This window comes from Phocoena sinus, chromosome 8, assembly GCF_008692025.1.
Source record: "Phocoena sinus isolate mPhoSin1 chromosome 8, mPhoSin1.pri, whole genome shotgun sequence".
NCBI classification, from domain to species: Eukaryota; Metazoa; Chordata; class Mammalia; order Artiodactyla; family Phocoenidae; genus Phocoena; species Phocoena sinus.
This window is the reverse complement of record NC_045770.1, coordinates 43603531-43664478: the sequence shown is the minus strand read 5'-3', so window position 1 is coordinate 43664478 and position 60948 is coordinate 43603531. Positions and strand designations below refer to the sequence as shown.

The following is a 60948-nucleotide window of genomic DNA, read 5'->3' as shown; positions in this document are numbered from 1 at the left end:
AACGCCAGATGTTTAAAGCAGCAGGTATCTATCTACACATAAATAAAATAAGCAAGGCATGCAACAACTCCAGATAAGTTTAAGTTGTACTCAGGAACTAAGGAAGCAATCAGGTAAAAAACCAACTTCCCACCTACCCAACAAACAAAAGCAATGAAAGAAAACACCTATTAACAAAACTTGAAAACAAGCTGGACTTAGCTTGCATTCCAGAATTGAGGCTACAGAATTATAACATAGGCAAAAATAAATATCAAATATGAATGCCAGGTCAAAATAATCTGCAATGAAACAAACCAAAAACCCATTAACATTCTAATAGATAACTTAAAAGTACCCGACCATTAAAAAAATAGTAAAAGGTTACAAACCTCATAAGTGAGCTTCTAAGCTTCCCTCCCCTCCCTCCCGACCCACCCTCCGAAACCTTGCAGTGGAAGCACGGAACCCTAATCATTAGACCACCAAGCAATTCCCACTTTTAAGCTTTTAAGTGAATTTACTTAATATGGATATATGTATGACATGCATTTTCGGGCTGGGCAATGACTGATTTTTTTTTTTTTTTAAAGCAAGGGGTGGTAAAGCAATAGCCAAAAGTCACCTTAAAATATTTCCAAGAACTCTTTAAGGTTCTCTTCACCCTTAGATGGTTGAACTGTCTAAAGAAAACCAAACACAACAAGTTTCACTTAATAAGAATTAAAATCTCTGGCATAAAATATAAATTTTAATAAAATAGATCATTGCAGTACTTTGCCAGTATATGGTTACAGCAAGAAGTTACAACATTGACCTATAGGTGTCTATGATAGGTTGATTTCAATTTATATATATATATATATATATATATATATTTTATTTTTTTGCGGTACGCGGGCCTCTCATTGTTGTGGCCTCTCCCGCTGCAGAACACAGGCTCCGGACGCGCAGGCTCACTGGCCATGGATCACGGGCCCAGCCGCTCCGCGGCATGTGGGATCTTCCCGGACCGGGGCACGAACCCGTGTCCCCTGCATTGGCAGGCGGACTCTCAACCACTGCGCCACCAGGGAAGCCCTCAATTTATATTTTTAATGGCTCATAATTACTGGCTTTAATTACTACCAAAATATTAGGATAGGTCTCAAGAACTACTCTTTAAATCGTGTTCTACTAAAAACAAATGGTCAAAATTAATGTTCAGCTTTAGTTAACAGCATTGTACCAAGGCTAATTCTTAGTTTTGTAAATGTTCTACGGGTATGTAAGATTTTAACGTAAGATTAATGTAAGTATATAAAAAATTGTACTTTTTTTGCAACTCTTCTGTAAATCTAAAATTATCTCAAAAATAAGAGGCTAAAAAATAATAAAAGTTCAAATTCTTAGCACTTTTCTCCTTTATACTAGTAAACGTGCCAGGCAAGAAAAATGGTATTTTATGTTTCCCATGTTGAGTCAGCTGTCAGTTTAGTTGACTGCTTTGCTATAGTAATTACTATGAATGCTAAAGATGAAGCATTTCTAGAGAAACAACTTAATAAAGTTAATAAGCATTTTTTTGAGAGATGATATATATATATACACACACGTATATATAAAAAGGTCAGTGCTTTGTAACTAACTCTTAGGTGAATAATACGCTTGCTTTAAATAGTTCACAGGCACATAACATATAAAGATACTGCTCAGGGGAAAAAACCTCAAGAAGGAATCATCGAAAACGGGTCTACCTAGGGCTTCCCTGGTGGCACAGTGGTTGACAGTCCACCTGCTGATGCAAGGGACAAGGGTTCGTGCCCCCGCCCGGGAAGATCCCACATGCCACGGAGCGGCTAGGCCCATGAGTCATGGTCACTGAGCCTGCGCGTCTGGAGCCTGTGCTCCGCAACGGGAGAGGCCACAGCAGTGAGAGGCCCGCGTACCACACACACACACACACACACACACACAAAAGGGTCTACTAATCATCACCTCAAATCGAATCAATTATCAATCCTTTCCCCTAAACAATACACAACGTTTCATGTCTCCAAATGAACACACGTTCCAAAATTATGAAAGATAACTTTAAAACATTTAAATACAACCCCAAGTACTAGAAATATATACTCTATTTGAGTCCAATCTTCACTGCAAAAATTTCTTGCCATGGTAGTTTAGTGTCATGAAAAGCTGGCTGCCAATTTTTCTGTCTTTATACATAACACAGCTAAACCGTTTAAGAATTATATAACTACATCTAATAATTACCTGTTACGGGTAGTAGACTGAGATATGCTACTAACTAAAATTGCACTTCTGCAAACTTTTCTGTATAAGAAGTCCATTAATACCAAGAAAAGAAAAACACTCAAGGGGCTTAAGAAAATAATCATTTTAATCTATATAAACATAATTCACACCCAAACGTATTAAGTTCTGCCAGTTTTGGCTTTCATAACACGTCTTAATATGTTTTCTTTGTGAGCTCTGCACTGCCTCAAAAAGTAACTATCCTTTAATGACTTCAATTAGCATAAACAATCTAATTCTGTGATACCTATATTTAATCAAATACAATATATAATCATATTGTATCACCTAGAATTGTCAAGCTGTTCATGAAAGCCTTAAAAAAAAAACCTCCAAAAGAATAAGCTATTTTGTTTATTTAACATGTAATAACTGTCATAAAGCAAAGCTTAAATATTTACTTTTCTGATACGCTGATGTATTTCCATAAGCCTTTTAGTCAACAACTTTACAAACACTTTTCCAGCAGGGAGGCCAGATCTTTGTAACTAATAAAAGATTCTAAGAGGGTGTAGGTACAATTAGGTACAATTCAGTCATAACACCATACAAAGACCTTATAAATAGTCAGGAAAAAGATGTTTAACATTATTGCTTAGTCTGATAAAATGGTGAATTTTAACCAAATTGATACCTTTATACTCTTATTTATAATGTTTCCTATACTCTTAAATCATACTGCTTAGCCAGTTATATAGGTACTGATGCAATTTTTAATCCAATTAGTTGTAAATGAATTGAAATTTGTTAATCAACGCATATATTCCCCGTTACTACTTACTACACTACCTCAAGTTAATCCCCCCACAAAACGTAATTGCTGAGTGGAAAAAGCATTGCAGAGCTTCATCTCTTTCTTAAAGATTTTCAAGTATCATAGGAACACAAACTCATGAATAAACTAATTAAAAATTTGACATTCCATCTTGCTTTACTAATTACAGGATAAAAGAAAGAAATGTAAAAACAAATGCTTCTTTACATTTCTCTGATTAACATAATATACTACGAAATGCTGTAACTGTTGTGAGCTATTTTCTAGCTGCTTCAAGTATAAGACACAACTACAGTTCTATTAGTGAGGAGAAATGAATAATCAGTCTTAGGTAATTCAAAAGGGATACGGGAGGCACAAAAAAATAAACTGACTTTGGCTTGGACCTACTGTAGACCCTGAAATGCCAGATTCATCAACAACAACAAGAAGAAAACAAGAGTACAGCAGCAAGCCACCACTTCACCACATAGTAAGGATTCTGAAATAGTCAATAACTTTCTTTTCCTTCTCAACTCATTGTGTTGTATCTTCTTTTTGTTTTTCCTGGTTTTTGGCTGCAGGCAGTTCAAGGCTTGCCCATTGCATAGGTTCAGCTTTTCTCATGGTAATTTCAATCTTCGTTGCAGTCATAGTTACATAACTTCGCTTTACATCAATCACCTGCAACATATCAAAGAGAATTACAGTACACCTGGGTGTTTTAGAGGCAAGGAGGTTGAAACGATAAACAAGATTTCATGTCTATGCCTATGCCTATTGCTAAGAGTCAAAATTCCAAGCTTCTAAGGCCATTTCTATCCCTAGTTTAAACTTTTTGGTAAGAAATAATGGTAAGTTATATATCTACTTTGCATCAATGCTTACTAAAGTACTGTCTTTTATTATACAATGGTATTTTAAATATTAAGAAAAAATTCTGCTGGATTCATAATACTTACACCCCATAATTTCACATTTTGATGAAATTCCTTCTCTCCTTCAAATACAATGTGCACATTTAACTGAAAAAGAAAAAGTTGATTAATTGATCAAAATCAAAGTAAAGATTTATGATATAAAACACTGATTATAAAAATAAGAAGATACTGATAAAAATCATTTAAGCTATTTTAAGGAATTACCAATATTGTACTTTTTTTAATTTGGAAAAACCATTAACCATTTTTAAACCATTAAAAAACCAATACTGTACGTTTTTTATTTGAAAAAAACATTAATTACCAATACTATACTTTTTTAATTTGAAAAAACCAAGAAAAATTAACTTGGAGTTTCATATTGAGAATTAAGTTCCATTATTTGATATTCTAAGCTACTACAGTATCTCCATGCTTCAGAAGTAACTACTATGCAGAAACTTTCACTTAAAATAGTTTCTGTGAAAGTAATTTCAAACTAATTTTCAAATGGGGAAAACTAAAAGATCTTAAAAACATCTCAAACAAGATCAATATTTTATAACACATTAACACTAAGAATAATGTATAATTTTTACTCAAAGATATTTAGTGGGGCTTCCCTGGTGGCGCAGTGGTTGAGAGTCCGCCTGCTGATGCAGGGGACACGGGTTCGTGCCCCGGTCCAGGAAGATCCCACATGCCGCGGAGCGGCTGGGCCCGTAAGCCATGGCCACTGAGCCTGCGCGTCTGGAGCCTGTGCTCCGCAGCGGGAGAGGCCACAGCAGTGAGAGGCCCGTGCACCGCAAAAAAAAAAAAAAAAAAAAAAAAACCAAAAAAACAAAGAAAGAAAGATATTTAGTGTACTTACCAATGTACTATTTGCTACTACTTGACTAAGTTCCGGAAGTGAATTTTTAGCATATACTGAAATGGTGACTTCACCCCCAGTCTGATGCCAGTCATGTCTACACGGAACAACCTTTTTCCCCTGTAATGTAAGAGAAACTTTATGAATTTACAAAGTGCCACATAATTAACCTCTCAAAAAGAGTAATTTGACCCATCTAAATTGAGAACAAAAATACCACACAAAACTGAGCCCTTAATGCTTTTAAGCACAAACAACTTCTAAAGCTCCCATCAAGAAGTTAAACCAATAAAATAAAATACAAACAATCATAGTTTTATGATTTGAGAACACACTTTTCAAGACTGAAGTGAAAAACACATTTGCTTAGCAGGATAAACCAGACAACATCTTAACGTCATGCATAGGAACTTTCCATTTATTTTCTACAAATTGAAATTTGGGAAAAAATAATTGATTAGTTATAACTATCTGTTGTTGTTATTGAATACCTTCCTCTCATAATAACATGCAAAAAAGGGTGAGAATTTGTGGAAGTAATCTTTTGATTACTATTATGAAAATATTATTACCTATGAGCGATACACTGCTATAACAATAACTATCTGAAAGACAAATTGTGATTCGTTCTGTAACTGAGGGTAATTTAATGCAGGAAACTGTGAGACACTACTGTTTTAAAAAGTAATATTTATATATTCGTACAATTACACTAACTGAATTTAAATTACTTATATGACTTACATTTTTTTGCCCTTAGCCACCTGGCTTAGACACTCAATACTTGATAACTACATGCATTAAAAAATAACAAAAAATGTGTTTCATCAAGGATCATACTATGAAAACTTTTGTGCATAAAACAACATTTTATTTTTTCAAACCAAAACTTTCAAACTTTTGAACCTTGGAGAAAATACAGGGATATTTCACTTTTTACTAATAAAACATTCCTAGAAGTTTTGTGGTAGATAAATTATTATAACTTAATGGATACATTTATAATACCTAAACCCATGTGTTATTAAAAAGCAGAAACGATAAAATATGCAAATGTAGGTTAAATGAATTCCTAAAGTAATTTGAACATAAAGACACACATACTGAAAAGGTTCATTGTCTTGAGGTTATTAGTGCCAATACAGCACATAAAACTAATTTAAGATACATTAATAACAGCCAACAAACATTTATTTAGCAAATAATTGCTTGCCTTCTTATAATTTAATGGGATTTTGGGGGATTATTTACACAGACACAAGTCTTTTTAAAATACTGTTAGGGAAGTAGGTACTGATGCTTTCTCTTCTCTTGATAAATTTCCTGGTAGCAAGCAGAGGCTTTCAAAACAATCCCAATAAAACAAGCGTGCAATCCTTCTCTTTGGCCACTAAGAGTATTTGTACATCTGTATATGGTTGAATGATGTTAAGTGGCCAAAAGAGAATCAGAAGTCTAAATGATTAATAACATCAAATGACCAGAAAAGTGATTTTTAAAAAACAAAAACTGGGAACAAGGTATGGAATTACAGAAAAACATGCTTCAATTTAGGCTAGTTTAACTATTTCACAAAAACCTGCATATTTGCATCAACATACATAATGGATATTTTGATCAAAGAGCAGTGCTTTGAGAGAGCTTGACTCAGATTAACTTCAGTTTTTAGGCTCATCAAACTTTACTGTGTGACGAAGAGAAAAACTAGTTTTTTTAAATCTAAAGACAGAATAATCTCAAATCTCTTCAAAATGACTCAGATAAATACACTCCAATAAGCTATTTTTAAAATGCTACTTACAGCATCCTTTTTAGTCCACATGTGTTTCCCTGTTGTACAGCCCTCTTGGGCTAAGAATGTATTAAAATCAGAAGTTTTTCTTCTACAACAGCTCCAATATTTCATCCTGTAAATTATTATAGAAAAACTTCAGCAATAAAATCTCACAATCAAGTTCAGAAGTGTTAAGTGATAACTGACTTAACCAGAAAAGAAATAAGTGTGTAACTTTAGTATCTTACAAGTGTCTAAATTACTGAACAATTAAAACTGCCAGAAGACTATGAGAACCTACTGTACAGCACAGGGAACTCTACTCAGTGCTCTGTGGTGACCTAAACGGGAAGGAAATCCAAAAAGGAGGGGATAGATGTACACGTACAGCTGATTCACTTTGCTGTACAGTAGAAACTGGCACAACATTATAAAGCAACTACACAAAAGTTAAAAACAAAACAACACCCCCCGCCCCTCCCCCCTCCAAAAACCTTAAAAAACTACCAGAAGACTAAAGTTAAAACCAGAATGCCATTTAGTATAGCAGTTTTGGAGTTCCTGAGTGAAGATGCTTAAAACCATCACAAAATCCAAAATCAGCTTTTCACTGATAGTTTACACTCCAGTTTCCTCATGAAGCTACCATGAAGTGGTATGACCAAAGATAGAAAATGTTCGTATTTTAATAAACCAGCAAAGTGAGAACATGCAAACAACCTAAAAATAACTGTTTACACAACCTGAGATGGTCAAGCCCAAAGTAGGTGAAATCCACTATTATTTACTTGAGAAAAACCTAACACTGGAAAACAAAAATTACAGTAAAACTTTGGGTTTGCGTCCTGAAGGATATGGAAACAGAGTGGAAGATTTCAATACAGTACTGCGTTTCTGTAAACTATAGCATAATATATTGAGAGGCTCTCAACTGAGAGCTGTGGAAAAGTATGGGTTTTCTCAGATGCCATAGTGTTGATGTCTTAGTGTCCCAGGGCCCAAAATTCCAAATGTCCTACAATGCACAGCACAGTCCTTCAAAGAAAAAAAAAAAACCAAAAAAACACCTGTTCAGCTCAAACAGAAAGTATCACACTGTAATAGAAGGGAATACAGAAAAAACATGAGGTTTGAATCACAACGGCCACTTCACTGTAATTTTGTTTCAGTTTTCCCATGTGTAAAAAGAAGACAAAACCCACATTTCTAGGTTATTGTAAAAATTATATGACAATGTAAGTAAAATATCTAATATTGCTGCATGGCATTTAATGTTTGAAGGCATATTAACATTTCTAACATCTACCATAAAGTTTTAATTAGCCTGGTATAAGTTACCCTTCATGGAAAATAGGTACTCCAGAATGATATACACAGACTTCTTCTAGACTCTGTGGACCCTGATATGCCTAAAAGAGAAAAAGAGACAAAAAAAATTAGTTTCACATCTCAATGTTACATTTCACATGTATTTGCAAGTACTGGTGACCTCTATGAACTATGAAAATGCCCAAGAGATAACAATTACCTAGAACATTCATAAATTCACCTCAGGCCATTCCAATAAGGAATGAAAAATGATTCCTTTTTGGATATGCTTAAGTCTCAGTTCCCTGTGAAAAAGGCAAATATAAAAGTAGGCAAAAGGATGTATTCAGATACTTTCAGACTTTTGCATATGAGGACACACCCAAACACATTCAGGTATGTTCTATAAATTTACAGAACAATATTGAAACCAAGAGATTAGTACTCTCATCAGAAATACAGTTATAGGATGATTTATGTGCATAGTAAACTCTGTGTGAACATTATGAATTAAAATGGAAAATCTAATAAGCAATTCTGGAAGTCCCAGATGATGATTTCTTTTTCCTATGAAGCGTAAAATGAGCTGCAGACCTATATATATATCCAGGGTTTGTCTGGAAGATCCGGGCCCCATTGCTGCTGTAGATGAAGGCTCTACAGATGAATTCACAAAAAGTTATGTTAATAAAACATAGATGCAGCCAATAGTATATTTTTTGTCTATTTTGGTATTTACAGCAACCACCCTACAGTTAGAGAAAATAGAATTCTGTACATTTACTTTTTGTAAATTCAAATTACGGGTGTGTGTACCTCCTGAAGATATTCCATAGGCACACAAAACTCAGTATGTTAGATTCTGAACTTACATCACTACTGCCCCCAAACCTCCTACTCTTCTTCCCATCTTATTTGATGGCACCATATCCACTCAGTCTCTCAAAGCAAAAATTCTGTAAGTCCTCTTCAGTTTCTCTTTACCCTCTACCCACATGTAGTCTATCACAAAATCCTGTCAATCTGACTTAAAAATATCTATCAGTTTAATTTGCTAAACTTCCTCATGATCACTAGCAGATTTTAGGCAATGAAACTATGCTCAAAGATTCTAATTAATTTCTCTGCCTTCAATTTCTGGACTCTACTACCTAATTAAAACATGTATCATTCTCTTGTTTAAAGTCCTTTAATTACATCTACCTCACACCATATACAATAATCAGTTCCAGGTCATCTGCACATTTAAATGTGCCTCTATATATGAGAAAATACTCATGGCCCTAAAATAAACAGATATCTTAAATAGGATACAGAAAGCCCTAGTCATAAAGGAAAAGATGAACAAGTTGAATTTCATTAAAATTGAAGAGACTGTTTATCAAAAGCCATTAAAGCCATTAAGACAGTGAAAAGGCATATAGCCTCTCAGACAAAGGACTTGTAGCTAAAACATATAAAGAATTCCTAAAATCATTAAGAAAATGTCAATTTAATAGAAAAACAGATAAAAAAGATTTTGGACATGTCACAAAACAGGATATCCAAATGGCCATAAACATACAAAAAGGCAGTCAACATCATTATCAGGAAAGTGCAAACTAAAACCACAATGGGTGGCTTCCCTGGTGGCGTAGTGGTTGAGAGTCCGCCTGCCGATGCAGGGGACACGGGTTCGTGCCCCAGTCCGGGAAGATCCCACATGCCGCGGAGCGGCTGGGTCCATGAGCCATGGCCGCTGGGCCTGCGCGTCCAGAGCCTGTGCTCCACAACGGGAGAGGCCGCAACAGTGAGAGGCCCGCGTACCGCAAAAACAAAAAAACAAAAAAACCACAATGGGAACATTCCACATCCACCAGAATGGCTAAAATATAAAAGACTGATATTACAAAGTGTTACCAAGGTGTAGAACAAAAGGAACCAGCCTAATATATTGCTGGTAAGAGCGTAAATACAACCACTTTGTAAAACTATGTGCAAGTATATTAAAGCTAAACATACATACACACACACACACACATACACACACACACACTCTGAACCAGCAACACCATTTCTAGTCATATACTTAAAAGAAATGTATAAATGTATCCTAAAAGTCATGCACAAAAATGTTCACAGTAACATTAATCAAAAAACTTCATAGAACAGTAGAAAGGATAAATTGATTGGTACATTCAGACAATGGCATGTTTTAAAGCAATGAAAATGAACAAATTACAGCTACATGAAACCAAGATAACCAACATTTTATTAAGCAAAGGAGGACAGACACGAGTACCTGTTCCATGATTCTATTTACAGTAAGTTCAGAAGTAGGCAAAACTAATCTATGTTGATAGAAAAAAGTGGTTACCTTTGGGAGAGGAAATAATGAATGAGAGGAAGCATAAGGAGGGCTCTGCTTTGTGAAAATCCCTTATGCTTATATAGAATTAACATTTATATATATTTAATGTTATATTTCAATGAAAAAACTTAAAAAAAAATTTCTTCAATGGCCAGCATGACCTAAAGTAAGGTTTTGAGCAGTATAAAAGCCTTTCAGGATCTAGACCCTACTTATCTCTTTTAATCTCAACTTTACATCAGCAAATTTTGTACCATTGTTATTGACTATTTTTTGTTTTCTGTATATTACTGATATCACCTCTGCTTGGGATATCCTTTCCCTTTTTGTCCATTTATAGACCTGCCATTCACTTCTCAAAGTTCATCTAGGATACCTTTGCTCTGATCTTCCTCCATTACCCTACCACTTGCACGATATCTCCCTCACCCCCAAGAATCAATCATTCTCTTTTATCTACTACTTCTACCTTATACACATGTGAATGCATTCATATTTCCATCTCTAAATGAGCAAGGTGACGTCAAATTTAACATGAAGGAAGACTGCAAACCTGCCCCCAACCCTAACTCCATTTTCTCCTTCTCAGTTAATGGTGCACAAATCACCTAGATCAGGGGTCCCCAATCCCCAGGACTCGAACTGGTAGCAGCCCGCGGCCTGTTAGGAACCAGGCCGCACAGCAGAAAGTGAGCGGAGCTTCACGTGCCGCTCCCCATCGCTCATGTTACTGCTTGAACCATCCCCCCTGCCTCCACTCCGGTCCGTGGAAAAATTGTCTTCCACGAAACCAGTCCCGGGTGCCAAAAAGGTTGGGAACCGCTGACCTAGATGCTTCACTTCCAGTTTATTAGCAAGTCCTGCTAATACTTCCAAATATCATCCATTCCACACGTGTTTGTCATGTGCCAGGCATTGTTCTAAGCACTCAAGACACAGCAAAGAGAAAACAAATAATATTCTTTCCTTTTAAACCTTAGTTCAAAAGGGGAAGGGAAGGGAAAGTTAGATGGGATAGAGTATAAGCAAAATAAATATGTAAAACAAGTAGTGTGTAATAAGGTGGTAAGTGCTGTGGAGAAAAAAGGAGAGTATGGAATGTTGCAGGGTGTGTAATATTATATTGAGTAGGCAGAAAGAAGCCTCACTGAGATGTCTGAATACATCCTACATTTAACCACTTCTCAAAAACATATCCTAATGCCTGGTCTCCAGAGTAGCACCCTAGCTGGTTTTCCTTCCCGATTCCACTCCTGCCCCATTAAATTTGCCACTTATCAGCCAAAGACATCTTTTTCAAAGCCCCTCCTTAAACAGACAATGGCTTCCTATTACACTTAGAATAAAGCCCAAACCCCTCGCTGTAGCTTATAAGGACGGACCTCCATAATCTTGCCTGCCTCTCATACTCCCTACTTTCACACACTTATCAAGCCCCCACTGACCTTTCTCATGATTTCTCGAGTAGCCAAGCTCTAATGCCTCTACACATACTACTCCCACATCTACTCCACGGTTTACATAACTCATCTGCTACATTATTCAGAATTCTGATTTAGTGTCACCATATCAGAAAGGACTTCCCTGACAAGTGCACTTAAATACTTTTACTCTATCGCCTTGTCTGCTTAATTTTCTTCAAGTCTACCTAAATTCACAGCATTTAAAAACTTGTTATCCTTCCCCCCAAATTAGAATATCAGCTCCATAAGAACAGAGATTTTGCTTTATTTAATACTATATTCCCAGCCCCTAAAACAATGTCTGGCACATAGTAAGTGTTCAGTAAATGCTGACTGAATTAGAACTATTTATTCCCATGATCTATTAGACACGGTGCTCCTTAGAGATAGTCTCTTATCCATGTTAATAGCCCTGCTCCATGGAATAGTGCCCAACACATAAAAGACACCCAAATGTTTGTCTAATTAAGTCAATTACTCTCTTTTCTCAAAATTAAAAATTTACTTCCATGACACAAACAAATTTTACAGTATATACCTTTGAACACCCTCCATTTTTACATGAGGTTCCAATCTTAATTTCATCACTGTCTTCTTCTACAACAAAGAAAAAAACCAAAATAGAAACATTAAAATACAAGTTTACTGTAGTGCTATTCTTAAAAAGTAAACTATTCTATAACACATTTAATAAAATAATCTAAATACAAAAAAACCTGATTTTTAAAATGATTTTAGATAACTAAGTTTTCTGTGTGACCTTTCATGTAATACACTTAAAAGCTAATAAGAAACCAACTATCATGAGTAAGTCTTGCCTATATCCCCAAACTGATATATGACATGACACATTTCTATTCTACAATGCAAGACTATATCCAATAACTTAACCTTATGTAAAAGAGAAATCATGAAAGGGTTACTTTTTCCCCCAGATACCAGGTGTAGGTCAGAGAATACTGAATATATTTTATATCACGCACAATGAAACATTTACAACCATCAAAAAATTTTAACTCACTGTTAAAAAGTAATGAGTAATAGAAGAAAAAATTTTTAATTAACAGGTTCTCATTTTTATTAAAGACAAAATGAATAATCCACATATTCATTTTGTGGTTTTACCAGTATTCAGGAAACCAAAATCAAAAATAAGTTCTTTACTACAACATACTCCTTCTTTTTTTTTAATTGGGGTATAATTGCTTTACAATATTGTGTTAGTTTCCGTTGTACAATGAAGAGAACCAGCTGTATGTATACATATATCCCCTCCCTCTTGGACCTCCCTCCCGCCCCCCTCAAACCAAGCTGAGCTCCCTACGCTATACAGCAGGTTCCCACTAGCTATCTGTTTTACACATGGCAGTGGACATATGCCAATCCCAATCTCCCAATTCATCCCCCATCTCCGTCTGAGTCTACACGTCCATTCCCTACGTCTGCGTCTCTATTCCCACCCTGCAAATAGGTTCATCTGTACCTTTTTCTAGATTCCAAATATACGCGTTAATATACGATATTTGTTTTTCTCTTTCTGACTTACTTCACTCTGTATGACAGTCTCTAGGTCCATCCACGTCTCTACAAATATACTACAATGTACAATGTACTACTTTTTCGCATTTACATACAGTAAACACTGCTCCTATCTCTTTTAGATAATTGGTTAATTGAACAGAAAAAATTACAAAATACAAAACAAAATCTTACCTTTCTTATTTTCTTCATTCCCCGATGATAGTTTAAGTTTATCAAGTGCTTGTTTTAGGGAGGCAGATATTTTTAATTCCAAATTTGTCATTGGTTCATCCGGGCTGGAGAATTTGGAAACTTTATTACCATTACTGATGTACCAAAATATTTCTTTGTACTAAAAATATACTTAAGGCTCTACTTACGATACGCCAAATGCCTTTTCAATCAAGGTTTTCTCTTTAAAAAGTATTTTACAATAACTGCTATTAATACTGCTACATTTCTAAGTCTTAGCAGAAAAAGTTCTGATATTAAATATCAAATAATCATGCTATTGTCAACACATTAAATTATTAATCAGTAGGGCTAATGGGAAGGAAGTAAAGAGTAAGAATACAAATTTGTTAAGATGAGCAACTCCAAGGAAGGGACTGCGAAGTACCTTTACATTCCATGCCTAAGCAAAACACTGAGCATGTAATGGGCAATAAACAGGTACTAAGTGAATCCATATCCCTACTGGTAGAGATAGTTCACTTTATGTGGACACTAGTATATGCACCTATAAATTCAGATACGGTTATATCACAAGGCAGTTTTAGTAGGGTTAAAAAAACAGTAACAACAATGTCCCTAACATTTCACAATGGTTTAGTGTTATATGTACAATCTGGTTAAGGCACTCAATAAGTATTAAGAATATTAATAAATGTAACAACAAAACTGAAAATCCTAGGTTATTCATGCTACATCCTTAATGAAAAACCTACTGATATAGGAGGCACTAACAAAGTACACAAAAACCTATATCCTCTGTCTCTACAATACTATCTAATGAATTTACGATAAAATATTTAATTTCTCTCACTTTCTCTTAAGTGAAATTAGTAGTCCATAATTTAAAAAAAAATTAACTCATCCTGTCAATTATAGTAGACTCCACTATAATATTTAATAATGAGCCATGCCAAAATTCTTGGCTTTTTCTGACATTTTTTTCCCACTGGCAAATCAGCCTGTAAGGCATTTGATAAAATTTCTCATGATATGAATAAGCTGGATATAGAATAAAATCATCCTAAGTAGTTTGGTTAAAAAAACAAAATAAACATCAGAAAGTCTCGTTGGGTTCTTATCTTGGTCGGGTATAATTCAAGATGCTATAAATTTATTTACATAAGATCAATAAAGAAAAAGCTGGGAAAATCATGAGTCCGCAGTGTGAATAAAAATATCAACAAAGGCCATGTTTGAGGCCAAAAACCATCTGTTTTTTTAAGTCCTGTATTTTGGTTCTAAAACAATTCAACACTCAACTGCAATATGAAGAAGACCTGGTGTACCCAACATGCATGTGTGAGATTGTAAAATAGTCTCTAGTGGATCAGGAGGTGAGTATGAAGTACCTGTGTAATTCTACTGCAAAATGACCAAAAGCTATTTTAAAGGGTACTTTAACAAATATGCCATGTAAATTGAATACATTAAAAATTGATCAGTAATGAGATTAACAGTTTTTAGGCAAACTGTTAAAAGATGAGTGACTAGGCTTGTTCTAAGTGGCAAAATATGGACAAATGAAAGAAACAGAATTTGACTCAATACAAGGAAAAGTTAAATACTGAGTAACACTAAAATGAATTGCTTTAAAATAGAAGTAAATTCTTCTTCAATAGAATTATTTGAAAAGAAATTAAATATTTTTCTATCAAGAATGTTCTAGAAATTATTTAAGAAACAGTGGTAGATTGGAAAGGAAAGCCTCTAAGTTCTTTTTCAACTCAAACTGATTCCCTGACAAGGCCGATTCTTTTACAGAATTCCACTATGCCACCGTGAAAAAGATACACACCAAGGCACAAGAAAGATGTGTGGCTCCCCCGCCCTTAGCATAACTGAGTACACAGTGAACAAATCTGTACTGCAGTTCTACTGTGTATATGCCCTCAAGGGAATAGAAATGGAAGGTATTATCTAAGAGAAAACCAAGTGGTTCAAAAGTGGGTGAACTACACAGTAGCTGCAAATGATATTACGCAAAATCAGAAGAGGAAATACCAGGAACAAATGCTATTATTCAAGTGCGACAAAAGTATACAACTGTATAAAGTATACCTTGGCCTTTTTATTGCTTCTATTGGTTTAGGGGCTTGAATGATGTGCTCCTGAAATTTGGGTTTCAATTCAGATAGTTCTTTCTTCTCAGTAGTCTTGACTTCAGGTTTCACTGGCTCGGGTGGCTTCTCACTATTATGCCTTCCTTTCGTACAGCCCTGTTGGTGAGAGGTATTCATTCACTGAGAGTTAGCCTATCATCTACTTCACATGCCATGACAGAAATACTATTGTTCAATTCTTTATTAATAAATTCAAGGGCATGTTTTCTCCACTTTTAACACACTGACTTATTTTAAGAAACTAAAAATAGAACTCTAAACTTAATATATTTGTAAATGAGTTCTTACATGCGAATAATGCATTAAAAACAGGCCTTTAGGGCTTCCCTGGTGGCGCAGTGGTTGAGAGTACGCCTGCCGATGCAGGGGACACGGGTTTGTGCCCCGGTCCGGGAAGATCCCACATGCCGCGGAGCGGCTGGGTCCGTGAGCCATGGCTGCTGGGCCTGCGCGTCCGGAGCCTGTGCTCCACAACGGAAGAGGCTACAGCAGTGAGAGGCCCGCGTACCGCCAACAAACAACAACAACAAAAAAAACCAGGCCTTTAAATTACACTTAATAAATATCTACTATACTTATTCTATAAAGGTGCAGCATAAACTTGTTTACAGAAAACAAATTCTGGAGATCTCACACAGAGAATTCTACAAGTTATTTATATAAAAGGGCCCCAATTTGAGTCTCAGTTCTCCTACTACCTACCTATATAACCTCGAGCAAGTTAGTTAATCTTTTTTTTTTTTGAAACCACCAGTTAAAACTTTATTTCTTTCTAAATCACAAAGAATAAGGCATAATCATTTTACAGAGAAATTAAGTTTAAATGCTTTACTTCTATTAACAACAAGGGTAGTTGATTTCAACAGATCTCAAATTCCAAAAGAGTTCATATATAGAGAGAGACATACATGGCTCCAAAAACTTTATTATTTTTAAAATTATTTTTAATTACTTATTTTTTAATTGGAGTATAGTTGCTTTACAATATTGAATTAGTTTATACTGTACAGCAAAGTGAGTCAGCTATACATATACATATAATCCCTCTTTTTTGGATTTCCTTCTCATTTAGGTCACCACAGAGCACTGAATAGAGTTCCCTGTGATATACAGTAGGTTTTCATTAGTTATCTATTTTATACATAGCATCAACAGTGTATATATGTCAATCTCAATCTCCCAATTCATCCCATCCCCCCTCTTTCCCCCTTGGTAGCCATTCGTTTGTTCTCTATGTCTGTGTCTCTATTTCTGCTTTGTAAATAAAATCATCTATACTAATTTTTTGAGATTCCACATATATGTGTTAATATATGATATTTGTTTTTCTTACTTCACTCTGTATGACAGTCTCTAGGTCTATCCATGTCTCTACAAATGACCCAATTTTGCTCCTTTTTATGGCTGAGTAATATTCCATTGTATATATGTACCACATCTTCTTTATCCATTCCTCTGTTGATGGACATTTAGGTTGCTTCCATGTCCTGGCTATTGTAAATAGTGCTGCAAGGAACACTGGGGTACATGTGTCTTTTTGAATTATGGCTTTCTAAAGTCAGTTTCCTCATCAGTAAAATGGAGGCAATGGCATTCAGATCTTTTTTGAGAGGATTAAATAAAACAATAGAATACTTCCCATATCTGGCAGGTGGTAAACATTCAGTAAATGCTAGCTACCTTTTCTATATTCCATTGAGTTATACATACATTTTAACATCCCTGAAATCATAAGGTAAATCGTATGTCATTTAATTAACAACTTTAGATTTCTTTCTTAAGGGTACACAAAATAACAGTGCATCTCTATGGTATCTTAGATATGATAAAAATTTACTGTTCCTAACTGAAAACGCTTTAAATTGTTGCATTCCTTCTTTTTGATGGTCTTTTAAGACTACTAACATCAAACAACAAGAACCTACTGTATAGCACAGGGAACTATATTTAATATCTTGTAATAACCTATAATGGAAAAGAATCTGAAAAAGAATAGGTATATATATAACTGAGTCACTCTGCTGTACCTCTGAAACTAACACATTGTAAATCAACTATACTTCAATAAAAAATAAATAAATAAAAAGCTAGAGGAAAAATAATAAGCTGTAAGAAAAAATTCTAGGCTGTAATTTTGATGTATATAAAGGAACAAAGTACACTAGAAATAAAAAAAAAAAAAGGCTGCTATTAAAAATAAACCTAGGGCTTCCCTGGTGGCGCAGTGGTTGGGGGTCTGCCTGCCGATGCAGGGGACACGGGTTCATGTCCCGGTCTGGGAGGATCCCACATGGTGCAGAGCGGATGGGCCCGTGAGCCATGGCCGCTGAGCCTGCACGTCCGGAGCCTGTGCTCCTCAACGGGAGAGGCCACAACAGTGAGAGGCCTGCGTACCACAAAAAGAAAACAAACAAACAAAACCCTAAACTGACAAGTGGTTAATTAATATCTTGAAACTTTAATCTCAAAAACAGATAAATTCCTTATTTTAAATGCCATAGAAGGGAGGTGAGTAAAAGAAAGGTACTATGTGTGAGTTAACAGGGACTAGTCAATAGATGCCCAAAATCAGACTCCTCAACTCTGGAGCTCCCCATAATATGTACTTTTTGGGAGATAATCTAGGGGAAAAGAAACCCATTAATACTTACTGCAATGCTTAAAAAATCAGAAAAATCAGTTGTTCTTCTCTTACAGCAAGACCAACCCTAAGAAACATAAGAGGGAAAAAAAAATGAAAACTCTATTTGTATGAGAACCACAACCCACTAAAACACTCTATTTGGATTTATCTCCTTGAATCCCGAAGTAACCTGTATACACATAGTTTTATAATTTTTAAGTGTTATAAATAATTCACCTAATCAAGTGAAATGATTAGTTTTTGACTTAAAAAATGAATTAACCAATATTAAAAGTGGTTTGTGCTGTGACCCATCATGAAAGGAAGCACCTTGAAATATGGAAACAGAAATTGCTTGTTTTCAAGAATAGTACTTGATTTTTAGAAGAAAAGCAATCTATAATTTCTAAAAACTATTTTAAAGGATCTAGGGAGTAAGTGAAGTGCTTTACTTTAAAAATCCATTAAGTTAGAGATAATAATTATAATAATTCAGTTTCTAAACAAACTCAGCATTGTTGTTCCTCAACAATAAGCATTCTATTTTCAGAAAAACATTAATTCATGTAGTAGCTTAAGCACTGTTAGATCTTTCAAGGTTAAATGATCTTTTCAGCTAGAAGCATACAAATATAGAAACTGTAATGCCGTATGAGATTTCTGAACGAAGTATCAAGCAGCTAAACAATAAATGGTTTTAAGTTATCACCTAGAATTCCAATGTAGTACAAAGAATAAGGAAATAAAAATGCACCAGTCTCAATGCTTGGGATGTCTCAAATTCGGACTAAGAGTCAGCTTTGCACATATCCATCTGGGCCTCACTGTTTTTCTCAATGAACGCATGAAGAATTTGGTAGTGACTTTTTTCACAATATGCCCTTAAAGTTTTTTAAAAGGAATATGTTAAATAGTCTACAATTCATATTTTCCTTTATTCTGAAATTTAATTCTCTTTTACTCTGAACTGAAATATAGATCAAAAATTACTAATTATTACAAAATTAAATATAAGGTTTAACTAATATAGATAATATTGTCACCAGTAAAGTTATTCTATATGAAAAAAGCTTTACAGTCTCAATTCTATATGAAGAATTACGTATTCTGGGAATACTGGGATACATTCATGACATAGATTGTTCCCAACTGCCGATCTGAGATCTATGGTAGTCCTCAGTAAAATGTGAAAAGGTAATTAAAGTATGTAAGCATAAGATTGCAAACTGTCTTTTCTTAAGGACTGCTCTTTTCCCTGAATATGCCTTTTCTAATTTAAATATTAAAATAGATTTTTTTCTGTTAATGCAATGTTTAACTTCTCACTTGATTCAATAGAAAACTGACAACAGTAGACACCATACTGATTTATGTATTTTCCCTGAAATCTACTGGGCTGTGGAATTCAGTAGGCTTGGAAAATCTAAGTCTTCAAATGTTTATAGAGACAATAATAAACAGTAGAATCGGAGTAGAGAAACAGAAACACTTCAAAGTAAAATCAGTAAGTATAATTAATCAGAGTAATTAACAGTTGGGTAGTAAAAGGAGGAGCAATGGACTAAATGACTAGAAAGTTAGTGACATCATTACTAGCAGCAGCAAACTTGAAAGGCAGGCTATTTTTGGAATAAGGGGTCACTTCAGAACTTGTCTGTGCTTGCCAATGACACAGATAAATGAAAATATGTTGCATAAGTCACTGGCATAGAGGTGACAAGAATAAATTAAGGACAACGATGAATGAGCTGAATGAGAGAAAACAGGAAGCCAAATCTGAGAAGTGAAGTATGCCCATGGTTAGGAGACAGGAGGAAAACATCATAGGAAAACAAAGTAAAACAAGAAAAGCAAACACAGAATAAATGGCAATTTAGGAAAGATAAAATCCCCTCAACCCCAGCAAAAATAAGTATTCCCACAGAACCAGTTTCCATCCCCATAAAAGCTTGTAAAGAGGCTAAAAAGATGTAAGGAAGAGTCAGATCATAATTTGCCCTACTGAACGTTTGTTCTGTTTTTCTCACTCAGAACTAACCATATTAACATAAACTTGCTATCTGCTTGTACCATTGTTTATATGTAGCTAAGAGTTAAAAACCAGTAAGGTCCAACTGCTCCCTGAAAGGTAAAATTAGAAATTCAAAGGGCATCGATAATATATAAACACATAGGACTGTTTATGTTCCTAAGAATACCTAAAACCATGGCAGCCACACTGCAACAGTTTCTTTTGAGATATACAAGGGAAAATGTACCACATTATCATCAATTTTAAAAGATCAATAAACCCAACACAAAAAAACCTGATCAAACAATATTCTATTATTTCTCTAAATCTACAGAACATCAAGGAAAACAGGTGGCATCTCTTTTCTGTACAGTAGTACTCTAAACTTTCATGTCTGTCCCAAGAGTGGCACTGTTAAGTATTTATAATAATGTTCCCTAAAATTCAGGGCTGCTCTTATTAAACAGCACCTGCCTGATATATTGAAAGATTAAGAAGTGTTATGGCTTCTACAATTGCTTTCATTTCCCCTCAAAGCGAAGAAATGAGGGGCACTGAAAGTGAGAATTGGGATAAAAGTAACAATTTTATAACTGGAAAAGCCCTTAAGATCACCATCTACTGTTCTCTTTGCCTTTAGTGGAGCACTTGCTCAAAGCACCCCAAAATGGTCATTAAGAAAGCAGAGAGTCACAAGCTGAGGAAAAAAAAATGAGAAATTCAAGATTTAGTATTATACCTCTGAGTTTACTATACAAATGTGAAAAGACTGAAATGTATCAAGTTCCTACCTTTAATGCATCATGAAAGACTGGAACGCCTGGGTGGTATGTGCAAGCATCTGGTCAAAAACAAAAGAAAAACAAAACACTTTATAATGAAGAAAAATCATCATTTCCTTCAGTGTTAACATATAATCGTTTTTCCATATGCAGGTAATACTTTTCTTTTCCTTAAAAATTCAGTAATGCTCGAATTTGATGCATGACACACAGTGCTTAATATAACATTGTATTAAAACAGTAAAGGTTAAAATTCTGATTTGCGTAAGAAAGCTATAAATAAACACAAATAGTTCAAGTATAACAAATTATATTTTGTATTCCTCTAATCTTCGTTGTAAAATTTTTTAGTACCCAAACTTCAAGCTCTAAATTTTGACCATCATATTCGGTTTTTACAAAAATACTATCAAATTTAAATGTTCTTATGTGCATCGATCCATAAAGGTTGCCCAAGGGATTACCTAAAAAGATATTTTGGAAGAAAAGGTTCAAATTTTAAAAAACTGATACAATATCTAATTGTTAATTTAATTTTCCTACACAGGTGTCAATTCCTAGATATAAACCTCATTAAAAAGAAGTTTAAATTCTACAATCTATTTTCAGGCTTGTCAATGATTGTTAGTCTATTATTTCCCTACCCCTTCCCCATTATACCACCAAGTTTTACTTAACTCTTATGAAAATGGACTTATTATAGTCTGCAATAGTATAGAATTACATTTTAAAAAACAAAACAACAGATAATAGAAACACTTATTCCCTAGCTAGATAGCACCATGACCTCAGAAAAAGCAGGTCAGCTCCACACTTGTGCACTTTTCTTACAAGGCTACTTTGCTCAAACTTTCACGTCTGTTTAGCTCTCAATTGTCTACAACCTCTGACTCCTGGTGTCGCAAAATGATTAATTTCTGGTACTTTTCTCCCTATCGCTGTATTAAGTCAGTATGTTTTCCTTCGTTACTACCTAGAGACCATTCTAGCTAATGAAGCAAGAAAAGTGTCAGGTATTTTCATGGTACAGTAAGTAAGCCCAGTTTAGGAAGACGCTATTAATTAAGGGTAGTAGTGGGGCTGAGGGCTGAAAAAGGAGATTCAAAGTAAAAATGAATATGCAGAGGAATATGAAGTTGAGAGGGGAATCAAAGTAGAGAACAGGTAGAATATTTTCAAATATCAAATTTACATACAGTCAGAGGCATAAAACACATGTCTGACACAGTAAGAGGCATGATCATAATAATGGACAGTTCTGGCAGAATGGCAGCAGGAGTGAGTCAGGTCTTAACCATACAACTAGTATAAACAAAATTTGAAAATCACTGCTAAATAACAAGCAGATGGACATTTTCATCTTTAGTGTTTCTTTTCTTTTTAAAATCAGGTTTGCCAGTTTTGCCCAAAGTAATATTATGGGCAAGAAGCTACAACACAGTAGCGATTAAAAGCCAAGGGCTTTTAACACTGAGTCCGACACTGGCTCAAATTCTGCCTCTGCCTCTTGCAGCTGTTTCAGTTTCCTCACACGTGTGGATTGAATAAAATATTGTTTGTGAAGGTGTTTCTTCCAGAATAGCTGTTTTTAACATACGCAAGTTACCATGTCTCTTTAAAACACTCATTTAACTTTGTTTCAAATGAAAATGTCCTATCATCTTAGAAAGGAGTCTTCTTATTTTAGTCAATACACAAGGTCAAACCTCTCCCATCCTATAAAACTTTCTCCTAATCAAGTGCACAGTTTTCTATTAGCTCTTGTCCTTACTCCCTAGCCCCATTTTCCATCAACCAATTCACTTGGAGTATTTATTCTAAGTCTCTAATATAACCCCAATTTTGCTAAAGCGGATAAACTTTAAGCAACCTTAATGGAACTCTGCTGAATTTAATACGGTTGACGCTCAATGCTTGAGACTGTCTACTCCTCTGATTTTTCTGGCTTCCCCCATCTCTTTCCTGGGCACTGTACCATTTCACACACACAAAGCTGACTTCCAAAAAATTGGCTGTACCTCCCCTTAAAATTAGGCTGGTACATAACACCCTATAAATAAACATATTGTCCCATTCAACAAAGCATCAGTCTTCCCTTCAATATTAAAGTAAAATGTGTACAGACACTAAAGCAATTTACTTTTTACGCAGGCTACCAACAGTAAAGGGCTTTGAAACCCCTCATTCCTCGATGTTTTCATCCACTTAAGTCTCACAATTTTCTACCTGAACTTCATATTAATATCATAAAAACGATTAAACTTATCTTTTTCCTCAGAATCCTACAAAAGATCTTATCATTTTAAATTATGTCCCCAATTCACCTGTGCACCAAGATAAACACTGAGACATCTCAAGAGGTGAAAAAGATTTTTTAAGTATCAATTTTAATCTTGTACACAATGAAGAACCATGTTGCTACCATGCTGAACTGTGCTTCTCTATTAAATGCGTATAACACTACACACTTCACAGAGTTGCTGTGAAGGTTAAATGAAATAACATAATAAAGTGATAGACCAATGTCTGGCATATAGAAAACATACAATAAATGCTAGTCGAATTGAGAAAGTGTTACTTACAATGCTTACAATTTTCAAGGATTCAACTCACTTCTTTAACCCCTTCACCTATCAAAATTCAAATCCACTGGTCAGGTTCTATTCTTCACCTAGTCTAATCACTAACTTTCACCTTAAATCCTTAACTCTACACCTGGGTGCTGTAGAGGACATTCAATCACTGTATCCTATAGACCGCATGGTACTAAATGGAAAGGCCACTGCAAAAATACCCAACAAACAGGGCTACAAAGTAAAGGATGAGGAATGTATCTCCCATTTGGGCGGATGTATCAAAACTTAACAGCGTAAAAATACAAAATAATTTTCTTAACCAAGAACGTTTTAAAGAGTAAGGTTAAAACAAGTGAGTAGGTCGAATGAATAAATCGACAGCAGGCTTTCAGACAAATACACTTCTATACTAATAGAAAGAGGCCGAACTTAAACGCTAGGATAACCCGCCCGGGTTAACGCTAGGATAAGACCTTCCAGGCAATGTCGGTCTGTCTCTGACACACGGACCCAGCAAATCAACCGCAAAGCGAGCCCAGAGCACCTGGTTAACTTTTGATTCCTTTAAGAGACGCTGTGGGGGGGAGGGGGGCGAGGATAAACATGCTCTAAATTCCAGGCCTATTAGAGAGTGACCGGACGACTTGGGCAAACACGTGCGCCCGAGGGGCAGTGGGTCCGTGGGTCCGGAAGCTGCAGCGGGAGGGGTTCAGACGTCGTTGCCTGGGCGCCCCCAGAGCGGTCCCGCGCCCTTGGGCGGTCAGGCGGGAGGGGAGGCCCGGGGGGGGGGGCGCAGCGCGGTGCCGGGTTGCGCGGAGACCCGGGATGCCCTCCGGCCCAAGGGCGTCCACGGGAGGAGGTAGAAGGGAGGGAGGGCCGGCGGCGCGCTTTTCTTACCATCGGAATTAGTCTCGGGATCGAAGCGCTGGCCGCAGCCTCGGTTGTAGCACAGCAGGGCCATTTTCTCTTCCCACCACTCCGGATCAGGGCCAAACGCCCAGAACCACCAGACACTGCCTTTACAACTCCCCTGTCGCAACCACCCGTCTGCAGACTGGGGCGGCTGCCGGCTTCCGGAAACGGCCAGTTCCGCTTCACGAACCTTCGCGAATTTTCCGGTCGCGCAGGCGCACAGGCGATGGGAAGAGGCGGAGGAAGCGCGGCGGCCGGCCGCAGGCGGGGGCCCCTCTAGGTGGGACTACGGTGGGTAGGGGGCCGGGGTCGGAGATGCAGCCAAGATATTTGCCGGAGAGAAACCTTAAAGGCTGGAAATGTAGGCATCCGGGGCACTGATGCGCTCTCTCCAGATCTCCTCACTCATTGGCTGCCGGTATCTCGCACAGCGAACGGACCGCCCCGCCCTCTCGGCCCCCGTAGCCAGTCATCCTGCTTCCTTTCGAGACTGAAATTACCCCTAAAAGCCTGGTGGATATGTTTGCTCCTTAGCTGCCTGAGAGTGACTGTAGAGTCGTTCAGTATTTCCGAATCCTCTTCCTGGAATGTGGTTGCTTAATAAATGATGAGGCGGATGGTGGACGAATCTCCCTCTGTGCCTCCACTGGCCTGATCTCAGAAGCATTGAAGAAGTGTAGGCATCGGGAGCAGTTTCGGTAACGAATTGAGGTCAAATCACATTGAAAATACAACACTTGAAAATTAGAATATCAAGAAAAATGTTGCTCAATTACAGCGCTAAAGTGGTCACTATTGCTCTAAGACGCTGGGGTAATTGTTATTGTTTCGTGTTAGCTTCCATTTAATCATTTTGCGATGCTGAATTCTCCAATCCTGGATCATCTGGTAAGATTCTATCAAGAGCATCTTAAAAAGTGTAGTGATACATTAATGGGCACAGGCAAACAACCCTAGTTCCAACTTGTATGTTTACCAGACTTGGTGTATTTGAAATAAAAGCAAATGCTTCTTGATAACAGGTATACTGAACAAAATGGGAATATCAGTATTTGTCAAGTAGAAGTAAAAAGCTATACAATATTTATAACGATCCCAAGTCTGTTCATGAGAAATGAGTTCAGTCCTCCCACCCCAATGAAGAAGACTTTTCATTTTCCATATTCCATTCCTCCATACCTAGAAGTATTAAATTTCTATGTAGTCATTCTAACATAGATATATACAATGTTGTATTCTCCTTTATTTTACCTAAGGAGTATTTTTCTGTTTTGTTTCATAATCACATTATGAATGATGAGGTAGATTTCTGATGAATAAATTCACTATAACCATTCTTCATTTAGTCTCACCAACTTTATTATACAATAAGCTTCAGTGATAAACTTATTGTATGCTGTTTTTCTTATTTTAGATTTTTGAGAAGTAGCAGTAAGGTGTATGAACTGAAAAAACAAAACAAAACACAACCCCACAACATAAGAGCTGTGAGTTAAGTTTTATTCTGAGTATTATAGAGGACTTACGCCCAGAGCAGCTCTGAGGAACTGCTCTGAAGAAGTAGGGGGAGGAGCCAGTGTGTGTGTGTGTGTGTGTGTGTGTGTGTGTATGTGTGTGTATGTCTGTGTGTGTGTGTATGATTTTGGATAGGGAATACATGCAGTCAAGCACACATCTCAATAAAAGGTTATTGTTAGCCAGGAGGAACAAGTATCTCAGTTAATGATTTTAGTGCCTTTTTTTTTTTTTCATGTAAGGGAAGATGCAAGATTTTGGTTTCATTAAAATTCTTCCTGAGATATCTAACTATCTAGAGGACCTATTTTGCCAAAGCACAGAGTGCCTCATCCTGTTCTTCCTCTTTAATTCCTTTCAGGGTGTACTGCTGGTCAGTGACTACAGTGGCTAATGACTTGATCCTTGTAGAAGTGAATGGTGTGTGACATTCTTTGTTTTGCAAGGACTTAAGCCTTTTAAAATAATTTTGGGACTTTAAAGGTATATACTGTCAATTGTTTCCAAAAAGGTGGTATTAATTTGCTTTTTCACCAGCCATGGATGTGAGGAGGAGCGATGAAGAGGTTTAAAAAGTTGGTTGTGGCCAAATCCACTTTCTGAGTAGCCTAGCATTATCATAACATTGCACTGTTTATCAGTAAGCTAACTCATTTAAATGGCTTTAATGTTTATTGTCAGTTTTTTTCAACTATAGCATTTTACAATCAGAAAATAATAAATGCTTATAATAGATAATTTGAAAATATAGAAATGTATGAAAAATAAATCAACAATAATTCTACTTCTCAATAAGTATTGAGATCACTAAAATAACTGATAAAATTATTTCCAGTGGTTCCCCCCTCCCCCCAAGCAAGTATTGGTATGAATGTTAAAAAACAGAACTGGAGTCATAGTGTCTATAGAAGTTTAAATTATTCTTAGTAAGAAAAGAAAGTATAGAGACAGTGCATTCCACTTCACCCCCAACACTTCATGTCCATTCCCACACTCCAGTGCTGACTACCAGGAACTGTTCAAGAAACTTTGTGGTGGTAACATGCATAATTTATATAGCCTTTAAATCCAGCTCCCACCTCCCTACCCCCCAACACACACAAACTATTACATAGTATCTTGAGATTTTTCCCATGCTATGAAAGCAGTGCTGTAGAATAGCTGAAAGTGGAAAGTGGACCTTTGGAGTCAGACTGGGATTCAAATCTTGGCTCTGCAATATAGTGCCTAAAAGACTTTAATCATTTCAGGAAATCTGTCTAGACTTCAATTTTCTCTTCTGTCAAATGTAAATCATAATAATTCTTTAGAGATCATGTAAATGTTGCTAGTGTTAAAAGCATGGAAATCAATTAAAGTGTGGAAATCACTTGTAAAGCTCTTTAGTGCATTGCCTTGTGCATGGTAGGTGCTCAATAAATGAAAACTATTTTTACTTTGAAATGTTCTACAGAAATAGCATGACCAAATGGTATTCAATCCTACTGCCACAAATACCAATATTTTCTTAGATGACATAGGCATTCTTTGTTGTTGCACATAGATGTGGCTTCCAATATTTTTCTTTTGTAAATAATAATATGATTAACATCCTTATATACAAATATTTGTATCTCCTTTTTTCTCAGCTTAGATCCTTGAAAGTGGAATTTCTATGTAAAATAACATGAACAAATTTAAGATGAAATATACACCTATGCTACTTTCCAGATAGATTATACAAATTTACACTCCCAACAGCAATAGATGAAAGTCCTAGGTTCAGAGCATCCTTCCAGCCTTAAATACTGTAACTTCTAATAATTTTGCTTTCTTTTGTTTTGTGAATTCACTCCTCATATCCTTTGCTCATTTATCTTTTGGAGAACTAAAGATTTTTATTTTGGTTTTGAATAGATTTTTATAATTTAAAAATAGACATTTTTGAAATATTTATTTCATAGTTGACCTTTCTTATTTATCATTTTTTGATAGTAGAGCAATATTTAATTTTTATGCAGTCAAATTTATGCATATTTTCCTTTGTGTTTTTTTTTTTTTTCCCAGTGCTTTTATACTTAGGACCGTTGAATCAACTACTCCCGTAATACTGTGTATGCACACACATGTATACCTACTCTGGTTTATTTCTGGGCTTTCTATTCAATTCTATTAAATTATTATCTGCTCTGTTTCACTTATTATTTCACCTGTTTTCCTTAATTTTATTTGTTCTTTTTTCTTTTTTTAAGGTTAAAAGCCTTAATTTCTTTTTTTCCCCTTGTTCACAGATGAAATAATTTAAGGCTATAAATTTGCCCTTGCATACTTTAGCTCCATTTCATAAATTATGTAGTCTTATCATTCTGCTATTTTACTGAATAGCCTAAAGTTGTGGTTATGTATATATTTTCATATCACATATCACAAGAATCTGAGGACTAGTTATTTAAGTATTTGAAATTTGCAGTGGTAACATAGCTTTTAAATATTATAACATACACATTTTATACAAAAGATTAGATGGTAACAATATGAATACCAATTTTGTTGGAGCACAACATCATGGCACAAACTGTTCTTATCAGAGTAAGAAATTTATGAAGCAGAAATGTACTTGGGCTTAGTTATGGTGCACGTACAATTTTATTTACTTATGCTGTGATGGTGTAAGAATTACATTAGAAATCTGATTGTCAGAATTTGCAAATATCTTTTACATGGAATAACAACTGAATTCTTTTTTGTGGTGAAGCCTATGTTGAATCAAAAAGAAAGAAAGAAAGTAAGAAAAGACCTAATCATAGCAGTACCTGTTTTTCTTTTTGCTTCCCTGCATCAGTCACAGTTTTAGAAATGTCCTGAATTTATTTCACTACTTTGTAAACCAATATCAATGCCCTACAATAGTGTTGCATATTTTGTAAGTGATTCTTCCAAAATTTGGTTAGTTTTTTTCAAAATAAGCTGAACATCTTTAACAGAAACAGTTTATAAATTTGGATTACCAGAAACCCTTCAGCTTTTGAAGTCCTTTGAAAATTGCAATTTAAAAAAACAAAGATTACAAACAAGAATACATTGAAATTTATCCCTACAAAACGAAGGAGGAAATAAAATATAAATAATCAGAGAAAATAGAAATGATAATTTTGTATATTAAAAAACATAGGTTTATGTTTATACTCTTTAGCATGTGTGAGCTTTGTGAAGAATAAAACTTTTCATAGTGTTACCCATATTTGAATTTCCATATAGGCTGCAATCCTGAAGGAAATAATTTATTAAATTCTCATATCAAATTTGGAAAGTACTTTTTTTTATAATAAATTCTTACTTATTTGTTTTTACTTTTTAAATTCCCACCTAAGAGGGTGTCCTTATTAGTTTCAACAGCATCATAAAATGAGATGTGAGAATTGTACATGTTTCGTGCCCCACCTCACATTCTCTTGGCCCATCATTTTACTCTACTTATTGTGGATGTAACCTAATGTCTCATTTCAAATGAATCACATACTTTTCGTTCTCTATTCCCAGATTTCTCTGGTGCCAGTATGTATTATAAAATGTCCAAGAGAATCCAGTCAGCCCTTCTGATGCTTACCAAACCTGAAAGTGGTAGGAATAAACATGTAATGGTGCAGCCCTGACCAAGTGTTGCAGGGGGACTAGTGGGTAAGTGCGCCTGAGTCTGTGTCTCAAGTGGACAAATCTGAAATGTATCCTATGAGGCTTCTTAGAGGGATTGAGCCCAACTATTTACTGCAATAATCATACTGCTCAATAAGATATCCTAGGATTCAATTTTCTTTCTCTCCTTCTCTTTGCAGTTTCCCACTCCTCCTCTTTGAGGTGACTTCCTAAAATAGACTGTCTGTTAATAAGCTTTTGTCTCCAGCTCTGCTTTTGGAGAGGACCCATACTGAAACAAATTGAAATATGTTGAAATGTGTGCATTCTCACTGAATACCTTTTTTTAAAAAAATTAAACCTTCAAAAAATGAAATTCATCATATCTCAGAATTTTATGGACTACATGCTCTATTAATAGAAAAAGAAAAGGTAATTTTACAGGCTGTAAGTTTGAAGATGCTGTCAATTAGGAAGAATGATTTCCTTGTGCAATAATTGCTGGCATTTCCATTAAATTACAGTTTTACATTACGTCATCTAAAATGCAAGCTTTCTAAACAATTTCAATTTTCATTAAACTTTGACAACTTAGATGATGCATGTGAGCGCTAAATGACTTATTTTACTTAGATTTGAATAAACTAATCAAAATTGTAAAATTTGTTGCTAAGTCATTTATTTGTAGCCCACTTTTATGTCATCTTATAAATACAGAAATAATCACGAAGACTTACAGTTTCTAAGTTCAAAAATTTTATATGCATGGTCCTAATATTGGAGTATTCTAGACTACATTTTTTTCCAAGAAGAAATCCCATTTTAGAGATAGTTTCTTTTATATCTTCCTTGCTTCAAAATTAGAAACTTTTATGCAGTTTGTTATAGTGTATAACAAAGATGTTTTCAAAGAACATCAAGACAAACAAATCCACTTTATATATCTAACTAAAATGTAAAATCCTTGAAAGCAGAGCTTTTTGTCTATTTCTTCACTACCATATCCTGAATGCTTAGAACAATGACGGACACAAGATATGCACTCAGTATATATATATATATTTTTTCTTTTTTTTGAATTTTATTTTATTTATTTTTTTATACAGCAGGTCCTTATTAGGCATCAATTTTATACACATCAGTGTATACATGTCAATCCCAATCGCCCAATCCAGCACACCCCCATCTCCACCTCCCCCACCGCTTTCCCCCCTTGGTGTCCATACGTTTGTTCTCTACATCTGTGTCTCAATTTCTGCCCTGCAAACCAGTTCATCTGTCCCATTTTTCTAGGTTCCACATGTGTGCGTTAATATACGATATTTGTTTTTCTCTTTCTGACTTACTTCACTCTCTATGACAGTCTCTAGATTCATCCATGTCTCTAAAAATGACCCAATTTTGTTCCTTTTTATGGCTGGCACTCAGTATATATTTATTAAATAAATTGAATGAATGAACTGATATGTACTCAGTAGAAAGGAGCTAAAAGGTGGTAAATTCATAATTAATTTGTAGCTGATGTTTTTCTTTAGTTTGTAGAATTTGGAGCAAAATTGAACAAATTTAAATATAGAAATTAATTTAGAGATATTTATATTACAATTAACAAAACAAAATTAGACTCCAGAAAATATATAAATTAAAAAGTCCATGTAAATTGAAAAGTCAGTTTGCATGAAGGCAGAAGAAGGAATACTTTTAAATGTTAAGGGTTAAGTTGAAATTTATTATTTTTTAAAAGACAAAGTAACTTTAAAAAACCAAGTTGAAATTTATTATTATTTTTAAAGACTATGGATAATTACAGGTTCAGTAAGTATTGCAAAGCTTAAACATTGTTATAAAGTATAAATTTTTTCCACAAGATGGCAGCAAAGATTTATTTTAGAATAATTAGACAACCTCTGCCATCATACCAAATGATGTACATCTTTAAAAGCTATAATGTATAAGGAACGTGGGGCATATTTTCTCTTATTCCTTGGAGGTACCACTTCATCAGGAAGGTTCTCTCATTGGTGGCTAGAGTTTCTGTGATTCCTTATACTTGCCTCCTCTCTTTTAAATGCTCCACCTCCATTTCACTTTTCATATACTTCCAGATTAACCTTAAATTACAAATCTGAACATGTCACTCATTAACTAAAAAAAAAAAAATCAATAATTCCCTAAACCATACAAAATAAAGAATAATTCTTTTAGTTCATTCACTCAATCAACTCAGTAGCTATATTCTATTTACAAAGCACTATGATAGGCCCTAGGAAAATAAACAAGATAATGCATGGAGCTTTCCAGTTTGGGAATTACAAATAGGTAAAGATATAGGAGATTGGTTCAAGATGGTGGAGTAGAAGGATGTGCGATCACTCACTCTTGCAGAAGCACCAAAATCACAACTAACTGCTGAACAATCATCAACAGGAAGACACTGGAACTCACCAAAAAAGATACTCCACATCCAAAGACAAAGGAGAAGCCAAAATGAGATGGTAGGAGGGGCTCAATCACAATAAAGTCAAATCCCATAACTGCTGAGTGGGTGACTCACAAACTGGAGAACACTTGCACCACAGAAGTCCACCCACTGGAGTGAAGGTTCTGAGCCCCACGTGAGGCTTCCCAACCTGGGGATCTGGCAACAGGAGGAGGAATTCCCAGAGAAGCAGACTTTGAAGGCTAGCGTGATTTGATTGCAGGACTTCAATAGGACTGGGGGAAACAGAGACTCCACTCTTGGAGGGCACACACAAAGTAGTGTGTGCATCGGGACCCAGTGGAAGGAGCAGTGACCCCATAGGACACTGAACCAGACCTACCTGCTAGTGTTGGAGGGTCTCCTGCAGAGGCAGGGGGTGGCTGTGTGTAACCATGAGGACAAGGACACTGGCAGCAGAAGTTCTGAGAAGGACTCCTCGGCGTGAGCCCTCCCAGAGTCCGCCATTAGCTCCACCAAAGAGCCAGGTAGGCTCCAGTGTTGGGTCACCTCAGGCCAAACAACCAGCAGGGATGGACTCAGCCCCACACATCAGCAGACAAGCAGATTAAAGTTTTACTGAGCTCTGCCCATTAAAGCAACACCCAGCTCTACCCACCACCAGTCCCTCCCATCAGGAAACTTGCACAAGCCTCTTGGATAGCCTCATCCACCAGAGGGCAGAAAGCAGAAGCAAGAATAACTACAGTCCTGGAGCCTGTGGAACCAAAACCACATTCACAGAAAGATAGACAAGATGAAAGGCAGAGGACTATGTATCAGATGAAGGAACAAGATAAAACCCCAGAAAAACAACTAAATGAAGTGGAGATAGGCAACATTCCAGAAAAAAAATTCAGAATAATGCTAGTGAAGATGATACGGAACATTGGAAAAAGAATGGAGACAAAGATTCAGAAGATGCAAGAACTGTTTAACAGAGACCTAAAAGAATTAAAGAACAAACACCTAGAAGAATTAAAAAACAAACAAACAGAGATGAACAATGCAATAACTGAAGTGAAAACTATACTAGAAGTAATCAGTAGCAGAATAACTGAGGCAGAAGAACAGATAAGTGACCTGGAAGACAGAATGGTGGAATTCACTGCCACAGAACTGAATAAAGAAAAAAGAATGAAAAGAAATGAAGACAGCATAAGATACCTCTTAGGCAACATTAAACGCAACAACATTTGCATTATAATGGTCCCAGAAGAAGAATAGAGAGAGAAAGGACCCGAGAAAATATTTGAAGAGATTATAGTCAAAAACTTCCCTAAAATGGGAAAGGAAATAGCCACCCAAGTCCAAGAAGTGCAGAGAGTCCCAGACAGGATAAACCCAAGGAGAAACACGTCGCGACACATAGTAATCAAATTGACAAAAATTAAAAACAAAGAAAAATTATTGAAAGCAACAAGGGAAAAATGACAAATAGCATACAAGGGAACTCCCATAAGGTTAACAGCTGACTTCTCAGCAGAAACTCTACAAGCCGGAAGGGAGTGGCATGATATATTTAAAGTGATGAAAGGGAAGAAACTACAATCAAGATTACTCTTCCCAACAAGGATATCATTCAGATTCAACAGAGAAATCAAAAGTTTTACAGACAAGCAAAAGCTAAGAGATTCCAGCACCACCAAAACAACTGTACAACAAATGCTAAAGGAACTTCTCTTAAGTGGGAAACACAAGAGAAGAAAAGGACCTGCAAAAAGAAACCCATAGCAATTAAGAAAATGGTAATAGGAATGTACATATCGATAATTACCTTAAACGTGAATGGATTAAATGCTCCAACCAAAAGACACAGGCTCACTGAATGGATACAAAAACAGGCCCCATATATATGCTGTCTACAAAAGGCCCACTTCAGACCTAAGGATATGTACAGGCTGAAACTGAGGGGATGTAAAAGATATTCTATGCAAATGGAAATCAAAAGAAAGCTGGAGTAGCAATACTCATATCAGATAAAATAGACTTTAAAATAAAGACTGTTACAAGAGACAAGGAAGGACACTGCATAATGATCAAAGGATCAATCCAAGAAGAAGATATAACAATTATAAATATATCTGTACCCAACATAGGAGCACCTCAATACATAAGGCAACTGCTAACAGCTATAAAAGAGGAAATCGACAGTAATACAATAATAGTGGGGGACTTTAACACCTCACTTACACCAATGGACAGATCATCAAAACAGAAAATTATTAAGGAAACACAAGTTATAAATGGCACAATAGACCAGATAGATTTAATTGATATTTTTAGGACATTCCATCCAAAAACAGCAGATTACATTTTCTTCTTAAGTGCACATGGAACATTCACCAGGATAGATCACATCTTGGGACACAAATCAAGCCTCAGTAAATTTAAGAAAATTGAAATCATAGCAAGCATCTTTTCTGACTACAACACTATGAGATTAGAAATCAATTACAGTGAAAAAAAGGTAAAAAACACAAACACATGGAGGCTAAACAATACGTTACTAAATAACCAAGAGTTCACTGAAGAAATCAAAGAGGAAATCAAAAATACCTAGAGACAAATGACAGTGAAAACATGATAACCCAAAACCTATGGGATGCAGCGAAAGCAGTTCTACAAGGGAAGTTTATAGCAGTAAAAGCCTACCTCAAGAAAAAAGAAAAATCTCAATCTAACCTAAAACTAAAGGAACTAGAGAAAGAAGAAAAAACAAAACCCAAAGTTAGTAGAACGAAAGAAATCATAAAGATCAGAGCACAAATAAATGAAATAGAAACAAAGAAAACAATAGCAAAAATCAATAAAACTAAAGCTGGTTCTTTGAGAAGTTAAACAAAATTGATAAACCATTAGCCAGAGTCATCAAGAAAAAGAGGGAGAGAACTCAAATCAATGAAATTAGAAATGAAAAAGGAGAAGTTACAACAGACACCACAGAAATACAAAGCATCCTAAGAGATTACTACAAGCAACTCTATGCCAATAAAATGGACAACCTGGGATAAATGGACAAATTCTTAGAAAGCTATATCCTTCCAAACCTGAACCAGGAGGAAATACACAATATGAACAGACCAGTCACAAGTAATGAAATTGAAACTGTGATTAAAAATCCTCCAGGGCTTCCCTGGTGGCGCAGTGGTTGAGAGTCCGCCTGCTGATGCAGGGGACACGGGTTTGTGCCCCGGTCCGGGAATATCCCACATGCTGTGGAGCGGCTGGGCCCGTGAGCCATGGCTGCTGAGCCTGCGCGTCCGGAGCCTGTGCTCCGCAACGGGAGAGGTCACAACAGTGAGAGGCCCGCGTACTGCAAAAAAAAAAAAAAAATCTTCCAGCAAACAAAAGTCCAGGACCAGATGGCTTCACTGGTGAATTCTATCAAACATTTAGAGAAGAACTAACATCCGACCTTCTCAAACTCTTCCAAAAAATTGCAGAGGAAGGAACACTCCCAAACTCATTCTATGAGGCTACCATCATCCTGATACCAAAACCGGACAAAGATAGTACAAAAAAAATTACAGACCAATATCACTGATGAATATAGGCGCAAAAATCCTCAACAAAATATTAGCAAACAGAATAAACACATTAAAAGGATCATACACCATGATCAAGTGGGATTTATCCCAGGGATGCAAGGATTCTTCAATATACACAAATCAATCAATGTGATACACCATATTAACAAATTGAAGAAGAAAAAGCATATGATCATCTCAATAGATGCAGAAAAAGCTTTTGACAAAATTCAACACCGATTTATGATAAAAACTCTCCAGAGAGTGAGCATAGAGGGAACCTACCTCAACTTAATAAAGTCCATATACGACAAACACACAGCAAACATCATTCTCAATGGTGAAAAACTGAAAGCATTTCCTCTAAGATCAGGAGCAAGACAAGGATGTCTACTCTCACCACTATTATTCAACATAGTTTTGGAAGTCCTAGCCACGTCAATCAGAGAAGAAAAAGAAATAAAAGGAATACAAATTGAAAAGAAGAAGTAAAACTGTCACTGTTTGCAGATGACATGATACTATACATAGAGAATCCTAAAGATGCCACCAGAAAACTATTAGAGCTAATCAACGAATTTGGTAAAGTTTCAGGATACAAAATTAATGCACAGAAATCTCTTGCATTCCTGTACACTAATGATGAAAACTCTGAACGGGAAATTAAGGAAACACTCCCATTTATCACTGCAACAAAAAGAATAAAATACCTAGGAATAAACCTACCTAAGGAGACAAAAGACCTGTATGCAGAAAACTATAAGACAGTCATGAAAGTAATTAAAGATGATACAAACAGATGGAGAGATATACCATGTTCTTGGATTGGAAGAATTAACATTCTGAAAATGACTATAAAGCAATTTACAGATTCAATGCAATCCCTATCAAATTACCAATGGCATTTTTTACAGAACTAGAACAAAAAATCTTAAAATTTGTATGGAGACACAAAAACCCTGAATAGCCAAAGCAGTCTTAAGGGAAAAAAAACGGAGCTGGAGGAATCAGACTCCCTGACTTCAGACTATACTACAAGGCTACCGTAATCAAGACAGTATGGTACTGGCACAAAAACAGAAATATAGATCAGTGGAACAGGATAGAAAGCCCAGAGATAACCCCACGCACTTATGGTCACCTTATTTTTGATAAAGGAGGCAAGAATATACAATGGAGAAAAGACAGCCTCTTCAATAAGTGGTGCTGGGAAAACTGGACACATACATGTAAAAGAATGAAATTAGAATACTCCCTAACACCATACACAAAAATAAATTCAAAATGGATTAGAGACCTAAATGTAAGTCTGGACAGTATAAAACACTTAGGGGAGAACATAGGAAGAACACTCTTTGATATAAATCACACCAAGATCTTTTTTGATCCACCTCCTAGAGTAATAGAAATAAAAACAAAAATAAACAAATTGAACCTGATGAAAGTTAAAAGCTTTTGCACAGCAAGGGAAACTACAAACAAGACGAAAAAACAACCCTCAGAATGGGAGAAAATATTTGCTAATGAATCAATGGACAAAGGATTAATCTCCAAAGTATATAAAGAGCTCATGCAGCTTGATATTAAAAAAAAACAAACAACCCAATCCAAAAATGGGCAGAAGACCTAAATAGACATTTCTCCAAAGAAGACATACAGATGGCCAAGAAGCATATGAAAAGCTGCTCAACATCAGTAATTATTAGAGAAATGCAAATAAAAGTACCATGAGCTATCACCTCACATCAGTTAGAATGGGCATCATCAGAAAATCTACAAACAACAAATGCTGGAGAAGGTGTAGAGAAAAGAAAACCCTCTTGCACTGTTGGTCTGAACGTAAATTGATACAGCCACTATGGAGAAAAGCATGGAGTTTCCTTAAAAAACTAAAAATAGAATTACCATATGACCCAGCAATCCCACTACTGGGCATATACCCAGAGAAAACCATAATTCAAAAAGACACATGCACCCTAATGTTCATTGCAGCACTATTTACAATAGCCAGGTCATGGAAGCAACCTAAATGCCCATCAAGAGATGAATGGATAAAGAAGATGTGGTAGATATACACAATGGAATATTACTCAGCCATAAAAAAAGAATGAAATTGGGTCATTTGTAGAGATGTGGATGGATCTAGAGACTGTCATACAGAGTGAAGTAAGTCAGAAAGAGAAAAACAAATATCATATATTAATGCATAGATGTGGAACTGGAAAAATGGTCCAGATGAACTGGTTTGTAGGGCAGAAATATTGACACAGATGTAGAGAACAAATATATGGACACCATGGGGGGAAAATGGTGGGCATGGGGGTGGGGCTGATGTGATGAATTGGGTGATTGGGATTGACATGTATACACTAATATGTATAAAATGGATAACTAATAAAAACCTGCTGTATAAAAAAATAACTAAAATAAAATTTAAAAAAAGAGAATAAAATATATAGCTTCAGCAAAGTACTCACCTAGAGAAAAGTATGATTTGGGTACTCTTGAGGCATAGAAGAAAGATGGGGGAGTGAGTTGAGTGTGACTATGGTCATCCTGATCTGTAATTCAGGGGAAAAAATTGGGGCTTGAGGGAATAATTAATATACAAGTATAATTAAACAGCACATAAATATTATTGGTGAATTTTTAATTGTCTCTCCAGTTTTAAAATGTATACATGATAATTGCAAAAGCATTAAAAAACTATAGAAGTGATTAATGTGAAATTCACCCAGAATATCTCCATTGCCTACTAGCATTTTGATTTTATATATATATATATATATATATATATATTTAGACCTAGCTTACACAGACACCACTCGTACTTGCATACTCTTAAATATTTATATATACAAATATATCATAAATGGGTCATAATACATATTCTATTTTTGTAACTGCAATTCACTTAATGGTAAGTCACGAAGGGGGACCTGGAGGGGACAGCAAATGAGACTAAAAAAAAGTGGTCAGGAAGCAGTATAAGAATGGGAGAGAGGCAGAGGGTGGCGGGCGCCTCTCCTTCCTCCCCCCCGCCCCGCCTCGTGTGCTTAGGCAACTCCTCCTCCTCCCTCCCCCTCCTCCTATCCCCCTCCCCCTCCTCCTCCCCTCCCCCAACATGCCCCGCTTTAGGTCCGTGGTCTTCCGCAAGAGACTGAGGGGCCGGCCTGAGCTGACACTTTCTCAGCACTAGACCTGGACTCCCACCTGGCACCAGAATACAGTCGCTTTGAATCAAAGATACATGACTTGCAAGAGCAAATGATGAACAGCAGCATGAGCTCTGGGTCTGGGTCGGTCCCTGCAAACGAGTGAGAAGAGGTCCTTGTATGTAGGGCCTTGTTTGATTATGACCAGACTTGGGACCGCTGCCTGCCAAGCCAAGGCCTCAGCTTCTCCTTTGGTGACATTCTACTGTCATTAACGCCTCTGATGATGAGTGGTGGCAGGTGAGACTGGTGACCCCACACGGAGAAAGTGAGCAAATCAGTGTGATCCCCAGTAGGAAGAGGGTGGAAAAGAAAGAAAGGGCTCTACTGAAAACCATGAAGTTTCATGCCAGGAGGGGGATGATTGTGTCTAGCAGGTCCATCAGCCACTATGGAGAACAGTGTGGAGGTTCTTTAGAAAACTAAAAATAGAACTGCCATAGACCCAGAAATCCCACTACTGGGCATATACTCTGAGAAAATCATAATTCAAAAAGAGTCATGTACCACAATGTTCATTGCAACACTGTTTACAATAGCCAGGACATGGAAGCAACCTAAGTGTCCGTTGACAGATGAATGGATAAAGAAGATGTGGCACATATATACAATGGAATATTACTCAGCCATAAAATGAAACGAAATTGAGTTATTTGTAGTGAGGTGGATGGACCTAGAGACTGTCATACAGAGTGAAATAAGTCAGAAAGAGAAAAATACCATATGCTAACACATATGTATGGAATCTAAAAAGAAAAAAAATGGTTCTGAAGAACCTAGGGGCAGGACAGGAATAAAGATGCAGATGTAGAAAATGGACTTGAGGACACAATGAGGGGGAAGGATAAGCTGGGACAAAGTGAGAGAGTGGCATGGACATATATACACTACCAAATGTAAAATAGATAGCTAGTGGGAAGCAGCCACATAGCACAGGGAGGTCAGCTCGGTGCTTTGTGACCACCTAGTGGGGTGGGATGGGGAGGGTGGGAGGAAGACACAAGAGGAAGGGGATATGGGGATATATGTATATGTATAGCTGATTCACTTTGTTATACAGCAGAAAGTAACACACCATTGTAAAGCAATTATACTCCAATAAAGATGTCAAAAAAAAAAAAAACGAAACATAAAAAGAGTTTCCGCCTCTCTCAAAAGTTTTCATTTTACAAGAGCAAAGAAAACATGGTATAGGAGAGCAGCTTACAGTAACAGGGAGTGACGTCCAACACCAGTGACAGTGAAAGAAGTTCCAAAGGACAGGAGGATGCTATTTTGTCATACGAGCCAGTGACACAGCAAGAAATTCACTATGCAAGGCCTGTCATCATCCTGGGCCCAATGAAGGACAGAGTCAACAATGACCTGATTTCGGAGTTCCCGCATAAATTTGGATTTTGTGTACAACATACTACCTGGCCTCAGCGTGATGATGAAGTGGATGGGCAAGACTACCACTTTGTGGTCTCCCGAGAACAGATGGAGAAGGATATTCAGGACAAGTTCATTGAGGCAGGCCAATTTCGATGATAATCTCTATGGGACCAGCATCTAGTCAGTGAAGGGAGTTGGGGAGGGGGCAAGCACTGCATCTTAGATGTTTCTGGCAATGCTATCAAGAGGCTGCAGCAGTCACAACTTTATCCCATTGCCATTTTCATCAAGCCCAAGTCCATTGAAGTGCTTATGGAAACGAACTGACGGCGGAGGTATGAACAAGCAAATAAGACCTATGACAAAGCCATGGAACTGGAGCAGGAGTTTGAAGAATACTTCACAGCCATTGTACAGGGTGACTCACTGGAAGAGATTTAAAACAAAATCAAAGAAATCACTGAGGACCAGTCTGGGCACTACATTTGGGCCCCTCCCCTGAAAAACTCTGAAGAATCCCCTCCAACCATTCTACTGTGAACAGAAGATATCAACTCCCCCTCCCCTCCTCCCTCTTCATTCCTGTCTCCATGGGGAGAACAAACGACTACTGTTCTTGTCCCCTTTTCTAGATATGTCCAAAAAATTGAGTTTTCTAGTCCTGTTCTGTTAATTTTTGTTTTGTTTTAGTTTATTTTGGGGGATGACGCCATCTTACTCGTCATGTGACTGTGCCCATTCCTGCATGGACCTTTCCCAAGCACTAGCACAAGTCAAATCCATCAGAGTCATTGTTTGCATAAAACCAAGCTGAAGCGAAGAGAAGAGAGGAGGACTGATGAAAAGACAGACTGGACTGCTGTGCGGCTTATGAAGTGAGCCCCATGCACCCCGCGAGGAGAGGCTCCCAGGCTTTGCTACCATCTGTACACTGCCTTGAGGCTTGGGATGGCGTGGTCATGGCGATAGAAAGTATCATATATATATAATATATATATATATAAAATTTATAGAAATATATAGAAATTATATATATTATATACTCTCATATAGTTTATTATATATTTACACACATTTGGACTAGAAAATCTATGGAGATATCATCAATGGTACTGTGTTATTAGAGAAATGCTTTAATTTTCATATTCCAATCAGATGGCATCTTATATCTCAACTGGTTGGGGAGGGAGTGAAAGTGGTAGTTAAGTGCTGTACGGAGGGCACCTGCATTGGTCATTCTTTTGAGACCTGGGCTTTTCTTTAGAAGGGGTCAGCTGGAGGATGGTGAGAAAGGGCTTTTGCCCAGGGGCCAGAGGCTTGGAGCTGTGACCCTAGAGCCAATGCTGCCCTTGGGGCACAGTCAGGCCCGCGAGTGGGGAGTGAGAGAATGGCTAACGGTGCTCCCACGGTATTAAATTGCCGATTGTTTTATGCCACCTGATGTGTCTGCATGAAAGGTTTCCTTTTTGTTCATTTTTAAGCTGCTCTTAAACCAAAATCATGTTGTGCTACTGTGTCAGCCTCTTCATTCTTCCAAATTTTACTTTTACTATTTAAGTGAATGTGTAGAATCCAATTTGACTATGTTCTAAAGGCTCAAGATGTTCTGGAGTAGCCGGGCCTCATGATAGATTAAACCCGGGCTTGGCCATCCTGTCAGCAGAAAGGGAAGTGGGGGCAGGTGAGAACCGACAGGAGCTGGGCCTCCTATTGTAACGTGTCCCTTCACTCACCTGCCAGGGACATGCTGGGCTCAGCTGAGGCCCTGTCATGGGGCCCACTGGCAGGGACGGAAAGTCACTTGCCTTCCAGCTCTGTGCAGAGACAGTGGGATGGCTCTGAGCTTGGCCAGCCGCGTAATGCAAAGTTTGATTTGGGTTTTTTTCGCAGCTGCTTCATATGCCCTACCTACCCCAATCCCTCACCAACAGCTGGTAGCTTACTATTTCTTCAAGAAGAAAGTAGACTTTAATGCTGTCAATTTGAGCTGTAGAGCTGAGATTCACTTACTGTTGAGATGTGAAAACTTGTTGCTTTTTCCCAGAGTCAGATGGCGGTGATTGTGGTCAAGAAGGTTTTTCTCTGACCACAAATGCAGGCGGCAGGTGTGGCCCGGGCCCCGCCCCACCATGCTCCTTTGAAGCCACCTTGAGGTGGCTGAGGGAAGGAGCCTCCCTCAGCCCCACGCTGGAGGCACGACCCAGGGGAGAAGAGTGTGGACATGCTTGGCCCCAGGGTTGAGCCTGTTGTTTCCTAGCCCGCTGTGTTACAACTGGTGTAAAGGATACATGTTGAAGATGCTTTGAGTGCTACCAGCCAGATTTAGGAAGTCTGTTAACAGTTCTCCTACCAGCATGATGAGGCTAACTGTAAAGTGTGGAGCCCAGAATGTGAGTAAAGAAAGGGCAGCAGCGGGCTTTGCTGGTGGCACAGTGGTTGAGAGTCCGCCTGCCGATGCAGGGGACACGGGTTCGTGCCCTGGTCGGGGAAGATCCGACATGCCGCGGAGCGGCTGGGCCTGTGAGCCATGGCCACTGAGCTTGCGCGTCCGGAGCCTGTGCTCCGCAACGGGAGAGGCCACAACAGTGAGAGGCCCGCGTACCGCAAAAAAAAAAAAAAAAAAAGGCAGCAGCTTTACCCGCGCAGTACACTGGATTGGAGGCAAGAGGGGTAAAATGGTGTCCGATTATGACTCTGGTAAGGAGGGGGTGAGCTGGGAGTGTTGTTGATTTCTCTGATGTTAAATAATGTAGTTTGAATGATGTTCAACCCTCTACCCCTCCCAGGGAAGGAAAGCAGAGATTCAAAGCAAGCATGACGCTAGTTGGTTTACCAGTGTTCCTTCCAAGGAGGCATATATATATATATATATATATATATATATATATACACATATTTAAATAAATGATAGTTGAAATTAAAAAAAAGGAATGGGGAGAGTAGTGCCATGTATCACAAGAACTGAACAATTTTTAGGAATAGAATAGTTTAGTGTCAAATTCTGCAGAGTGATTAACTGAGAAGACAACTCAGACAAATCGATTGGATTTGGCAATTAGTATCCTGGATGGTGACCTCTGCTAGAACAGTGTTAGCCTACCTGCTGTGGGACAGGAGACATGAGATGCAAAGAAGGGGTGAACTATTCCTGTGAGAAGATTCCTTTCAAAATCAGGATGGTAGCTCCAAAGAAAGTCTGAATATAGGAAGAATATTTATGGATTGCTTTGTTTATTTTAAAAGGAGGAGATTAGAGCATGAATATAATTTGTGAAGAAACAAGCTGGTAGACAAATAGAGGGCTAAAATATAAGAAAAATAGGGAATAGCTAATAAAACAAGATTCTGGAAATGGTCAGATGTGATCAATAACTAGATGAAGCATTTGTTCATACATGGAGAGAGTATTACATTTTTTTCTTTTGGAGTCTGAAAGAAATGATGTAAAAATCAGTGTAAGTATAGTTAAGTTTTTAGGTATAGGGTGGAGAATTTGCATTCAAGGATCTTCACACCATGTCTCTATCCTTCATTAATACATTTCGCCTGACTTATACATGAGTCAAACTGGATTACTTCCTCTTGCCCTGATATGTCCTGTGATTTCTGTAATGCTTTGTTTTCTTTAATTCATTCTCTCTTTTCTAATATCTCCTTGTTTAAAACTTATACATTTTGGGCTTCCCTGGTGACGCAGTGGTTGAGAATCTGCCTGCCAATGCAGGGGACACAGATTTGAGCCCTGGTCTGGGAAGATCCCACATGCCTTGGAGCAACTAGGCCCGTGAGCCACAACTACTGAGCCTGCGCATCTGGAGCTTGTGCTCCGCAACAAGAGAGGCTGCGACAGTGAGAGGCCCGCGCACCGCGATGAAGAGTGGCCCCCGCTTGCCACAACTAGAGAAAGCCCTTGCACAGAAACGAAGACCCAACACAGCCAAAAATAAATAAATAAAAAAAACAAAAAAATCAAAAAACTGATACATTTTTAAAGTTCCAAACAAATTATACCTCCTACTTGAAGCTATACTCACCATATGATCCAGTTCAAGTGTGAGTTCTCATATCTGAAAGTTACAGGTTAAATAGTCAATGATACCTCCCAAAACAGAACCAGTATAGAATACTGGAGGGGAACAAGATGTGTGTGTGTGTGTGTGTGTGTGTGTGTGTGTGTGTGTGTGTGGTGATTAGGGAAAAATCTTTCAGCATATGATCTTTCATGGTCTGAAAATATATGAGAATCTTGTAGGTAGTAGAAGGGGTTCTTTGTTTTCATCTGGCTCAGTAGTTTTAGAAAATATATTTAATTCTCTTAAAAGTTAATTCAATTTGCTGCGTTTTGAAAACACAAACTTCACTTTCTTTTATTCAATGTAAAATGTGTATTAGATTTGATTTGCTGAAAAGTAAGGAAATGTTTATTTTTGTTTTGTTTCTGTTTGTTTCCCAAAGGTAATTCTAAAATTTTGTTAAATTGCTTATATAAGCTGTGAGTTTTTATCAATATATAAGAAAAATAAAATTAAGGAATATAATAAAAAGTAGTTGGATATCAATATAGTAATCAAAAACAAGTAATGAGAAGAGCCTAAATTTGGAGTAAGAAGACTTGACATTGAATCCAAATATATAGCTTGAGCATATTGCCTCACTTCTCTGGTTCACATGCTTTCTAACCTAAAAATAGGTTGTTAGGAAGATCAATTGAAAAAAATTTTTGAAAATGTGTTGTGAACCATAAAGTGTTGTAAATATATTAGTACACTTTTTAGAAGCATTTATGTAAAAGTATGTCCAATTTTTATTTAAGAAGCTTTACTGTATTTACAGTATACAATTCTCTATAAGCTTTACAGATTTTGAAATCCATATTCACAGCAATTTGCTTCTTATAACTAAGCACATGTTGCCAATTAAAAGTTCCTTGGCAAATTTTTATTAAATGAATTAATAGTGAATAATTGGTCTATCCCAAGTCTTATCAAAATAATTTATTTTTATTTTTAAAAATCAGAAGGTCTTTATTATGTTTTAAATATAGATACAGAATATTTTGATCTGTTTTCAGCAAATAGGTATTTAACTTTAGATTTTGATTCTGAGATCATTTTGCTTTTCATTCACAAAAGTAAAATATTTTAATCAGAGTTACAACAAAAATTGATTTTTTTTGGTGAAAATATTTGGGGGAAAATAAAAATATATTTGGCTGGATGGATGTCATTATGTCAGTATAATCTGTTGACCAATTTTCTTTCACAGCTAGCCATTCACAATTTTGCCATTTCATTTTAAATTTACTGAAGTTATTTTTATTAATAATTTTTTAAAATAAAATTTTAAACTAAGAGTTGATCCATTTATTAGTTTTTGTCTGCATAAAATGTTATCATTTATAACTCATACTATTGGGAATTTTATTTGGTCACCATTATTTCTACCAAGTCCAATGTGCTTGCATTAAATTTTATATATCATAATGTTATTCTTGGAGTTTTATTTATTTATACATTTATTTGTCTTATTCGTATCAGTCATATTCACCAAAATTTCAAAGACTGAAAGGGTACATTTATTTCTTGGCTAATCTTAGGACAATATACAGAACAATTGCCTTCAGATAATTTAAGATTAAGCTAATATCCAGGGCTGGGATAGGCCAATTATTCATAATTTTTCAATCATTCTGTGTCCTACCAATGTTTCTTTTTTTAAAAAGTACATTTATTTATTTATTTTTGGCTGCGTTGGGTCTTCGTTGTTGGGTCTTCGTTGCTGCTCAGCCTTTCTCTATTTGCAGCGAGTGGGCGCTACTCTTTGTTGAGGTGCACAGGCTTCTTATTGCTGTGGCTTCTCTTGTTGTGGAGCACGAGCTCTAGGCACACGGACTTCAGTAGTTGTGGCACGTGGGCTCAGTAGTTGTGGCTCGAGAGCACAGGCTCAGTAGTTGTGGTGCACAGGCTTAGTTGCTCCGCAGCATGTGGGATCTTCCCAGACCACGGCTCAAACCCATGTACCCTGCATTGGCAGGCAAGTTCTTAACCACTGTGCCACCAGGGAAGTCCCACTACCAATGTTTCTAATTCAATGTTTTACTATATTTATAACATACATTTTCTTTCCTTAAAGTCTTCAAAGTGAGTCAGCTTAATAGATATCATTTAATAGACATTTAAAAATTATATATTTGATCAATTATCTATGGTTCTGAATAATATATGCTTATGCTTTTCTCCATTTCTTTGAATAGCTGAATTAATATAAATTATTTTATGGGAAATATTAATGACAAAATACTCAGTTGGTCATGAGATAAATGAGTCAGGAATTCATAAAAATCAAAGCAGAATGTGTTTAGAGGACTGAAGGAAAATAAGATCATATTGTAATACAAGAACAGAAAGTTTAAATAGAGTTTCAGGAAAAGTGTTCTAATACAAAAGTCATGCTATGAAATATCTTCCCATGGGAAGTGTGAATACTTCAGTTATTCAAAACCAGTCTGGAAACAGCATTAAAAAATATACCCTAGGGAGTAATTTTATACAGTGGTTGAGCCAACTAGGAGCCTAATAGGCCTTTACCATATCTACTTGGTATGACAAGTAAAATAGCAACTTTTATATAGTACCTGCCATTTGAAAGGAGAAATTAAAAAATAATGTGACCAGCACAGGTAACACAATTCTTTTAATAAAATGCAGTCACATTTTACTAACCTATAAAATAATAGGAGTAATGATGATTTTCAAATAATTTTGAAAATAAAAAATGTTATGAAGTATTATCAGGTTCTATTACATATTTTATTGACCCATATTACTTCTCTGGAAAAAGAATTCTATGAGCTGGAAAGTGGGAAAGAAAGGGAACTAATATAGTGAGAAGGAAAATATAAATAAGAAGGAAAGCAGAAAACATCTGCTAGGCACCCTAAATGACATCAGGCTGTAATGGGGCCAGCTCAAGGATATTATTCATACTAAGATAAAAAAGAAATCCAGATGTTTCTCTGCCAAATGTGTTAAAGTTAACATTCTCTGTTTTTGTGAACAGTGACCTTCTACTTGTAACATTATCATTTTCAAGATCTCATGTAAAAAATATTTCATTGGTTAAACTTTTGAATATCTGTTTCATAATATTTCAGTTCATTTTTCATCATTTAAAATAAGTATGTCTGAAAGACAATGATGTAAACTACAACTCCAGAAACTAAGAGTACAGTTGACCGTTGAACAACATGGGTTTGAACTTCACAGGTCCACTTAGCAGATTTTTCAATAGTCAACACTACAGTACTACACAATCTGAGGTTGGTTGAATCCACCAATAGGGAACTATAGTTAAGGAGGGACCATGGATACAGAGGGCCAACTATAAGTTATACTTGGATTTTTGACTTCACAGAGGGTGGGGACTCCTAACACCCCCCACCACATTGTTCAATGGTCACTAGTAATTCAATCAGCATATATTTTTGTAATATTTACAGTATACCATATTTATTTTAACAAATCAGGGGTCTTTAAAAATAGTGAAAGCCAACTAAATAATGTCTAAATATGTGCTTGTTTATGCTTCAGTTGAATCATCTAAATATGATTTCTTAATTTTCAGTAATAGCTGAGAACATGGGATTATTCTGTTCTTTTACATTCATTACTACTTATGACAACAAGAACAATTCAGTGCTTACTCTGTTCCAGGCTCTTTACATTAAATAATCCTCACAAAGACCAAGATGAATACTTTATTACCCCGAGTTTCCATATTAGGAAAATGAGGCATAAAGGAGTTAACTTGCTTTCCTAAGTTATCACAGCTGGTAGGTCCCAAAGACTTATTTCAAACTCGGGCATTCTGAATCCAGAGCTCATATTCTGAGGCTCTGTCTAAAGCATTTAGAATAAGCTTCTATAGTATCTGGGAGTCATGTAGTTTACACAACAAAGTTCTAATAGATTTTGTAGCACTTGTGTAATTAATTCGAAGACACTTTCAGTTGGAAATTGGCTATTACTATCTTCTCAGTACGTGTTCTCTTGTAGTCAAAATTGTCTTACTTTCATTCCTACGTGCCTAGTATTGATACGATGTCATTATATAGTTTTGTGGATACCTAATGCATATTTGTCAAATAAGTTATATATTAAAATTTCACAGAGAAAGTTGCTCAAAAAAGGGGGAGGAGCAATATTTGAAGTTACTTTTATTCTATGGAGCAAGCTTTAAGAAAATTTAATTAAAATTTTATTTTGTGATAATTGAAGATTCACATGAAGTGGTAAAAAAATAATACTGACAGCTCCCATGAACCGTTTACCTGGTTTGTCCTCATGATGATATCTTGTAAAACTATAGTAAAAATACCATGATGAGGAAATTGACATTGATACAATCCATTCTTATTCAGATTTTTCCAGTTTTACACGTACAGATGGTCCCTGACTTACAATGGTTTGACTTACAATTTTTCGACTTTACAATGGTGCAAAAGGGATATGCATTCAGTAGAAACTGTACTTTGAATTAAAAAAAAATTATTGGAGTATAGTTGATTTATGATGTTGTGTTAGTTTCTGCTGTACAGCAAAGTGGATCAGTTATACATATACCCACTCTTTTTTAGATTCTTTTCCCATATAGATCATTACAGAGTATTGAGTAGAGTTCCCTGTGTTATACAGTAGGTCTTTATTAGTCATCTATTTTATATATAGTAGTGTATATATGTCAATCCCAATCTTCCAATTTATCCCTCACCCCCTTTCTCCCTGGTAACCATAAGTTTGTTTTCTACATCTGTGACTCTATTTCTGTTTTGTAAATAAGTTCATTTGTATCGGACTTCCTGATGGCGCATTGGTTAAGAATCAGCCTGCCAATGCAGGGGACACAGGTTCTATCCCTGGTCTGGGAAGATCCCACATGCCACAGAGCAACTAAGCCTGCATGCCACAGCTACTGAGCCTGCACTCTAGAGCTGCGAGCCACAGCTACTGAGCCCGCGTGCCACAACTATTGAAGCCTGTGCACCTAGAGCCCGTACTCTGCAACAAGAGAAGCCACCACAATGAGAAGTCCGTGAACTGCAACGAAGAGTAGCCCCTGCTCGCTGCAACTAGAGAAAGCCCCCATGCATCAACAAAGACCCAGTGCAGCCAAAAATAAATAAATAAGTAAATTTATTTTTAAAAGTTCATTTGTATCACATTTTAAGATTCCACATATAAGCGATATCATATGATATTTGTCTTTCTCTGACTCACTTCACTTAGTATGATAATCTCTTTTGATCTTTTCCTAGGCTAGCAATACGTGGTAAGATACTCTAGTGATGCTGGGCAGCAGTAGGGAACCACAGCTTCTTATCAGCCATGCGATCACCAGGGCAAACAACTGATACACTCACAACAATTCTGTACCCATACAGCCATTCTGTTTTCTACCTTCAGGACAGTATTCAATAAATTACATGAGATGTTCAATCCTTTATTATAAAATAGGCTTTGTATTAGAAGATTTTGCCCAACTGCCGGCTCATGTAAATGTTCTGAGCGTGTTTGAGGTAGACTAGGCTAAGCTATGATGTTCAGTAGGTTAGGTATATAAATGCATTTTTGAATTTTGATATTTTCAGCTTATGATGGGTTTATCGAACATAACCCCATCGTAAGGAAGGAAGATCTGTACTCATTTGTGTGTGTGTGTGTGTGTATGTGTGTGTGTATTCAGATGTAAGCAATTTTGTCACATGTAATGGTTCATGGAACTACTATCAGTCAAGATACAAAACAGTTCCATCAATACAAGGGTATCCATTGCCGATTGTACTCTTTTAAAACCACTCCAGCTCCTCCTTCTCTTCCTTAATCCCTAACAACCATGAATTTGGTCTCCATCTCTATACTTTTGCCATTTCTAGAATGTTATATGAGTGGAATTTTATAGTATAAAACTTTACTTGTTTTTTTTTCCTTTTTTTTTCTAGGTAAAATTCCCTGGAGATTTATCCAAGTTGTTGTATATATATCAATCCTGCCTTTTTATCCCTGAGTAGTATTCCATGGTGTGTACGTGCCATAGTTTGTTTAATCTTTCTCCCACTGAAGGACATTTTAAGCTGTTTCCAGTTTTTATCCATTACAAATGAAGCTACTATGAATTTTTGGCTACAGGTTCTTGCATTAGCATAAGTATTAATTTCTCTGGGATAAATGCACAAGTATGCAGTTGCTGGGTCATATGGTAGTTGCATGTTTAGTCTTATAAGAAACCCACAAACTGTTCCACAGTGGCTATACTATTTTACATCTCCACCAGGAACATACGAATGATCCAGTTTCTCTGCATGCTTGCAAGCATTTACTATTGCCACCATTTTAAATTTTAGCCATTCTGGTAGGTGTGTAGTAATATCTCATTGTAGTTTTAAGTTTCATTTCTCTAATGGCAAGTCATATTGAACATCTTTTCCCATGTCATCAATTTATCCTTTTTAGTGGTATATAGAAGGCAAATTTTATTTACTATTTACATATCCTCTTTTGTGAAACGTCTGTTTGTCTTTTGACTGTTTTCTAATTGGATTGTTCTTTACTGGTGAGTTTTGAGAGTTTTTTCATATAATCCAGATACTTATTTTTGGTTCTTTATGTATTCTGGGTACTAGTCCTTGTGTAAGGTGTGCAAATATTTTCTCCCAGATCATAATTCATCTTTTAAATTTCTTAACAGAGTCTTTTGTAGAAAAAAATTTTTAAATTTTGATCAGGTCCAATTTATCAAATTTTCTTTTATGGATCATGCATTTGGCATCAAGTATAAGAATTCTTCCTATAGCTAGAGACCTTGAAGATTTTTTTTAATGTTTTTTTCCTAAAAGTTTGACAGTTTTATGTTTTACATTTAAGTTTGTGATTAAACTTATTTTATTTTTTAAGAAATTAACTTTTGCTATTTTATTTTATTTATTAAAAAAAAGTTTTTTGGCTGCGTCGGGTCTTCATTGCTGTGTGTGGGCTTTCTCTGGTTGTGGTGAGTGGAGGCTACTCTTTGTTGAGGTGCACAGACTTCTCATTGCAGTGGCTTCTTGTTGCAGAGCATGGGCTCTAGGGCATGTGGGCTTCAGTAGTTGTGGTGCGTGGGCTCAGCAGTTGTGGCACATGGACTTAGTTGCTCCACAGCATGTGGGATCTTCCCGGACCAGGGATCGAACCCATGCCCCCTGCATTGGCAGGGAGATTCTTCACCACTGCGCCACCAGGGAAGTCCCTGTGATTAATTTAAAATTTTTTATATAACATTTAAGGTCTAGGTTGAAGTTTGTTTTGTTTTTTGGCCCATGCATGTCCAGTTGCTCCAAGACCATTTCTTGAAAAGATTATCTTTCTTCCATTGAATTGTTTTTTTCAACTTTGTTAAAAAATCTGTTGGACATAATTTGTGTAGGTCTATTTTTTAATTCTCCATTCTGTTCCATGGAGCTATGTGAAGATTTTTAAAAAATATTTATTCATTTTGTTTATTTATTTTGGCTGTGCTGGGTCTTAGTTGCAGCACATGAGATCTTTAGTTGCAGCATGCAAGATCTTTAGTTGTGGCTTGCAGGATCTTTTAGTTGCGGCATGCGGGCTCTTAGTTGTGACATGCGGGATCTATTTCCCTGACCAGGAGTTGAACCCAGGCCCCCTGCATTGGGAGCATGAAGTCTTAACTATTGGACCACCAGGGAAGTCCCGTGAAGATATTTTAAGGTATATTTAATACTAAGAAAAAGTGAAAATTCTAGAGTTGTAGTTAGCAAATATTTTCTGTAAAGATTCAGATAGTAAATATTTTTGCCTTTGTAGCCTCTGTCAGCTCTGTTGTTGTCAGGCAAAAGCAGTCATAAATAATACATAAATGAATGGGTGTGGCCGTGTTCCAATTAAACTTCACTTACAAAAATATGCAGCAGGTTGGATTTGGCCCATAGACTATGGTTTTTGAGGGATGTTGCTTTTGCCAATCCTTCTTCTAAAGAAGAGAGTAATAACTGAGGTAAAAATCTTATTGTCCAGAAACTATTGGATATTTATAAAATACTGCTAAATTCCTTCTAGCCACTACCATGTTTCCCATGCTAATGGCCTTGTTATCATCTTAATCAATATTTCTCACATGAGTAATGTAAGGAACTATTTTAAAGGGAAAGCACTCTTGTATATTGCTAACGGTCATTTAAGTTACTCTTTACTGTGATATTACTGAAATATGTAAAAACACAGAAATAAGTATAATTTTCTTATGTATTTGTATAAGAAAGACTATGAAGCAAATAAACTAACATTAAGAAAATTAATTTGGTGTAATGACTGAATGCCTTGTTCAAAATAAATAATTTTCTGAGGTTGAAAATGGTATTGACTCTCTTAAACAAGGACTACTTTTAGTTTGAAATGACTATGAGATGACTCAATTCTCCATAACTTCTGTCTGTGGAATTACTTTGAATACCTTGTTTAGTCAATACACTGATATCGTTGGCCTTCACTTGGCACACCTCACTATTTACATGTAAATGGTCACGTTCTTATTAGACTCTGACAATTAAAAGCTCTTCCTTGTACTATTTTTATAAACACCAACTGGGTACTGAATTTATGAAGCCATTCTTATGTTTAAGATGGTTTTCACAAGATCCAGAGTATACTTACGTTAAATATCATATCGTATAAATTAAATCATAAAGCTAAAAAATCTTATAGACAATAAGCCCTGTAAAGACATAAAACATCATAAAAAATCATTTGGGAAATGCTGATCTTGAATCTTTCTATTTAAAGCTGGCAGCACGGTCTTTCATGAAAATAATATCTGTCTAAACATATCTATAGGCTTTTGAAGAAATGGGTATATGTAATTTACCTACAGGTATTTGCTTTGGTATAATTAATTTATTCTGAAGGATTCACATGGAATCCTTGTCATCAGATTCTGAATTCTAATTAGTACTATAATGTTCTTCTGAGATATAACATAATGCATTTTTGTGTTATTATTTAACAGGTATTCACTGAATATCTACTGTGCTAGGACCAGAAATGAAAATAAAATTAATGCTTGGTCCCTGCCCTGGAGCAGTTTAATAACCAGTTTAGAAAACAAGACATTCACATTAAGTTTGTAACATCAGTAGCTAACATTTATCAAAAGCTTACTATTTTCCAGGTTCTATTCTAGGGTCTTTACATGTGTTAAATGATTTACTCATACATATAACCTTATAAGGTAGGTTCTGTTTACCTACCTTAAGTAACTAAAGGACAACTAAAGTAACTAAAGGACAGAGAGTTAAAGTAACTTGTTCAAGATCCCACAGCTAATAATTGGTGAAGGTACCATTCAAACCAGGCAATCTGATTCAATAGCCTGTGACTTTAATTCTTACTCAGTATTGTTTCCTCCAAAAGGAAATTAGTATCATCTGATTGGTTGATCAGAGCCAAGCTTTGAGTCAATTGGTTCTACAGGTTGCATTTTACCATCTTACACCCCTTTGCCAATGCAGTCAGTACATTAACACAACCATTTTTGGAAATTATATATAATTGGGGAAATTATTTGGTCATTATTATGGCCAAATTTGATTACACTTTTAGGAAAAAGCTCCACTACCTAAATATTTTCAATTTTCTTTTGGGAGGCTCCTTCAGAATGACTGACCCTTTTTTGAACTGCCCTAGGTTGGACTGGTAAAGGCATTGCATTTAACACAAAGATTTTATTTCCTGTCTGGCCATGTTGAAGCATAAAAAGAATCAGGAAAACAATGTATTACAATCAAATAAACCTACAAGAGTTGGAAATTATTTGGCTTATATTGATATATTTTAAAGACTGTTTCTATATTCAAGTCAATTTTGACTGTTGACAATTTTAAAATTCATGAATTAGTCCAATCGGGGTTAAGAGTAGTTTTTGTTTATGATTTTCTTTTGTTTTGTAACTTCAAAAATAATATTAACAAAACAAAAAGACAACCTTCAGAATGGGAGAAAATATTTGCACAGGAAGCCACCGACAAGGGATTAATCTCCAAAATATACAAACAGCTCATGTTGTTCAATATCAAAAAAACAAATAACTCAGTCAAAAAATGGGCAGAAAATCTAAATAGACATTTCTCCAAAGAATACATATGTGTATGTATAACTGATTCACTTTGCTGTACACCTGAAACTAACACAACATTGTAAATCAACTATACTCCAATAAAAATTTTAAAAAATATTAATAGAACTTAAATTTGATGAAATGTTTTTTACTAAGTGCATTTTTACTATTGAGTAAAAAATTGTAAATATAAAACTTAGTTAACCCCTTTTTAGTGACGACCTGATAATTTGGGCTTTTTCTTCCTCTAATTCTGAGCCATTTAATTAACAACATATCACTATAATTCTATAATTGCTTGTCCCCATAACTACTAAACCATAGAAACCAAATGCTTATAGAGTGATAACTTACTCTAATAAAAGTTTTATAGTCTTATTTGTTGAGCCTATTTAATTGTTAATATAACAGTGAAGGTATACAAATATGATTTGTTTGGTTATGATTCTCAGAGAAGAAATGACATAGGTTTGATCCTTTAAAGGAATTACTTATTTAGTCATTTTAAAACCAAAAAGAAAGGTAGCCTTGGGGCAGAAGGAATAATCAGAGTGATTTAGAGGAGAAATAGAATGAATTTCAATAAAATGTGAATATTTATAACTGATATCTATATGTTTACAGCCTGAAGCTAAATATCAAAGTTCTAATTACAATATGCATAAGTTAATGCATGTGAAATGAAATTATTTTGTTACACAGCTTAAGCAACAAGTGTTCAAAATGTTTATTGATTCTTTGCAATTTTAGGAATTTAATCAGCAGATTTTAGTGAAGGACATTTTTATTTGATTCAGAGATACGTTGTCTCCACATTTTAACATTTTGAAATTGAGGTACCTTGTGTAATCCAAGGTTCATTTGCAGCCTCAATGCCAAAACTTGGTAAAGAAATAAGTTGCCATGTGGTCCACCCTGCCTGTGAACTTAACTCTGTAGGTGTAGGTGCTTATTTATCTAATTGTCTACTCAGCTAGGTTATTTACAAATTGGTACCCAAACAGAAGATTGAATTTTAAATTAATTTGGAACCATAATTGTAGCCCAAAATTCATAAAAATTATTATATTGGGATGCAACATTGAAATGGAAAGTACTGGGTTCAAAAGAGCATAACACAGATCCGGAAGATGAAAACATTACAAATTGGGCAAATATTTCTTGCTAGAGCATTATCTGCATGTTTTTAAAGTATCAACCAAGTAATTTACAGTACCTAATGGGAGAGAAAGTATACAAGAAGATAAAGCTAAGTTTTATTTTGTCATTGAGACATTTAAAAAAGGATTTCTGGTTACCCTCCAGGCAATGCAATTAAAGATAGGAGAAATTGCCAAATCTCTTGGAACAGATCACAGAATTTTCAAAGCTAGGAAAGGTTGGTGTGATGATTCATACATCATGCAAATCTATTCCTCAGATACTGAGCATATAACATTCAAAGGCTTCCAGCTGACTTCCAAGAGAAGCTGTTAACTTGCAGGGATACATAAGTCCTATAGGGAGAAAGGAAACCTTGAATTTAACTAAATCGGAAATGCAGAGAAAATCTTGATATTCCTTGATATGTCAGAAATTATACAGTGAATCCTAAATGTGATAAAGCAGTCAGGTTCATGGGCATAGACTATAAAAAGCAATATTTCTGGGTTCTGTAACTGCATATGCCTGGAAGTGATTCAGGAGAAGCTTTGGATTCTGAATTATTATGAATATTCCTATATTCCCTAGGAATAGGAAGACTTATTTCACAACTAATGTCCAAAGACCTCTAGCCTATAAATAGGACATCTCTCTTGCTTCCTAAATCAAGGTGGTAATTCCAACAATAAAAGGGAGAACTAGAGCAAAAACTAAAGAGTGAGAAGGAGGTGCTAAGAGAGAAGAGTAAAATGAATAGAGGGCCCCCAGTACCTGAGAGTGATAGAGGAGCTAGCGAAAAGAGGCTGAAAGGAGGTAGACAGAGAGAAGGGAGGAAAACAAATGGGATGTAGTGTCATGAAAGCAAAGCAAAATTAATGTTTCAAGGAGGGGGTAATCAGTTGTTAAATGCTGCTGAGATGCTGAGTAGTGTGAAGGCAGAAACGTGTCCACTGAATTTAGTTATACAGTAAGTCCCCTACATAGGAACAAGTTCCATTCTGAGAGCACGTTCGTTAAGTCCAATTTGTTCATAAGTCCAACAAAGTTAGCCTAGGTACCCAATTAACACAATCAATTATATAGTACTGTATTGTGATAGGTTTATAATACTTTTCATACAAATAACATACAAAAACAAACACAAAAAATAAAGAAAACACTTTTAATTTTATAGTACAGTACCTTGAAAAGTACAGTACAACAACTGGCATACAGCTGCTGGCATCGAGTGAACAGGCAAGGAGAGTCACTGACTGGAGGAGGGAGAGGAGGTAGGAGATGGTAGAGCTGAAGGACCATCGGCAATAGGAGATGGAGGCCAAGCTGCAATTTCAGTCATGCCTGATGGTGATGGCACAGGTTCTGGTTCCTTGCTGGATTCAATTCTATCTTCCCTCTTGAAGAAACGATCCAGTGATGTCTGAGTAGTAGCTCTTTTTATCTTGTCATAGATGACATGGTAGCCCTGGATTGCATTCTGAACAGCTGCTGCAACCTCCATGTACTGTTCTACGTTTGGGTCCTGTGCCTCAAAAACTAACAGTCGCTCCTCAAATAAAGAATATTCGCTTGCCATTTTCTGCATCGTGAACCTCTTGGGTTCTTCTTTTTCCTCTTGTCTCTCTTCATCCTTTCTCCGGGTCTCCAATTCCATCAGGTCTTCATTAGTAAGCTCCTCGTATTGCACAGCAACAGTACTGTACAGTAAAGTATACAAAAGCACAACCACTTGTAGAGGCTGCACGCACGTGACAATGTACTCCAGACACGTGAACTAACTTACGTGATTGGACATGAGAATGCACGTTTGCATCTTTGAAAGGTTGCAACTTGAATGTTCGTATGTAGGGGACTCACTGTAGAGAGCTAACTGAAACTTAAGGAAAGTGGTTTTCATGCGGTAGTGTGGTAGAAGACAGATTAAATTGGTCTGAGGAGTTAATGGGACAAAAAAGTGCAGACTAAAATAACTTTTCTATTAAGTCTAAATGTGCGAAGTATATGAGCTGAAAGAGCATCGGAGGTAAAATTTGTTTTTTTTTTAACTTTTAGATGAAAGAATTTAAAGACAAATTTGTAGAGGAATAGAGTAATTCATTGTGGTTCAAACTGCAGGTTATGACTCACTATTGTGTTGTAGCATTAATTTAGTGAGTGGTGACCAGCATTAATTAAAAAAAAAAGAAAAAAAGATAAAATATCAGTGTATCATGCAAGTAAGGTGATCTTACCTTGTAAAATTGTGTTTTTTTGGTACAAATTGTCAACTGCAAAGCACAGTGAGATATATTTTATACATTTATACATGATACTTATATACAGTGCATATGTTACATGTGATAAGTACATATATTATATATGTATAATGTGAATGTATTGGGTTGCAATGTAATACATATATTCCTTGTTGTGGGTCTTAGTAAAAAGAAGAAAACATACTCTGAAAGTGAAAGCATTAAATGTTAGCATAGATTCTGAAGAATGTGGGGGGAACTGGGACTCAGATTACATGTAGAAGAATTGGCCTTCAAGAAGAGGAGAGACATGCACCTTTTTGTATCAGGAAGGCAGGAGGAGAAGGTTGGTACACATGTAGGTTAATGACAGATTTGGCAGTAGAATATTGAAGGAATTCCTGTCTGATGGCTCGAATCATTTTAGTTAAGTACAATGCAATCATCTGCTGAGAGTGAAGTGTATGGACAGGGTATCACAACTTGTAAAGAACAAAGAACATATGAAATATTTGTTATAGAAATTAGATCAAGATGATTAGAGGATTATATTAAGATTGTGTATAGGTGAAGTTGTTGACTGAATTTATCAATCCATTTATGTACTGTCAATCCATTTATGAGTGCTTAGCTATCTGAGTATAGACATAGACACAGGTAACAAAGATTGTTGGATTCAGGGTTGGAGCTTTTCTCGTTGGAGGCTTTAAAAGGACAAATGGACAAGGGAGGTTAGTGCATTGGCACGAAAATGATTGAAGTAAAATATTGTAGAATCAAACAAAGGTATAAGGAGTTTGATATTTGGAAGAAGTGGAGAGGTCAGTGGAGCTGAAAGCTCAGAGGCTGAAGAACAGTGAGAGTTGGGGCTCTGAGCAGGCAAATGGAAATTTTCATAAGAAAGTGAAATGTTTGTAATTTTGAAAGTGGAAATTTTTTCAGTGATAAATTATAAGGGATTGGTGGAGTTGATCTGAACTATACCATTAATGATAAGAAAGTTAGGGAACCATTAAAATATGATGTTGGATAGATTGTCCATATGGACACTGAATTTCCTGAGATGATGGTAAGAATAGAGAAGGAAAGGAATACCCTGAGCAGGATACCAAAATCTTTAGTGAATGAGATGAATTGGACAGGAGGTTGGTAGATAAAAACAACAAAGAACAGGAGTTTTTAAAGGTGGCTGAAAGAGCTTCTGTAGAACAAGACAACAATGACAACTCAAGCCCCACTTCTGACACATGAGAAGAAGATGTTGCCGAAGAGTCCCAGCTCTGGATTCAGACTGCCTGGATTCCACTGCTGGCTCCATCTCTCTATACTTCTGTGACCTTGATTAATGTTACTTAATCTCTCTATGCCTCAGTTTCACATCTCTAAAATATGAATAAAATACTTACTTTATTGGATTGCTATAATAATTAAATGAAATAAGGTTATGAAATTTATTCATGAAATAAATCCATGTACAGTATAGGTGTAGTGCTGTAAATAGGAAGTGCACAATAAATGCTTGCAATTATTATGGCTATTATTTTCTAGAATGTTAAACAATTTCTACTTGGGAGAGCTGCAGAAGTTTTCTCAGTAGTCATCCATTTTCAGTTAAAGTAATGTTTGGGGAAGCTGGTAGGATTGTAGGGGCTTGCTGGTTCTATGGGGAGTGTTCCAGAAAGCCCAATGTGATTGTTTTGGAGGAAAAATAAGTGTGAGTAGGGTGGCACGTGAGGAAACAGACATACTGAGGAAACAGACAGATGAGAATAGAGCTAGGGATAGCTTAAAGATCTATCTGGCTTCACAGATACAATGTGAAGTCACAGTCACTGCCACAGTGGCACACCATTCACATAGACTCTACATAGAAGCTGTGGTAGAAAGCAGGGATATGAGGCATTTAGTGAATTTAGTACCAATAGTCCTTTGAGGAAGGAAAGATACTTTGGCCTTACAGAATTCACGCACTTGTGGTCTGGAAAGGAGGTCTTGTAAATGTGGGGTGGGGTGAGATATTTTCTTTCCTCCTGGAGTCATCATCTACAATGAGAACAACTGTGACTTGGAACTATGGATAAATGAGCACAAGCCACACGGTCTCTCACGGAAAGGGGGCATGTACTTTGGCCATAATTTCCATACCTATTCAGTTGGTATAGCTACCCATCACCCTAATCACTATTGTTTATCTATTTCCATAGAGGTTATTACCATTACCTTAAACTGCTACTTGTTTACTTTTATGTTAGCTTATTTACTTGAATTTGAAGTAACAAAAAGCAATGATTCTATCTCTCTTGTTTACCATAACATCTACCGTACCTAGACAGCCACCATTATTTCTTAAATGGAGAAGATCCTACATTCCTTTCAATCCAGGTGACTTATATAATTCTGAGGATGATATACCTCAGTCTAATATGTGAAGTTACTTTGCCTTATAAAATTTCATATTGCTGTTAAGTGCCTACTATTTGGTGTAATTTCCCATTTTGAATTTGTCTTTCTTATGATACAAAAAGTGACATCATGATGAGTGATTAAGCACCGACTCATGGTTATGTTGTACAATAGTATAAATAATTATATTCTGTCTAAATTTAGAACTATTTTCTGTGAAACTTCCTACATTTTGTTCTTTTTATTAAGTCCTCTGCAAGGAAGAACATTTGGCTCATCCAAATATTCTTTACTTGAAAAGTGCTATACTTGAAAAGAGGTGGAGGAAGTATGACAACTTACTGATGCTTTCCTCACTAAATTGGTCTCTGCTCTGTAACAGCCCTCCTTATTTTCCCCTCATGGCCCTCATAATGAATTAAAATTAGTTTCAGGACTGGAAAGATCCAGTAGCTTCATGAAGAGTTCAGAATCTATAGCATTCTATTTTTTTTCTGAGAGTGAATTGTCAACTGGAAACCTTTCCTCAGTGCAAGTGAATAGACATTTCGGAAAACACAATTTTCTGAATAATGTTAAAGTGGTACCTTCATATAGATAGTTGCTTTGACAGCCCTAAGGAGTTGCAGGTGTTTTTTGATAGCAAAGATCATATTTAGCATTTTGAAATTAAGCATCTGCTAAGATTCTTCTTTATGATTCACATTTTGCAATAGGATTATAATGAATATTAACAATTCCTATATTTTGTCTTATACTCTGCTCCATTTCAGTCTACTTTGTT

General features: G+C 36.2%; 1 protein-coding gene, 1 long non-coding RNA gene and 1 pseudogene across 2 annotated transcripts; 2 read left to right on the top strand and 1 right to left on the bottom strand.

The window, feature by feature from the left end:
- Positions 1-3182: 3182 nt before the first annotated feature.
- On the bottom strand, positions 3183-24671 carry CHORDC1 (cysteine and histidine rich domain containing 1). The gene is made up of 11 exons (XM_032640734.1): positions 24482-24671; positions 21018-21067; positions 18244-18300; positions 15531-15688; positions 13431-13534; positions 12256-12314; positions 7935-8005; positions 6624-6729; positions 4823-4942; positions 3994-4056; positions 3183-3715 (listed from the first exon to the last, which is right to left on the bottom strand). The coding sequence occupies exons 1-11, from the start codon at positions 24543-24545 to the stop codon at positions 3569-3571; spliced, it is 999 nt and encodes a 332-aa protein (XP_032496625.1). The 5' UTR covers positions 24546-24671; the 3' UTR covers positions 3183-3568.
- Positions 24672-25267: 596 nt separating this feature from the next.
- On the top strand, positions 25268-30209 carry LOC116758087. Its single transcript, XR_004351141.1, has 3 exons — positions 25268-25384; positions 29531-29668; positions 29824-30209. It is a non-coding gene; the product is annotated as an uncharacterized LOC116758087 (long non-coding RNA).
- A 435-nt stretch (positions 30210-30644) lies between these two features.
- LOC116758309 lies at positions 30645-40761 on the top strand (annotated as a pseudogene).
- The last annotated feature ends 20187 nt before the right edge of the window (positions 40762-60948 follow it).

What these genes read in the sequence shown, in the direction of transcription:
- CHORDC1 (XM_032640734.1), bottom strand. Translation starts at nt 24,545, where the DNA reads ATGGCCCTGCTGTGCTACAACCGAGGCTGCGGCCAGCGCTTCGATCCC. An exon ending in TCCCGAGACTAATTCCGATG is followed by an intron (nt 21,068 to 24,481) that starts GTAAGAAAAGCG and finishes GTTTTTGACCAG; the next exon opens with ATGCTTGCACATACCACCCA. An exon ending in TCTTTCATGATGCATTAAAG is followed by an intron (nt 18,301 to 21,017) that starts GTAGGAACTTGA and finishes TATGTTTCTTAG; the next exon opens with GGTTGGTCTTGCTGTAAGAG.